Here is a 64,456-nt window from a genome sequence, read left to right on the forward strand (position 1 = left end):
AGGCATTACCTGTGAGTCCTCACTTCCACTGGCAATAAATGCTTGATCTAGTCCACCAAAACAAGACCTCACAACTAAACGGGAACGCTTATGACCTTTGTATTTGGCGACTAGCTCCACCCTCCCATCGATATTCCACAGATGGAGTTCTTGGTTCAATAGGCTAACAAGCAAAAACTTCTTGTCTTTGGACAAAGCGAATGAAATTATAGTTTGATCCTCTTCAATGAATTTCTCAGAATTTGATTCCCATCCAAACAATGATATCATATTTTCTTTACAAATAGTAATAAGATGTTTCCCATCACTAGATATCCCCAAGTCTGAGATTCTAGTAGTTTTTTGCCCTTTCCAACACTCTACCTCTTTCCCTTCCAGATCCCACATGCAGATGCTTTTGTCAGTAACACCACAAAATATCCTTCTACCATCCGGTGCCCATGCACAAGAGACCAAACCGAGGCCGCCTTTTTCATATACAAGGAGGCATTCCCCAGATGCAGTTTCCCAACGTCTAATAGCCTCTTCTACTCCACAAGTAAGAAGTTGACGATCATCAGGGCTCCATGAAATATAGGAGACAGGTTTCTGGTGACCAGATAATCTATGCTTCAAGGAAATTCGCCCATCCACTTTTACCTAACAAAAGCAACAGAATCATGAGGAAGGGAGTCACTAAAAATGATGTCTAAACAGGAAAAGCCTTCCAAGTAATCAACTCAAACTCTTGGGAAACGAAGCAAAAAAATATAACACTTTAAGGTTCATCACTATATTGAAGAGGTGAGTGCCACATTTTACATCATAATCTTAATTTGTAAAACCAGATAAGGAATCAGAGGTAATTTAGAAATATTAATAGAATAAATTAAAAGAAGTTCCCAATATCTGGAAATGAAATATGTAATATGCAATAAGCAACATAAGCAAATTAAAACTGGTAACGTAAGCACTTGAAGGTCAAGACTGAGACTGATCAAAACACAACTTGGGTTAAATAATTAAACTATCAACGATAATTTTATACGGATGACAGCGAACAAATTAAGCACTGTTTCAAAACATTCCTATTAGATAGAAGAGGTTTGGAAGTCATCTAGTGAAGCTTCCAACGGATTTTGGAAGTTCAATCCACATACATACCTTTAAATTGTCATCCAAATATAATCAACATTCTTCAATGCTATACTATTAGGTATTCCTGTAGTAATCAAAATAATTTATTAAATCTCATACCATGTGGGTCCAACTCTTATACAGGATCTAAACCAAAAAACAAAGCTCTCTTTACAACCCAAAACCTACATTCACTGTTATTTATGTAACTTGTATCATCTTCAAACTAATCCAATAGAAATAACAATGCAATAGTTAGATCTCCCATGTGCGTTCCTTTTCCTCAAGCTGACTGCAATAACTGAAATAAAGGTCCCATCGTGGAAATCACATGCCAAATCAAGTATGTGATGCTAAAAAGATGAGTTAAATGAGATACATTTTACATTCCAAGAGAAAAGATTCAAAAAGACTTGTCAAATGTCAAATATTTGAAAAACAAAAGACTAATGGAATCGCCTTCATATCTTTTGAAATATCAACTCTAATTTAATGTTTATAATAGGTGAAAGATGTACTGGTTTTGACATAAATCTAGTTATTTATGTTGTAAGTTCTACAATTTGCCAAAAATGCTACAAAAGAACTTTGAAATGTTTTTGAAGTGATGAACAACTTTGCAGGTATCCTCAGGCCTTTGAGCTGGAATTAATAATGTTCAATTGATCAATTGAACACTCCATATCAAGTTCTCTTTGCTCGGTATATTGATTATAATCAATGACAGGATGATCATAATGAAAAATATTTAATTATGCTTTTTCTAGAACATGTATTTACTATTCATGATATCATGATATATAGAAAAACAAGTTTAAAAACAAACTCAAGAATACATCACATTCTCCATCCTAGAACACCTACAGATAAATTGAAAATCCTTTTAACTCCTTATGGATAGACATAAAGAAGCCAAAAACTCCTCTAAAAGCCAGAAAAAAAGCAAAAACCACTTCTTCCCACATAACTCCCAACTTTCATGAGCCATAACAAATAGGTTTTTCAATATATATCCGCTGCTTCTCTCAGGAAGAAAACCACTCTATATCAGCTTCTTTTAACACGCTGCACCACAACACTACTATCAAGACTTTCTGCTGTCCACAGAAAGAAATAAATGAAGAAATTAGCTTTGAGCTTGAGCTCAATAGCAAGGACCATCCCCCATGAGAAACCAAATCCATTAAGGGATATAAGATTTTCAAAAGAACTAAATGGTTCAGATAATGGTAAGCTCCACAAGTCAACCTTGCCAGGTCTTCCATTTGGTTCATCAAAGTGTCAAGACCTGGAAGAGAGCTTGTTTTCTGTAAAATATTTAAATAACCCTCCACCATTAAGATCCACTATCACTGAATAGAATCAATCTCTAACCTCAGCGCTTCTCTAACCACTGTAGCAACCTCCGCCAAAACCTGGAAACAACCTCTGACAATAAACCTAAAAGCTAAAATCAACCAATCTTCTGTCTGGATGTATAAACCAACCCTTTTATGATGGAACTCTTAACAAAAATTCTGGTACAGCAATGGAATTACAAAGCCCTTGCTCCTCTAGATTTTGTGGGAAAACCTAACCGCGAAATTGATTTGGCTGTTTTCTACTGGAGCCTAGGTTGATGAAGGATTTGTTTCTTCTGGAGCTATTTATCTTTTACTTTTTTACTAAATTGGGTTTCTAGTATATATTGATTGTGGTTCTGGCGTAAGCTGATCAGCGAATTGTTTCACGAGGGACCGATATAGTCATTTGGATAGAGATTTTCACATCAAACAGACTTTTTTTTACCTTACAAATCATAGGGGCATCTGTTAGAAGTATAAAGAGAAAAAGACAAGCCAGATTGAATTTGTGTTTGATATGGGGTGCGCCTACTAGCTTAGGAAAAGAGCAGCAGCTGCAAGATACCAATCTTAATAGACATGAGAGCAATAAGCAACTAAGACTCTTTAGTTTTACCATCTGGCAGGGAACGATAAATCATTGTGTATCATTAAAGAAATATATGGGGTAGATAACATGTTGGAGACTTGTTGTAAACATCAACAAGTTTCAAGTAGATGGGAGCAAGCAGATAAAAATAACAGAAACTAATGAGAGGCACTTGATCACAAAAGTTCCATCATTGCAGCATTATATTTCCTAAACAACTATATGATCTAATGGATATTGTGCTGACTTTAAACAAGTAGTCCTTAAAATTCATATCCAATAAATGTTTTAGAAAACAGTTCTACTTTGAACAAATGATATAAATACTACACCAAGTCCAAAACATTTCGAGCTATATGAAAAAAAAAAAAAAATCGAAAGCAACAGATGCTGATGTTAAGTTGGAAGACCACAGTTATAATGTCATGAAGTGTCTGCGCAGAAATTGTAAATAGCACTAAAAATTAAAAAACAGCATGGAAGTAAATTGTTAATGGCATGAGTAAAATCCATATACCAGCCAGTCATTGTAGGGAACCAGGGGAAATAAATGCAAGCATAAATTAATTATATGCACAGCTAAAAAAATAAAAATAAAATAAAAAAATAAAAAAATTACCTCCCATATAATCACTAGACAATCACTGGATGACGAGGCCAAGTAGTCTCCATTGTGAGAAAATTGCAAGAACCAGACTTCATTACTGTGTTCTTGTAATATCTGGATTATGAAGTCAAGCATTCCCGTGTCAAAAATGCATCAAAAGAAGGATTTAGGTCAAAATTTTAAATAAACAATGAATTACCCCGGGTTTCGTGAAAGAGTAGATATATTACAATTCCAGTGTTCATGCTAAATAAAAACAGAAATCTATTATACCAAAAGATTTGCTTTCAAGCAACTAGTAGATCATTGCATATTATCTGCTTTAATCAAGTGTGCACATTTAAATCCCATCGCACAATTCATCTCCATACAGAGCCTAATAAATTCATCAGTGGTCAAAAGTAAGGCCAAAGTCTCAGCTAACATCAATATTATTTCACTATATTAAGTTCCAGAGACATTGGGTCAGTTTACCATAGCAACGGCTTCTTAACAAATTTTAAATACATCATATACAGAAAGAACCATCACTAACGACTGCAGACTTAACAAAAGGTTTACCCAATATTGGACAGAATACATGTATGCAAAATTGTTTGCACAAGGAGTTTTTGTTTTCTTCTCTTTTTTAGGGAGTCCTGATACATAGGCACACACAATACGGAAACAGGATTTCCACCTCATCAATAAAGATGATGCAACAATGATGAGGAAAAAAAAAAAATCTGAAGAAAATATTCGAGGCGATTTTAGATCCTTCCATTAAGTCTAGTAGAGTGGATTGTTATGAGAATTTGAAATTTTGTTACAGTGATTTCATCTTCTTCTAAAATTCTTCCTAACCCATAATCAAACTCATATATCATTTAATCCAAATCAAACTCCACCATGTTCTCTGTTGTAGTAGGTTTTTTGAGAGACTTTCTAAAGCTCTCCCATGTCAATAGATGCATGGGATTCTCAATGTCATATATTATTCATTATGAAAACAATGAGCATAAAATTAATATAGCCTTCAATCTAACATTTGTTTGCGGAGTAATTATTAGGCACATGGTCTCTAGTTTCACATTAGTTTCATCTCTTTTGCCATTTTTATGGTATTAAACAATTTTAATGTTCATCTCCATGAGTAAGCATTGTATCACACAAAGGTGTAGTATCTCCGTCTACCCCTCGTTGAGAAATAGACATAACAAATTCTAGGTCAATGGTCAATAAACTCATTTATCATTCTGGAGCATTACTTTTTTTTCAGATTTATACATAAGAAAAAAGTACAAACTATAATACATATTTTTTTCTCCATCCTTTTATTTGGTCAAGAGGTTGGGGGCTCTCACATCCCTTGAAGAAAACATTACATCCGTCTTAGTGTTTAAGAGATTCTTTTGCCACGTGGAAGCAACATTCTCAATACCATTGTTTCCAGATGTTGTTTGACACCTCAAGGGGCGCCTCATGTGTCTTTCATTAAACACCTTGAATACCACTGTCAAGGCTTACACCTCGCGCTTAGCCTCAGGGCAACTGAGGTGTGCGCTCCTTGTTTTACCCTTTCTGGGTTTTATTACTGCCTTAGCTTTATGGGCTATTTTTTTAGCCCATATTTGACGAGTTTTTTTGTTCTTTTCTGTTTCTTTTACATGGCAGCAGTAAGGGGAGGGGAATATAACATTGCAAGTTGAGGATGATGGGAAAAAAATGAGAAGAAACTAATCAGAGAGAAATGAACATGATGATTGGGGAATAAAAATATTGATAATTCTCTTAAAGATCTTGTTAATCGTGACAATGCGGCAGATGCCTAGGCTGTTTACTGGTATCTCTTTGATTATGTCATAAAATACCTCAGGACCCTTGCCTCATCGAGGTAAGAAGCTTTAATATCCGATTAAGCCTCTTTTCATACATAGCTAAATATAGTTATTTCACCCAAAAACAAGAACAGATATAGATAAGTACAATTTTCTTTATAACCAGAGAATTACAACATTGGCCCCCAACCTATTATCTAAATAGCAAGTTGGTCTCGAACCTTCTCAGTTTTCATCATTGTAGTACCATCAGCCTTCGGTGGCAAAAATTGTTCAATCTTAGTTAAACCGCATCTCTCATGAAAACATATTTCACTTCCAATTTTTAGACACCACCTCAAATTGGAAAGCTAAATCTAGCTTCAAAAGGTTGGACATACTAGGATCACTTGACAACCTTACAGAGATTTGGACAATCATCATCATTTAGGATTTATTGCGCAACATAAATCAAAGGTTAGAAACCAACTTGCTCTTTTTAAAGGTTGAGGAACAACTTACTACTTAGGTAGTATGTTGGAGACAAATGATGCAATTTTCCCCACTTTAACACTAAGTGAAAGACTCAAATATCTTATTCATGGAAACAATATTGATCTATTTTACTTTTACTGTGATCAACATCAATCAACTAATAATGTAAAAAAGAAAAAAAGAAAATAAAGGAGGTTTTATCTGCTATTCGTGTATAAAACAGCACAACTGAAGACCCTAATCCAAATAAGATGGCATTATTATGAAAAGTTCTTCTGATTCAATGTGTAAATAATAAATTTTATCCTGACCTGTAAAGTTTGAGAAGGAATGTGGTCTCCTCCACACTGATGATCGGAGAGCAATGACATTTCCTCAACCAAGGAGTTGTGAAACCTGCAAGCGTCCCTTTGCAAGTCGAGAGCCTGTTCAACAAGAAGCACCAATCGGTTTTCAGGAATCATCACCGTAGAGGGCAGCAACGTTTTCAATTCCTCCAGTAATTTTTTACGTGACTTGATCCTTAACTGTTGATCAGAAGTTCCATCAAGAGCAATCTGTGATGGAGACACAATTAAGGAAGAAAGCTCATGAAGTCTGCTAGTACATACACACAGAGGTGCAATCTCAGTTCTCAGCGTCTTCAAAGCATCCATGACTTTTTCTCCAACCAAAAGTTCAAAAAACTTTTGCTCCAATATTACAAAAGATGCCAACTTAACAATATTTTCATCTATTAGACCAATTTTATGTAATGTGGCAACACTTTCAGTCCATTCACCATCAATAATTTGTTGCATAAACAAATTAACAACAGCGGAGTGCAAAGGTATCCCTGACTCTTCCTCTAGATGTGCTCCTGTCTTTTCATAACCAAGAGAATATAGAGCCTCAGCAATGATTCTAACAAGTTCAACTTTCTTCACAACTCCTTTTACACCAACAACCTCGTCATCTTCTTGAGATTCTAGGAGTCGAGCCATTGAGTCACTCGATGAGCACCTCGCTAGCTCTCTAACTGATGCAACGCTGGAAAAACTGTCTGATTCTTCAGATGACACTTTCACGCGTTTTAAGGGTGGATCTTCATGCTCTACACCTCCCATTAAAAGTACACCTCAGCCCATATATAAATGCAGTTAAAGAACCCAGAGGAAAGAAGAATATCTATTGAACCACTGAGAATACTCTGCAGCAAATAATGAACGAAAAAGATATGAGCAAAATGCTAATAACAATCATACAAGGAAAGAGAGAAACTCAAAGATATCAAGTTTCAAAATAGAATAAAACATGATTCTACTAGGCATTGAAAAGGTAAGGTTAATGTTCACGAGATCGACTTGTGCAAATCACATTCCTTTTTGTGCTTGATATGGGAAAAGAAAACATAAAAGTAATGACAGCTGCATCAATTCATTCAATCTGTTTGGTCCACTTCTTTGGAGAACTCCAGTCCGCTTTGTGAACATAGATATTTATACAGACCCATCTAATTGCAAAAGCCATTAGACGACGTTGATTTTTTTTGCCATTGTCGGCAGAGTCAGCAGCGGAAATGAGTCTAAACATATGGCCTTTAAAAATCCCGATGTTATTGATAACTGATAACCTGACAGAAAATGTGTTTAAAAGTTCACAGAGCACAATTGTACTCAACGCTTCAGCCATCCTAGTACAAAGTCTACAGACATTATCTTTGGTGTCACAGAGTCATTGCTCCGCCAAACTTTTACCTAGCCATCGCACCAATAAATTAAAATTGCACTCAGCCCACAAATGCCATGAAAGCGGTCGACTAAGGCACAAAGACAATTGAAGGTACTAGGCAAACAAAAATGAAGGCATTAAGCACATAAAAATAAACTGACGCACAGAAGCCAATGATTATGAGTATCTCACGTTCTTTATTTCTCTCAAACAAAGGACTTTTGAGCAATGGTGAACTAACAAAAATCTCTGCTTTGTGCATCAGCAGCCAACCCTCAATTAACACCCCCAGCCACTAGAGAATGTTGACAGTTCAAGCGTTGGCCACTTCACCAAGCCGAAACTGCCCACTAACCATTTCCCTGCAAAATGCTCACCATGTTAACAAGAAACTTCTAAGTTAGTTTTTTCTCAAAACCACCATCTAGATGGTCAGTTTTGGGATCACTGTGTGAATAGGTTCCTCAACTTTGGGCATCTGACTTGGCACATTAAGTGAGAATTCATCCTAACTACTTCCTACATGGTTGCCTGTAGTGTGAATTTAGCCATGCAATCAAGGTCCATATCTGAAGAATCATGCCTAGAAGTTGCCCATATGTCTCTGCACGTTTGGGCCTTCACCCATGCCATGCTTCACAAAACTCTCTCAATGCACAATGACATTTGCACTCCAACTTTGGACTCAAACAGAGCCATCCAACCAAGAAACTTGGTCCTAGTTTTTGCCAACCATATTTTACGCGACTCTCATACCAAATTGTCATATAGTCAATAATGAGTCAAACTTTTACCAAAGATGCCACTAAGAATTGTCACTCTGTGGCCCAAATATCACACGAATGCATTGGACAAAGGTATAACTGAAGGCACTGAAGAAAAAGATGACATTCAACGTAGAAACATAAATGAAGGAATGCGATAAGCTGAAGCAAAACAACTTCTCTATGCTTTCGCCTCAACAGCCTGCCATATATCCGAAAAAGGGTTGAGGGAGATACCCCAACTGATAGGGTGAGTTCACCAAGTTTAAAACAGCCTACTTGCCATATGGTTGCCAACAGCTCACCATGTTATCAGAAACCACCTGAGTCAGTTTAACCACTACCCTCAACACGGTTAATTTAAGGGTCAGGGTCATTGTGTACAATTGTCCATTGCCTTTGCACGCTGAATGAAGAGTTCAAGTCAGCTGCTTCCCACACGGTCTACCCATGGCAGTGATCAACTGCACTGGACAGGAATCCATAACTTGAAAGTCGCACACAGGAGTACCCCATTGTTTGTATATTTCCTTGAGCCTCAGTGCAAGCTGAGTTGCAATCATATTCTGTGCCTACATTTCTCTTGCAGGCTGAGCAATTCCACACATGCCATGAACTGACGTCCAAAAGTACATGAGAACATTATTGTAGTCAAAACAGGCGTCCATGAGCTTAAAAAATCATGTATCGTGGTGGCATCAACTAGTTGGTCAATCCTAGGCAAGGAAAAGCTTGATTTGGTCTTATTGTTGGGGAGTCTTGTCTGATCCAGTTCATGTGGAGTCGTATATGGCAAAACAAGTTGTCATGGGTTGAGTTGGGCCCCTTTTTAGATAATTGTGTCTTGACCTAGTTCGTTGTTCTTAATACCGTAATTAAGTGGTTATGATTGTAATTTTGTTGTTACATTGCTAACAATTGTATTTTTTTAAAATTATATTGACTGTGTAATTGAATTGCGTTACATTAAAGGTAATATTCCATAATTTCTCACAAAACTACTTACATCCTCATTTCAAACATGGTTATAGACCGTGTTCCCTATTTGGTACATATTTTTTAAAACTCATTTTTAACTACACACCCTAATAAAATAATTTTATACGTGGGCCCATAATTTTTTCTAATTTATAACCATACATTCTTCAGAAAACAAACTTTTTGCAAATAAAACCTACAAATCTCTTGCCCAAACTCAAATCCAACACTAAGAGGTCTACTGATTCCAATTTGTTTGATATTGCATGGAGGTCCTTCAACTTCCAAAAGTGACACATTGGTCACCAACTTTCAGAATTCTTCCAATTCTCATCCTTTATGATATTCCTTTTCATCTCTTCTAGTCTAATACTGAGTTTTCATCTAAAATAATCAATAAACAAGTATAATTAAGCATCAAGCTCATTATAATCACTCTCAAAATCTACTTTTGATTGTCAAGTAGGTGCATTTGGATCCTTGATGGTCGGTTACTGTCCATCTTAACATCAATAACTAGAGCTTTGGAGGGTGGTTTTTCACACGATAGTGTTCCCTCTACATTACCATGTTAAACAACCATAATCATTGATGACACCGTCCATCAAAGATCCAAAGTGCCTATATATTACTTGGCATCTTTGAGACTCTGATGTTGTACTCTCTGATCTTTGTTTTTAAGAGGTCAAACCCACTAGTGTAACAGTGGAAAACTTGAGCAACTATTACAAAAAAGAAATTCATCCTCTCTTATATGCACAACCGTTCACTTACTAACTGCGTTGCGGCACCCAATTAGCAAGTCCTCAGGTAATGATAATAATTACCATTTAACATATACAATGATTCCTTAGTTCCTCATTAACTGTCCAGAAAATATTATTGAAGCAACAAAGCACAAAACTCTAGGCTTGAGATTACTTCCACAAACTTGTTCACCCTAAGAGGAAAAAATATTATTCTCCAAGACCGCATGTAGAGTCAACCCAAAATGCTACTTCAACAATAAATATCAGACATTTTCACCAAACGTAAGAATCTCTGGTAAAAAAATTATTTTATAGTCATTATAACCCCATTCCAAGCACTTCAGCCAATTCACAGATCCTGATAATCTATTACACTCTTAATTAAATCTTCTATTGTCCCCATCGTCTTAAGTTTGTTTATGTTTGGAGTATGATTTGGACAAAATTTAATGATTGGCGATCCGACAAATTTTAATAATCAGTTGTATAATGTTTCACATTTCCAAACCGACCAATTCAATGTCCAAGTGGCTATTTCCACGTCCATGGAACACGCAAAGCATTGAAAGAAGAACACAACAGGAGGGAGTGTGACCCAGAAGAGTCATTCCTTCCTCTCATTTTTTAGAATTTTCATTTTTCTATATTGATTAATAACTTTATCCTTGAATAAAAAAAGAGTTTAAAATACTTTTCCAAGAAGGTTTTATTGAAAATGTTAGAAAATGTCTTTAAAAAGAAGAAAAAAAAATATCTTTTTGCCACATTCCCAAGAAATTATGGAAGGAAACAGGCACAGAAACCTAGACCCACCCTAAGATAAAATTGTGTTGTGCATGTGGCTCATATCTCGTGGACGTAGGCACACCGTCGAACCACGTAAAATTCTTGTGTTGATTTTCGTTTTCATCTCTTTAATATTGCGTATAAAATCCAACAACTTGCCACTTCCACAACTCAACTAAGACTTTGACAAACATAGAAAGTTGACATCACAACCCAAGTTGTGTGAAACAAATATACGATGGTAACATTGCAAGTACTGAATCATAAATGATGACAAACTGAAACCTCACTTTATGAAATTATTGACATGAAAATGAAATGGCAAAAGAGAATGGACCGCGCACACACAATATAGCAGTCTGGAAAGAATGATGAGTAACTGAAACCACTTTACTTACTAAACTACTAGTGTTTGAGCAAGCAAACACTCTTAAGGGCCTATTTGATACAACCAAATTCCATGGAAATTGGAATTCAAATTCCACTTTCCACCCATTCTGTGTTGTTTGATGGACAACATTTTCCATGGAATTTGGTTTCCACCTTAGCCCCTCACGTGACACTTTTTCTTGGTTTTCAAGGAAATTGTTTTCCTTTGGTTTTGGTGGGAAGGTGATTTCCAGCTTTTCCCTTTTTTTTGGGGGCAATGAAAACAAATTTCATCCACAATTGTAACAAATTATATACCTTTAATTGACAATTTTCATGAAAAATAAAGCTAAACGAACAACAAAAGATGCAAAATTTTAAAATTTCTCATGTGAAAAATTATATCAATCAAATACATTTAATTGACAATTATCAGTAAAACAAGTTCCAGGCAATTCAATTCCTGAAATTCGTTTTCTTTCCACCCAAATTTAATCCTTGCAATCAAGCCGACCCTAAGCAAGAATTTCAATACAATCCCACGTAAGAAAAGCATTAGATTCTTTTAGATGATAATCTAATTTCCATCAGACCGAATCCAGGCAAATAATCCCAAAAATGGTGAACATTGAAAAGTTTGTCACATAATTCACAAAAGAAAATGATGGCAAGAGGGGAATTAAACCCATATCAAGACCCAAAAACAAGTAAGCAATTAAAACAGAGAAATTGGGAAATACCAAGATTATGAATTGATTTAACAGAGAATCAGAAAAACCAAGAAACCAATTATGTGGATATTCAGATCGCAGCAATGAAAAGCAGCGGAGCTGGACGGAAATAGGGAAATGCTAAAGGATGTACCCAGGACAGATAAAGAAACAATTTCCCTTGGCTTTTCCTTTTTTGTCAAGAAAATGTAGCAATATGTCTCAATTAGGTGGCAATCAAGCACAGTACTGGATTTCAAAATCTAGAAACAAGGAAAAGATTTTTAAGAAAAATGGATAATTATGTATTGAGTATTGGGTTTGCTGTTGCGTGGGGACTGCGAATAGAGAGATAAGCGTTTATCATCTCTTTTATAACAAAGTTGTGGCGTGGTTGTGAAATTTAGGGGGTAAAAAAAGAAGTTTATTCAAGTCAATTATTTTATAAAACATTTTTTAAAATTTGTTTTAAAAAATTATTTTAACAAGGCAAAAATCTCTTTCATGTAAACGCGAGAGCCTTGTTTACAAATTACTTGTATGATACTGAGTTAAAAAAGTACAAATATAAATTCTTGAAAACAAATAAATTAAATCAGAACAAAATCAAACATACATGTTATGGTCGGTTCCGTGATATTTGTGATTTATAATTGAGAATTATATAGTTTGTCTCAATTCTAGATTTTTTTGTTTAAAATCGAAAGTGAATTGATAAAATTTGTTGTGGTGTCATAGTTATCTTGTTTGTGAAACTTGAAAACTCTTTTGCAATTGTTCGTGGAAATCTAGGAGTAAAGAATAAGAAAAATAATTTAACGGATTGTGCGACCTGAAACTAGTCAATTTTGATTTATTTGAACTTTACCTTACAATGGAATCAACGAATGCCACTTTTAAAATTATCAATACAATGCAATCAATATTTACCAAACCCTTTTTCATTCATCCTTAAATGATAACTAGTGTGGTTGTTACCATCAACTCAATTTCAATTTAGAGTTATAAAATATGAATCATCTGTAAATGAACATAAAATCTTATGATATCTTGAAATTTCTTACTTATTATTATTATTTACGAAGTTGCTATTAAGACATTCTAAGAGCTATTGATAAAAATTATTGACATTAGTTGCTAAAAAGTTATTGGAACCTAAATTGCATGAATTATTTATAAATGAACACAAAACCTTATAAAATCTTGAAATTGCTTGCTTATTATTTATTTACGGAAGCGGAAGAACTGCTGAAACTACGCGAAACCCTCACAAGGGTTTATGCACAAAGAGCGGGCAAACCCTTATATTATAAGAGAAATTTATGAAAAATATTGATGTTAGTTACTAAGAAGTCACTAGGACTTAATTTGCAATTCCAAAGAAATACAATGACAAATGGTAATTTAAGAAAAGTTACAAATTTAGATATGTCAAATTGGTTTAGGACGATCATGCATCCAATTGATATAGATGTTCAATATATCAACAATTTTGGTGAAACATTCAAATCAAATCTCTCCATCATGAAACCCATCGTCCCTTTTCTCTCATTTTTGCCGAAAATTCAGAAACATAAATATAGGCACCCACACAATCATATTTACTCTCGGAACTAGAAAAAGAAAGAGGAGAGGAATGCGATTACTTTTACTTTATAAGTCGATGCTCTTTTATTTACATTTAACACTTGCGCATGCGTGAGGAATGTTTATAAACGGTTTAAGCTATGAATAGATGGAAATTAGTGATGAATAAGTGAATAATACTTAAAAGTCTATTGAAATGTCCGAATAAAAAATTGCTTAAGTGTTTATAAACGGATTATATACATAAACCAAACATGAAGTCACCTACACCAAGATTTAAGACACGACACCGTTTAAATGTCTAGATGTAACGTCATTTCATTGTTGATAGCAGAACTTAGAAATGCATTAAGTGCTGCTAAGGTCCTTAGCCACGAGAATGGTTCTCCGAACTACAGTTAAGCTACGTTCACGGGCTCGGTTACTCCAATCAATGTAATCAATTGCTCCGATCAATGTATGATTACGAGCATTCTTAGCACGTAACAATGTCTTATCATCTCCTGGGTTAATTCGTCATAGTGGATGGATGGTTATCGAACTGCAAATCGAGAACCATGTATTTAAAGATCAGACTTTTACATCAAAGAATGAACTCGTGATTTCAATTTAGCTTTAGATCGTGGATTTGGTATTTTTAACGATTATTGAATAAATAAAAAGCAAAGAAGTAAACAAAACTTTCATTACCAATCATACAACCCAAAAACTGCTTGATATGCATTGCTGATTTAGTGAAAAATCAGAATATCCAATAGTAAAATCACAAGTAATTATTCAGAGTAATAAATATTGTCCATTCGAAGCACTTTTTCCTGCAGTAAAAATCTCGGAGTTGTGATTTATGGCCTAGTTGTCAACAACCTCAATAAGGGTTGTCTCGTAATCACTGGGTGCCTCGAATCCATGTAGGTTCATCACAGTTGCAGCGACGTTGGCAAGCCCACCACCAGGTACATCTTTGCGGAATCTGACACCAGGTGCCAATCCAGGACCACCAATTGCAATAGGAACCTACACAAAAGCCCAATATTTTTAGCATTAGCCGTGATTCAACTAACTCAACAGCACAAGTACTGGCAGACTCATAAATTCCCAGTTTTCCAAATAAAGCCTTCTGTGTAATGCGCTGAATGGAATATTTCCAAAACCACAAATAAACTGATAGCTTAGCCAATGGAGAAAAGAGCTAACTGCTTAGATTATGTAACTTCTGAAAACAATCTTGGAATTTGCATTCCAAATTCGCCGGACTTTCACATGTTAATCCATCTTTTATGTGCAGATAAAATATTGTCATCGGATTTTCTGATAAGAGACTAAATATTTCAGCAACAAATTCGATGCTGATGTGATCCAGAAACTTGCTCAGCTAGAAATAACAAAAAAGAACAAAAAACTATGCCTTATTCCCAAGAGATAAAAGACCAGCAAACCATAGGGAAACTGCTTGTAGCCCTCAGAATCTCATACACACTATCTACATTCTTATTATCACCCCTGTTTTAGAATAAGCTTTTAGATTACTTACAGGTTGAAGTGTGTGAGAAGTAAGTATCTGAATCTTGCCACTCTTGTCAAGAAGAGGTTCGCCCTTCTTGTTTCTTTTCACCATATCCTCAGCATTTCCATGATCAGCAGTCACAACATATATGCCACCCACTTGCTCGATTGCATCAAGGATCATCTGCTCAGATCATTGAATACAGTTTAAGTGCAGATTATCAAATTATAGAAAGACATATAAACGCTAGCAAGTGTAGTACCAGGAAAAAAAATCAAAAAAGAAGCTTAAATTCCAGCATCATGCTGTAAATCTAACAGAGTACATTGTTTTGAAGGGATAATATATATGTAGGGATCCAAAATGTAGAGGAAAGCACAAGAATTGACATCATGCAGGTGGTTGTTTTTCTTGTGTCTTATTGCATTAATTAAAAATAATAATGGAGCAAACGAAAGTACCACCACAATCATGTTTTATGTTTATCTTCTAGAGAACGAAAACTTATTTTCATTTACATTCAAATATGGAAATGGAAACAAATTGATGACCACAGTGGAAAGTATCCATAAATCTTGCAAATTCTACTACAAATTGCACGGGGTTCACATTATATCATTCACCAGAATTCAGGTGCTCAGAAAAAAAGGTCAAAGGACTCCAGGAACATCCTCTCAAGTTTCTCCTTAACAAAATTAGCTTGCTTTTCCAACTATATTTGGACCCTCAAATGACCACCAATATTACATCTTATTTTCTAAAAGAATTCTGTATTCAAGATACGCCGGTAAGAGAAAATAATTCCAGAACCAACAATTACCTTGACAGCCTCATCAGCAGCCTTGCATGCCACAATTGTTGCTCCAATGTCACCAGTATGCCCCACCATGTCACCATTAGGTAGATTAACACGTACCTTACGAGGAAAAGAATCTTAATTAAAACCAAATGTAGGACTTATATTAATGTTGTGCTTCATCAGCTACCCTTTACAGTGCAGCACACCTGGTGGAATTTGCGGCTGAGGATGGCATCTCTTGCCTTCTCAGCAATCTCCAAGGCCTTCATTTTTGGCTGGACATTGAAGGTAATACCAGAATCACTTGGAATTTCAACGTATTCTTCCATTTCTTGGTTAAAGTATCCTGAGCGATTTCCATTCCAGAAGAAGGTAACATGGCCAAACTTTACTGTTTCACTGTCAAAAACCATTACAAATAACAAAAGTACTGATATGTTAAATAATAACCAATCTGTAAGTCTAGGAAGCTCTAGCAGAAAGTCTCAATACTACACTTGTCCAATAATATTAATAATTTACCATAGATAAAGTAATATTATCGTGATTTTCAACTTTCCAAGCAAAAAGAGATTTTAACACACACAGAGCAAGTTTTTTAGAAGCGGCCCCAGAAGTCATTAGGGTATCAACTTATAAATATTCTTACTAAACCATGAAATTGGAGAAATTCAGTAACACCCTAAACAAACTTACACGCTCAAATAGCAAACAACATGGTAAATTAAATTATCTCTGACTCACCTGCAAGCAAAAGTCCGGACTCCATTATGCACTAAATATTCCCCAGATGTTCTCTCAATCTCTGGAGGAGATACAAGGTAGTGACTGGGAAGTTTCAATTCACCATCATATTGAAGCATTCCAGCATAACGGATTTTCGGAAACCGAACTCGATCAAATATATCGAAATCCTCATACTCAAGTGCCTTGGCCAGCATAGTCATACGATCTGCCCGAAAGTTGAAAGTAACAACAGCATCACCATCTACAATAGGCCCAACAGCCTTTCCACTGTCATCAATAATAACAAATGCAGGTAAATACTGATCATTTGCCTTAGGATCCTCTCTCAGCTTTTTGACAGCGTCAACGGCACTCTTAAACTTGTGTGGTGCTTCTCCAAGCACTTGAGCATCCCAACCTCGTTTCACAACACCCCAATCATTCTGGATAGACACAAGAAACAGAAACATTGATTTGTTAAGATGGCAGTTTGACTAATTAAGGAAATTTTGATATGTAGTATAACATTTAGGAAAATGGTTATACTTCTTGAATGTTTGAGATGGACAAGAAAACCTTTAAGCTCTGATAAATATCAAGAGAAGCAGTAGCAACATCTACTGAAAGTGACATTAAATTTTATAACAAAGTCCCAAGAAAGCAAAATACAAACAAAATGCTCGTCGAGTTTGAAAAGTCAAAACAGATTTTTTGTCATCGAGAGAATAAACTCAAAGCAGAAACACCTAAGCCATGTTCTTCAAAGCTTATAATTGATCATAAGTAATGGGTCTTGAAGAATGGTTAAAAAGTACGTAAAAGTTGTGAATCCTACAAAATAAGTGGATAAAAATAGAGTTTGACAAGCTTATAATCAATTATAAGCTTTGACAAACCTGGGCTGAGAAAGAAATACAGCTATGTACAAAATTAAGGTCTACTCACCCAAATGAGAACAAAATCTAAGTTCATTAATCATTTCTCAGCCAAAAGAATTATAACATACAACCTTACCCAAAATGAATCATGCCATGGAGAAACCATTTCTACTAGCAGTAAACATAGAATACTAATGCCATCTAACATACTCTGTAATACATAAGTTTAGTCTGAAAGGATAACTACTGTTGAAATAACAAACATAATCAGTCTACCTCATAACGATCCATTGTGACATGCATGCGACCTCCACCAGATGCAATCTGGGCATCAATACCTTTCTCGCGCAACTTTGCAAGATCATTCTCAAGACTCTCCACAAAGCCTACACTTGAGCCATCCAAAACATCACGTCCATCAGTGAGAACATGAACACGAATTCTTTTGGCACCACGCTCACTAGCACCTCTTAGCAACAGCTGCACCAAAGTATGACACTTAGATATAGTTTTTCTAAAAAGTGAAATGGCTAATATAATAATAATTATTACGAGAAAGGCTGAAGGAAGAATAAATTAATATCTATTGGATCAACAAAATCACGATGACTTTCAGAAGATAGACATGCCTGCAACTGATCCAATCTAGAGTGGACACCTCCATCACTTAGTAGTCCAATAAGGTGCAATGTTCCAGTTGCAAAAGAATCCTTAATGTACGTAAACCCCTCTCCTTCATAGATTTTTCCGGAGGCAAGAGCTAGATCAACAAGCTTTGCACTGACGAAGATACATAAAACAGAGTTACTTTATTATACCCTTCTAGGTACACAATAAAGAAGTCTTCCCTTATTTTAGGTGTAATCTGGGCGACACAAATAAAAGAAAAATGGACCTATATTTTCAGAAAGATTAGAGAGGGACAAAATTATAAAATTGAAATCACACAGCATGCGAACAATCTCACCATTCTATTTTCTACAATGACTACATCTAAACATTCTTAGGCTTCAAAATATCTAAATGAAGAAAATTTCAAAGAGAACTTTGTACATCTACTAGCATATAAAACTAATGGTCCTCGTGATTGTGCATGAGACATTTTTTGAATAAAATCTGTTTCCCTTCACAGTTCAACATTCTTGTGGCAGAAATCACGAGCATACTGGGAAGTTGCTCCATAGAATGCCAAACCAAATATCTTAAAAGATTCTTCCCCGAGTTTTTTTCGCATGGATGGTCATTGAACTTATACATTCATTTTAGTTTTACTCATTGATCAGTGTCTTTGACCAGAAGTAGCGTCGGTCCACCATATCTTCAGCATCGAACACTTGCCAATTGCATTGAAATCTAAAGACTGCTCCATTTGGTCCTAAATTTCAAACCCTAATTCGCTTTCACATATTGGGGTGACTCACATTATCGTTAAAAGCAAATGATTGAAACACATTAATACTTACTCTAATCCGAGATTACATGTGGATAAAGATTTTTTAGAACCTTACTGCTCCTATTATCTGTTCCATTCTCCTAAATTGATTAAGGTATACATGTGTAGTGACTTAACTGAAACAAATGTACAAGTTCAAATCTGATGTTTTTGGGCTTTAATGACGAAAAATAAAATGAAGCTCACCCTTGTGCGTAAATCCGGCCAGCACCAAGAGCGTTGTGACCAACCTCACTGTTGCCCATGTCATCCTCTGTAGGCAGCCCCACGGCTGTGCCGTGCGCCTTTACCAATCTCCATTTCTCAGGCGCACCCTTCAACAATTATTCCACAACAGAAATAAACAAATCATCCCATATCATTCTAGAAAAGAAAATCAATCTAGTAAAAATAGAAACAATTAGAATTTAAAAAACTTATTATATAAAAATTATTATTTACTATATTACATTTTTTAGGGAGTCCATGGTTGGAGTTTGTGCAACGTGGATGCAGTTGTACTCATCCGGATTGGCCTCGCCCCATCCATCCAAAACCACCACTGATATGATTTTCCCCTTGGGCAGTTTTGGGTGATCGTTAAGTTTCCATGAAAATCCTGAGCTACCCATCTCTCTTTTCAAACTAAAACACACACAAAAAAAGAAATAAAAAAACAAATCTAGGTAAGCGAAATGTAACTATATCAGATCTAAGATGCCGATGAATAAACGTGCATGCAGATATATAAAGAGGGAAGAAAAATAAGAAGAATAAACCTTATGATTTTTGAACAAACAACAGACAGTGTGAAGTGCAGAATCTGCAGATGGATGAAAGAGACTATGTTGGTGGGGGACCTTTTGTTCGAAGAAAACAAGGTGCAGAAAAGTACTTAGGCTTTTGTTTGTAAATAACCAAATATTTTTTATTAAAATAATATTATATATAAATTAAATTTTTTTTTCTTTTTTAACCATACATTTTAACATCAACCACTATTTCATAATATATTATCTACAAATAATGGGACACAAATATCTCCCTTAAGGAGAGGGACCGAGGTAGGCGAGTTGTTAGGCCAAAGTCACGTGATGGGCACGAGATGTGCTTTTTCAAATATTAGTAACAATATCTTAAGATGCTTTTGTCCTAATAGGAATATGCTTCATAGGCTATGGTTGGTCCAAGGGTTGATTTCAGCAGTCACGTAGTTAAAAATTTTAGTCGTTGAAGTAATTTTAATTAGAGAAATTTGAAGCAGGGTCTCAAATCTTCCAAAAGGAGCAGAACGTTCCCAAATTTTTAAATCGTAGCAGACACATTATAAACCTTTAGATTTGTGTAATAGAAAGACTTCTGAATGAACAATCCCAAAATTTTAAATCGTAGCAGATACGTTATAAACCTTTAAATTTATGTAATAGAAAAACTTCTGAATGATTTTCGATTAGTTGACTAAAAATCAAGCATTCGATTATAATTTGACCATCTTTGAGAGGGCAAAATGGTCTCTTAACTTTTTCCACTTAAAATAAATAAGTAAATAAAATTCTAAAAAGCATTTTTGAAAGGTTTGTAACATATATGCTATGATTTAAATATTTAGGATCATGTTGCACTTTTTTGAAAGGTTTGAGACCTTCTCTACAATTTTCCCTACATTAAATTTCTTAATTTCATTGCTTCTTACAAGATTGTGCATTTTATTTTTATATGTTGTGTTTGGTTAGGACGAAAATAAATTTTTAGCAGATTTTAATAGAAGAAGAATAACGTTGTGGTGAGAAAATTGTTGATCCTATAAACATGTGGTTAAAATTTAATATTGATTTTAACTTAAAATTTAATATTGATTTTAACGTTGACAAAGGAGGTTGACAAAAAATGAGTTGGAAGATCTATATCACTTATTGCAAAATCAGATATTGAAATCAAAACAAATTAACAGCCTAGATCTTGTCAACATCTATTTTGTTAACAAATTTTGTCTACGTACTTTGTACAAGTAGATTAATTGTAAAATTTAATCTTTTCTTTTTGTTGAACTAAATATGAACTATACTAAATTTATTGAAACAGCAAATGAACTCCAAGGTTAAACTTTAAATCATTTCAAAAGGAAATCAATTTCATACTATTATTAAGAAAGGGGACTGTTCATCCTACTAATGTACTTAATGAATAATCATGATCTTAAATTAAATTATTATAACGAGTTTAGAATCTTTTAAAATCACTATAACCACGTCTGGATACACCCCAATGAAAAATTTTAATAGATCTTACACTATCTTAAGTAAAGAGAAGATTATTTTCAAATTTATTCACAGGATGCACAGTCTTCATTAAAAGATTATACTAAAAATGGATAAGTATATTTGCCAATGCTTAAAAATAAGTTAAATGCACTTTTAAGTGATTAACCGTACCGGATGAACTACCACTGATAAGTGTTTGGGAACAATACATAACTCGGGCTATTAACATACACCAATCAAGATTTAAAATACACAAATCAGGACATAAGTAATCTGTTACAATTTCTGTAGAAATCTCAGTCACAAATCAATGCCACATCCAAAAAGAAGAAGCTCGACCAATCGTAGGAAGGAAATCATTTCATGTTATCGGAATCGACCTCGATAACAATTGGAATTAATCGATCCGTAATCAAGCAACCATCGTTCTTTACGGAGATTCGTCGATTCTGGATTACAATTAGGTATGTGATTCCAATTTTAAAATCCTATGACATCGTCTGTTTTCATCGCGTGGGTTCGAAATCAACCAATTCATGTTTGAACATTACGATTTATAGACAGTTGCTTATGTGACTCAGCTGTATTATGATTGTGGACGTGAAATCATTACGTTATGGACAATTGCTTATGTGACCGATCTCGATACATAGCATGAATTTCAATGTATGACCGTCATAGGTGACTGGGATTGATTGCATGTGGTAGTGTTCTACGTATGATACTGACTTTTTTGTATGTGACATTGAGTTGTATATGAAATCATAGTTTCTGTCAGAGCCAAGAACTATATAAATGTGACCATAACAGATGATGTCACTGATTTTCTAATCTGAAGCCGACAGTTTTCCTTTGAAATTTTACAAAAATGGAATATGTGCACGTTTGCTTGTTATACGGGTCACAGCCGGCACTAGTGATGATTGATAATAATTGTAGTTATATAAAGCTCGTAGAAACAGCAATGACACAGTTCAGTCTAGATCCTACTAAAGTAGTTGTCACAATGACTTACACACTGAATGTTGATCTGTCTCCAGTAAGAATAAGTAGTGACAGTAATATTCGGACATACATGACTCTAAAAACTGTAGAGCGTGACCCCTCAAAGTACCCCATAAACATTGAGGTGACCTCTACAGAAATAGGACATGAATCGCTCAATTCTATGTTGGCTAATCCAAATGCACTTAATGTGCAATCTAGTGTAGGTGTGTATCCATTGCAAAATATAACAACTGATATATGTGATGCAGTTGTAGAAACATCTCACGGCATGGATGAAAATTTAGTCACAGTTGTTTTCATTCCTGATGCTATGAGTATAGAAGAAGATAGAGTATTTCGCAATCAAGATGTTTTGAAATTGAGCACATCTTTCTTTGTCATATAAAATATGTTTGAATACTGGTAGTTCGATCAGATAAGAAGGAGTATCTAGTCAAGTGCTCACATGGTGACTGCAGCTGGATAGGTAGGTCTTCAAGGTTGAGAAAAACAGAGATTTTCAAGATTCGAAAGCTAACTGCTAATCACACATTATGCTTCAAACATAGTCTTAGGATCTCACAGGCAAGTCTCAATGTCTGTGGTGTCCTCATGCATCAAGTATAAGTATACATTATCGCGTATTGTATACACTCCGAACAATATATGTAACGATATGTTGCATACATATGGGGTCACAATGAATTATGTTAAAGTTTGGAGGTCCCGAGAAAGAACTTTGAAATTAATAAGGGGGATCCAACAGAGTCATTTTGACAACTACCAAGCTACTTTTATATGCTTGAACAGATAGATCCTGGAACGATCACAAAGTTGGAGGTCGATGGTCACAGCAGATTCAAGTACTGTTTCATGGCACTTGGTGCATCGATTGAAGGATGGGTCCACTGTACACCTATAATTGTTGTAGACGACACGTACCTGAATGGGCACTACGGAGGCACTCTATTTACAGCCTGTACACAGGATGCTAATAACAGCATCTTTGTGCTTGCATTTGGTGTTGGGGATAACAAAAATGATGCATCTTGGACATGATTTTCAGAAAACCTGAGGAGTGCTTACGGTAATAGGAAAGGACTTTATTTTGTATCAGATAAGCATAATAGTATAAAGACTGCAATCGAACGGGTATATCGGAGTACAAGCCATGGAATTTGTACATACCATTTGCTACAGAATTTGAAATCACATTTTGGTAAATCAGGTCACAACATAACGCAACCGTTCAATTTGGCTGTCCGTGCATACACTTTGTCAGATTTCGACTAAAATATGCAACAGTTGGACACAATCAACAAGAAGATTAGAGGTTACCTCGTAAGGTCTTACTTTCATACATTTACATACTGTCCGGGAAAGATGTACGCTTTTCAACCTAATAATGTTTTGGCTTCTAGGATGAAATTGGATCAGGAAGGTGGTCACGGCTCCACAATGACCTCTAATATAGTGGAATCTGCCAATGCAGTCACAAAAGCAACGAAGAACTATCCTATAATAGCGTTGTTGGATTCATTACGACAAACAATACAATCTTGGTTTTGTAAGAATAGAAACACAGCAAATGGCACATTCACAAAGTTGTCCACCAAGTACGAGAAAATAATAAGAGAAATGAGCACATCTTTGAGGAATATGAGGGTGACGATCATATTTGTTACATTACATCATATACATATATATGTGACTTGGTGGAATATCTAGTATGTAAGACATGTGACCCGACGTTATCATTTTCTTTGTTCGCAGATTTCTCTAGCAAACCAAACAATATTTTCGGTCGCTAATGCGGGATCATCATTTGTCATTGATATAGAGAAACGAACTTGCACATGTCGGATGCGTCAAGTTGATCAGATGTCATGTCCACATGCATTGACTGTAATAGCAACAACTAAACGGGATACGTACAATTATTGTTCGTACTTCTACACCCGTGAAGCGTACATGAATACGTACCAATACACAATATACCCAGTGGGAAATCCAAATGAGTGGATTGTGCCACCGAAAGTTGAAGACATAATTGTCCTGACACTTAATCAGAAATAGAGCTCTGGCAGACCTGTTGAAAAAATGAGAAGATCGTGCATTGAGGGAAAACAAACGGTGAAATGTTGACTGTGAAGGTAGTGGTCACAATCGCAGGACATGCAACAACCTGCTTCCATTAACGAAAAAATAATCCAAAATTATGCGAAATGTTAATGGTATCGAAATTTTAGCATTCATTACTTTGGTTCAGTAAGCCGTTACACGAACACAATTTAGGCTTGCTTTGAAATTCGATAAGAACATTGTGATAGTTTATAATTAATATGTGACAATCAAAATGTGCAGATGAACTTCTCACGTTAGCGTTCGTACATTAAATTATGTGACTTGTGACATAAGTTACGTAGACATATGACTTGTGACCCAAATTGTGACGGACAATCTGTGACCAAGGAATACAGGTCAAAGAATGTGAGTGCAATCTAATTACCTATGCACGTGTGCACAAAGTGATGTGATTCTGTGACATGTGTACATAGTCACTTGGCATGTGACGTGTGACCCCTGCACATAATTCTGTAACCCATATCAAGACAACTGTGACTTGTGTACATGATATTGTGACCTGATATATATGACACATCTCAAAAAAATCTTTGACCTGTGTACATAATACCGTAACATGTGATATATGACCTATTTCACAAACATATGCGATCTGTGTACAAAATATAGTGTCATGTGATCTGTGACCTATGTCACAAATATCTGTGACCTATTTCACAAACATCTGTGACCTGTGTACATAACATAGTCACCTGTGATCTGTGACCCATTTCACATACATCTGTGACCTGTGTACATAACATAGTGACATTTGATCTGTGACCCATTTCACAAATATCTGTGACCTGTGCAAACACTCATGTGTCTTGCGACCTGTGTCTACTGTATCCAATACACATGAACATATAACAAATCAACACTATTACCAAAGCAATTCACCACACATATGTGACCCATTTCACAAAACATCTGTAACCTGTGTACATAACATAGTGAATTGTCATATATATCATTGTCGTAACCATATGCAAGCTGTTTAGTTTTCGTTAATACACTTAAACAATAAGCCATTTGAAGTTACATGAACAAAATAAACTCCATCCATTGCGGAAACATAAACCACCAAAAAGTATTCTAGCCACTATACAAACTTTCTACAGTCACTTTACGACAATGCTCTTTTTCTTCGACTGTACCAACTCAGTTAGCTTCTTGATAGCTTTGTGCTTAAACAAGCGGGTGGTAATGTCCAACCTAACTTGGCCCACATCAAAATTCATCGGCATAGACTTAATGTCATCACGTAGCACGTACTCTGCGTACTTAATGACAAAAATGCCACAATCATGACTGTACAACAAATTCAAGAGGTAACATATGAAAGATGTCAGTATGACTGAAAATCTTGAAATAAAAAATAAGTCACAAAAAGAAAAAAACATGTCACAAAGTTGTACTCATTTTGTTGATGCGAAGTGTCATCTACAAGCAACACCTTATTCACAATTGGATCTTTACCCGGATCAACAGAGCTTCGATTCCAGATGCCCAAAGCAAACAACAAATGCGGGATAACTCTGACAAAGGGGTCAACCCAGACCAAAGTCATTTTTTCACGATAGATCTTGTAGCTTGAGTTGTATACTTACATCTTATATTTTTTATGTCAAGTCTACAGAGCTTCCAATGTGCACGATTGATGGGCAAAATTGGCAAAAACACATAATCAACTTCAGATCAATGGTGATTGAATTCTAAACGTCTACCGGTAGCAACTTCAATAATGTATTTATCCGACATTATCACATTTGGGTCTTTCTGAAACTGGGGAAATATGTTTTTTATATTAGCCTGGAACAAACATCAGTTGTGGTAGCACACAATCTTGCTTCTTGACTTCTCAATGTAAATTGTCGCAGATTATGAAAACAGACGTCCATATGCTGTAAAATGTGATAGAAAGTTAAAAAGCACGGAAAGATTAACTTGTGAATGCTGTAATTAGGCACACGTTTAATGTGCCTCACACAGAAGACTGGTGACATGTGAAAACCATAATATTGTAAACTCAGATCTGTGACCCATTTTAAACAATTGTGACCTATGTATATAATATTGTGACCTAAGATCTGTGACCCAGTTCGAAACATCTTTGACCTATGTGCATAATATTGTGACCTGCGACACATTTAACAAACTTCAGTAACCTGTGCATGCACCGATGTGATCTTTGACCCCATTTCAGTAATCTGTGACCTCTGCAGGTGTGATATGTAACCCTATTTCAGAGATTTGTGACCTCTGTGTGTGTGACCTGTGTACATAATATTGTGACTTTGTGATATGTGACCAATTTCAAGGATCATACCGTGCTACTCAATGAAGATTCCGAATCTATAAGTTGATGCCACCAGCTTTTCGACCCCACGGGAATTGAACCGAGTACAAAAGGTGAGCGAATGACATTATCAGCATCGTTAAACTTCTTTCCGAAATGGGAAGATAGTAGCTAAATATAAATTAAAACCTCAGATTACCCAACTTTATATATTAGAGCACAGGACATCAAATGTACGTAGTTGTTCCTTGGTTTGTAAACTCTGTTAAACCAGTTTTGAAATGCAACAACATCAGCCTCGTCCGCTTTCTTGTTATGCTTGTCGTAAACAATAGCATCATCAGAATACTTAATTTGTTTTCCAACACCGGTAACATACGGGAACTGTAGTATCCGTGTGGGTCTAGGGGCTCTCTTAATTGGCAAACCCAATGTCGGTGCAGAAGGAGGAGATCCCTGCATGCATGTCGAAAAATAATGAATGCATTTTTTGAATAAATATATTTGTGCAGACAATATGTCATGTGACCGCATAGTTGTGACATGTAGATAAATATTTGTGACATATACTGTATATACAAGTATTTAATAATATCACGCGTAAGGATGAAAGGTGATCTGCTCGCAGTACCACATTTTCAAGTCAATATGTAGGGTGTTTATGACCCGTAAATGTATGCAATGCGATATGAAGTACTTGGTCCTCATTTATGGTCTTCGTCACTACATCAGCCTGCTCCTCAATTTCACAATCCTTTACCACACCAGCTATAATAGCATCAACCTTATTAGAAATGATTGGTGTTGAAACAACACCGAGGTCGAAAGACGGGGTCGGAGGAAAGAACGAATATTCAATTTCGTTAGCTGGGTCTATCTTGCCCTTGCCTTTCCTATCGATATTTTGTTCAATATCCGTGATCTGTTGTAACACAAATATTAATAGACAACTTAAGCTAATGACAGCAAAAAAGAATTTTGATTATAGAATTACGTACCGTCTCCTGTTGTGGTGCATCTCCAACACTGTTAGCTTCACTCTTCTCAGTTGCTTTGGCTAAAATTGCATCCATCATACTCGATATTAAAGTAGTAATGAAACTGGACAAGAATGTCATGCTCGACCGTATTTCCATCATGTCCAATCGAATTTCACCTTGGACATGGATTAGTTGATCAATCTGACTGTTCCTATCTTGTTTTAAGTCTAATAGTTGTGACTTTAGATCCTTGAGCTGCACTGTTGACTCTTTATTATTACACTGGAGTTCGGTCATCTGTCTACGTAACTCTTCTATCAACTTGTCAAACACCTGTAATTCAATAATTGCAAAATGAGTATGTCACATGGTTGTGATTTGTGACCAGTGCAAATGTATAAGACATATGTCTGTGACTTGTGACACGGTAATGTGAGATAAAAACATATTTCTTAGTAAACTAGAGACATTAGTCCGTGACCTTATTTGGCAAATATGTGAGCTATACACATAGGTCAACTGCTCGTTGAAATACATGTGTTCTGACAATATAACACATTATTATGTAACTTGCGATTGTTACATAATATCCGAAATTGTGACTCCAGAAATAAATATACTAGATAACGTACAGCTAGTTGTGGTTCATCATCTGCACGGGTAGCCTACGGCTGGGCTAAAGTATGGATGTCATGCCCCTCTGGCTCTGTAGGATAATATCCCTGCGTTACATGCTCCTTATTAGGTGGGTGGAAATGGGAAGGTGCATTTTTCCTTCTCGGTGGTGTATCAACAAAATCGTCATCATCGTCGTCATCATCTTAAACATCGCTCGAATGCCCTTTACATCCATCTATTATCATTAGCAACCATGGTCTGGGTGTGTGAGATTGGACAGGGACACTCGTGCCTGCATCGCCCGTATCTCCAAATTGCATGTCCCCTCGCGCATGTGGCAAAGGTTTCTTATACAAAATGTCTTTCATATATGAAGCTACCATCTCATCATCAGACGGAACAACGTAACGAACTTCAATCTGCAACAGTGATATAATTAACAATCATATCAGTTATCTAAGAACATATTGATTATCAAACTTTTTGTGACGTAAGCATGTTAAGTATTATTATCGTGCGATGGAAACTTGATCACATCACATGATGAATGTAGGATATATTTCAAGTGTGTGATCTGTGAAATATGCAATGACCAATTCATGTGTTGCTGACTTTAACATAATTGTACCATTTACACTATATATTATATGTTGTGACCATTAATATGTGATTGCTGTAGCAATGAACAACAACTAAGAACCAAAAGTTTCACACTTATGGCAGGCTTAGAGAAGACCTCTTCATCCAATTTAACTGCAGAAGGTTGTCTGTTCGATGCCCAGTTCACAATGTAGGGGTACCTATTCCCCACCCTATTGGTGACAGGTCCAGTAAGACTTGAAATTGATTCGTAAATCCAGACTTGAAATGCAATCAAAAACCCTTTCAGCCTGTAGTGGGGATTCCTATGACTCAAACCCTCTTTTAGAGATTTTATAGACGTCTCAAACAACTCTTTACCCCAGTGAAACCATTCCATCGCGGCAAAGTCGTTTACTAAGGCAAACAAGTAGTTTTCAACCAACTTTTCATATGACGTGGAGAACAAGAAAGACGTTATCAAGTATAAAATCCCGATACTTACAACATCATGATCGTCTACATCTAACAAGTTCAATAATACATCACGCACATCTTCATTTATGACTAGTTTCAAATTCTCGAAGTATGTTCCCTTGAACCTAGAAGGAATATGCTCGAGATTTTTCCTGACATCCTTGCCGTTACATCTCAGACCCATGACTACACAGAACTCAGACAACGAAAATCAAATATATTTGTTTGCAACCTTGAACCACATTTCATTGGGATTCGGTTGCTTCACCTCCCTCAACAAAAAGTAGTGTATGAGTTGAGACTGGACCACAATTTCCTGGCAATCCATGTAAAAGGAAAAACAAATGTCTGCCAGAATAACCTCTTGTTCATCTATGAACTTTGATTTGAAGTTGGTCAACACATTCTTGGTCACAGTGGTTGTAATTTTACCAGGAAACCATAGGTCTTGGGGGATTATGTAATTTTATTCATGCAAAACATTATGAAAATTGGAAACAGATCTCAAAATCCTTTATCATGCACACATGCAAATCGAGACATAAAACATATAATCACACAGGTCACAACCATTTCGCACAACACACTGATTGAGTCACAAGTGTACTCGAAAAATTGTAACGCACGTGTTACCAATATGATTTCAAAAATCACTCAAACATATGTACAACAACCATATTCAATAACATGAGCCAATTTCCATAGTCACAAATTTGCATGTCACAAAAATTGGTCACAATCCCACAGGTCACAACCATTTAGCACTTGACACCATCGAGTCACAAATGTAATCGAAAAATTTCACTTCACACCGTTGAGTCAGACAAAGGATTACCAATAAACCACGTTAAAATTTGAAAATTTTCCCATCAATAAAGCACTACTCCGTTCAAAGTCACTCAGCGAGTTCAAAAATAAATTACCCATATGACCATTTAACGCAATAGACTACAGAGAATACTTACATTGTTCGATTTTCATCTTCGAGATTTGATCGAGGTTTTCGGGGTTCCATCGCAATCACGTTTACCGACTTGTGGACTTCTGACGTTCCGTTGATGGCTTCTAGAGGGACTGTTTATTTTCTGTTGAGATTTTCGATCACAACTCCGGGTTTTTGCCATTACCAAACGCTTGGAGTACTTGTTTGACTTCGGGTCACAAATACAGAAGCGAGAGGGTAAATGAAGACCGATTTCAAATTTAGGGTATGTATCTTATATCACGGTTGATCGTGAAGGAATGTGGAATGCGTTTGAGCAGTTTAGAAAGATTTCTTTCCCTTATTTAAAAATTTTCTCTCTTTACTATGAACGTAAAATGTGGAAACGGTTAGAGATAATATATATATTAAAATGTTGATAAATAATTAATTACGACATGATTTCTAAATTAAGGAACCTAATTACTTAATAATGAAATATGAACTTAAAATACTTCAGTGGCTGTAATTTCCACGAAGTGTATTTTATACACTTATTTGAGCCTTAAAATGTATATATTTGAATTTATTTTGATTAATTATGATGTAATTCATTGTATATTTTGTTTTTATTAAGTATATCTCGATGATTGAAAGTGAAATTGAACAAAGGAAAGGAAAATGGTGCAATTCAAAGTTCAAAAACTTAATTGCAAATTTTTAGTAGTTGATTCGGACCATAAAACGATATGTGAAAATTGCTAGGAATTGATTTGATGCAATTCGAAGTCAAAAAATGAGTTAAATATGATCAAAGTATTTTCACAAATTAATTTTTAACCGCACAAGTTATATTTAATATTTTTACTGGATATTGAGATATATTTTTGACATAGCCCTTGTTTGATCACCATTTTGAGGGAAAAAATGATTTTTTCAATAATGTATTGATGGAAAATGTGTGGTTAGAAAATAAGGAAAAAATTTGAATTTGCGTAAAATGTGTGATTGAAATGATATCAAATCACTATTTAAGAATTTATTTATTTTTTGGAAAGAATGGGCTCAAACAAGGGCATGCTAAAAGTTCGAATTAGAAAAATACTATTTCTAATAAAGTTATAGCCATTTTCGTTAGTTTTTCAACACACTTCGAATCACCTCAATCAGTTATCGTGAAGAGAAACTTATGATAAAAATATTAACATTTGTGCAGTGTTAGTTAAGATGGGCGCTCCCAACTTCGAAAAACTAAAACATAAACTAACAATTTAATCCATGCGATTGCCCAGGCAAAAATAAGGGTTGAACATGCTATTGCTAGATGGAGCTAGATTCATCTTCGACTTGATTTTGAACGTGATTTTTCATATATTTCTCAAGCATTATAAATACCTAGCAGCCTCGTACGCTGAAAAAGGGACTTATCCTATACATATTTCATCCATCAACATTAATCAAGAGAGGAGAATTCAAATGTCTTAGGTGAAAATTAAAGGGAAAACGATAGATTTTCATCAATTGAAGATTAATTCTAGGATTTTTGGGAAATCTGGAAGAAGAATTAGGAGAATCAATCAAGCAACCATTGGAGAAATTCAAGAACATCAAGATTCATCCTCTTCTACTTTATCAACTTAAAAATCAGGTTTTGTTCTTCTAATAAATCACGATTCTTTGCAATTCTAGGTGTTAGTAACATTCAGTTTAAATTTACAAAACCCTTACAAATTGTTCACTAGAACAATTAGTTTACTTAGTATAAATTCTCTAAATATATTTGACTATGCGATTAGAGTTACAAGTGATTGACACTATATTGAGTACACAATATTCGTGGAAACGATCATACTCTTCACTTTATTGCTTGTTTGTAGTACCATACACTTGCGATAAATTAAAGGATCACCCCCCTCATCGACAATAATTTGTGCAATAATTATTCGTTTTGAAATAAGAAAATAACATAAGCAAAAAGGTCACTAGGTGGATCACCCATTATTTTCAAAGTATCCTACAATAGCACGGAAATGATTCGGTTTTGTTGTCTTAGTATATGTTTGGCAAGTGTTTATTAATATATTAAAATTAATGTTGAATAAGTGAATATTGCTTATAAATTTCTCTGAATTTTTAATTTTTAGCGGAACGCCTTAATTATGGCTGTTTGGGTAAATCCAAGAAAGCCCAGGAGATGTTAAAAGCCCGTTTGGTTAATACAGAAGGTGTAGGCACGAGAAAGGCAAACATCGTACACTTCATTTGCGCGTTCATCTGCAAATGCATTCCGCTCCTTCTCCTCAATCTTCTTCTCCGATTCTACCGACAGGACTCAACTGAGACAATAAATTTTCAATCCCCATTTCACCAAGAAAAAAATAGACAGTATACCAAAAAGGAAAAAAACAATAGGTAAAACGGGGAAGAAAAAGAAGAGAAAAATGGCAACAGAAGCATCCGGCGGGGCTGTGAAGAAGAGGCAGAAAAAAGGGAAAATCGTGCAAGAAGTTACCAAAGTTTCCGAAGCCACTCGAATTAATGTGTCCAAGATTCTTGAAGAGTTCCGTAAATCTGACGATGAAGGTAATTTAAATCCAAACGAAAAGAAGAATTCGTGTATTGATTTATTGAGAGAGAGAGAGAAATAATGTGCTTTCGTGTAAATCTTTTGTTTTTTACTTATTGCTTAGTTTTGATCTGGTTGAACGCTATGTTGAATTTGATTGATATTTAAGAACTTTAGCAGCTATATTTTTATTTACCTTTTCAGGAATTATATTCATTTGCCTAAAAATGTAATCCATGTGCACATTCTATAAGCATTTATCTTTTAGATTGCGCCCATAATTATATGTATGTACGATGATGAGGTTTCATTTAGCCTGGAATCAATTAAATAGTACAGTGAATTAGAAATTTGAAAAAATTTAATGTTATGAACCAGTGAGGCTGGTTGTATTTGTAAAACTTAAGTTTCAATTCAACGTGTAATAACAGATTGTTTGGAAGATGGACGGAGTATTAATTATCAGGCATTTCATAGTATAATGCTGAGTTTGTTTGGACTTAATGCTGTCCTTGCTTGTTCATTCCTAAATATGAAGTTTGTTCTGTACCTGTCTGCTTTGAATGAAACTATTCATTGCCCAAATACGACAAATATGACGGCAGCTGGTTTCATTTGTTGCACAATATAACACCTTTTTTTCATTCTCAGACAAAATTATTGTTTCCACCACTATATCGGAAAGGCCAAAAACATATTCAGATTATTATTTTAATACATTTCATTGTATTGTCATTTGACAGATGTACCGACTCTACCGTTGATTGCTAGATAGTGTCTATAAGTTTGGTGCACTTTCTTCTTTTTCTTTCTTACTTTTTATGCTTGCTGCAGAACAAGAATGTTGAACCCCAAATGGAAAGATTGAAGTTTAAGACTTGTCCTTCTGTTATTTATTATGTTCTTATTTGGTGAAAGATTGAAATTTAAGACTTTTCCTTCTGTTATTTATTATGTTCAAGTGTTATCCGGTATGCTGATGTGTTATATTATCCTTCTTGTCCAAATGTTTTACTGTGCGACATGAACGACTTGTTTCCATTTTCTGACTTTTTCTACTGAAATATTATTTGGTATGAACTCCCTTTTTATATATTATATGTGATTGTCCTTATGTAGCTCAACTGTCAAAATGAATCACTAATGAGCTTGGAATACACAAATATTTGATTAAGCTGTCTGACAATTATTAATTTATTTTATGGTTTGCTACATAACCATTTTCAACCATACATTCACACAATAAATTATTCTACATGTATACCAAAAACTTTTCCCTATTTCTTAACCACAAATTCTCCTAAAAATCATTATCCAAAACTCTTTTTTTTTCCGTAAAATAATGGTTGTCAAACAGGCACTAAGATTTACATGATTATGTGACTGTAGATAACTTCCACACGAGTAATTAACGCTGAAAATTGGTAGCTTGTCTGAGTACTACTTATGCTTGGAATTAAGGGGACTACTATTTGTAAATGTCTACGAAGGTAGTTTCATCTTATATCAGGCTGTGCAAGCCGATATGATTTGAAATTCTAGTACACACTTATCAGCTCTTATGCTTGGACTCTTCAAAATGGTTGAAGTACGTGTGTCGGACACGACATGGGTATGGGTGTGGGATATGTGTTGGATCCTCCAAATTTTAATCGAACACTTCGCCGTTTTTGCTTATTCTTCTTTCTTTTTTTTTTTCCCCCCGTTTATGCTCTCTATAAATCTAGCGCCACCTCCGAGAGGGTAGAGAAAGGTTACGGAGGTAAGTTTTCCCTTCTTCTTTATTTTTCTTTCCCTTTTCTTCTTTTTTTCCTTCTTTCCCTCTCTGTATCAGTGATTTAGGATTTTGTTTGTATACAATGAACATGTGTTCCATATAGTGCTATTTAATATTCAACTAAGTTCAAATTGCAATCAAGTCCCTCATTTTCTATTTTATATAAGATATAAGATTTAGTAATTAACTTCCCATAATAAAAAATGAAATTCCAAAATTCTATTTTATTCGTCTTAACCCTTTATTCAATACTTATTTATTTTTTTGTGAATAATTGATTTTGGTCTATTTAAAATGATATCTTTGGTTAGTAAAAAAAATTGAAGTTTGGAAAACGTACCCACGTACTCGTGTCCAAAATTTGGATTCTTTTTAGCTATGTTCCCGTATCTTACATTTTAGAAAATAAAATATCCGACACTTAAATATGTACCCCTACCCAATACTTGTACTTGAGTTAGAGCATCATAGCTTGTCAGTCCAATCTAAACGATCTTGATCACAGTATTTTTGGATTATGATATGATATATGGATGACTGGAATTATAACTGATGGATATTTTTTCTAGAAAGAAGTAGATAGGCTTATAAAAGCGTAGAGTAGCATGGTATTAATGATTGGTTATGGATAATAGCATTAAAAGGTACAAGAAGCCTTGAAAGTTTGTGATGTCAAAATTGAAAGGTGAGCACTATACCTACAAGGTGTTCTAATTGATTTAGGCAACTTTGACCACATTTTTGTGCTGGTTATGCTCTGCATAGCTTACTACTGTTTGTAATTGCACAACTAATTTAGCATGTCTAACTTTCACTGATGCAGTGTATACATTTGAAGCTAATCTGTCGAATCGAGATCGAGCTGCAGTGCATATCCTATGTAGAAAAATGGGACTGGTGTCCAAGAGTTCTGGGTAAGTAGTTACTTATAAGCATGAGTATATTACCTAAAAGATTTTGGTTTTTAGGTTCTTTATCTTTCAAAAGTAACTCTCTCTAGGGGCGGTGATAATCGACGAGTTTCTGTTTATAAGACCAAAAAGGAAGTGGGCAAACAGGGGAAGGAAAATCTTGTTTCTTTCAGATTTTCAGCAGAAGCAAAAGATGTTTTACAGGATTTGTTTTCTCGGTATCCCCCTGATGACGTAGAGATGTCTGAGAATAACGTTGGAGAAAGTTCTGGTAGAACTGATATAGTACAACCAAGAAAAGATGACATATTTTGCAAACCTGCAATGACCAAGTCTGAAATTGAAAGTCAGGTGGTATCGCTTGCTTCAAGAATAGAGAATTCCCCATACTTGAGACAGGTCTAGTGCCTTATCACTTAGTTTACTTTCCCATTGAATCGTGTGCACTCTTAGTACTGTTATTTATCAGCTTTAAATGTGAAAACCATGCATGTTATCGTGGTTCCATGTTACAGATCACCGAGGAGAGGTCTAAGCTTCCAATTGGATCTTTCAGGGATACCGTTACATCAGCTTTGGAATCTCATCAGGTTGTCTTCATCACGTGTTACATAAAGCTTGTCTGGCACAGACTTTTTCAAGTGAAAAGGATTATTTTGGAGAATGTGTGGTTGAAAAGTCGGGAAAGTTGTGGGCCCATAGAACATGTGGTTGAAAATTATCTTAGAGAAAAATGATTTTAGAAAAATCTGTTCCAAACAAGCCTATGGTGTAATTTATTTTAGTAGTTGCCTAGTTGTCTATAACACATATATGCTGAATCACATTGATGTCATGTAACAATTATAACTGCTAAAATCCCAGAATTACAGAATGTTGAAAGGCTATGTACAAAAGACTCCTACAACTAGGAAGCCTGGTTTACAGAGAATCGGAGAAGAAAGATTCTGTTTATAATTTATTTTTCAGCTTGATGGGATTTGTGGTTTTCGGTGACTGCTTTTTTAAAGTGTAGAGATCCTTTTTATGTTTAAATTTGCATTTGTTTATCTCCTTTGGATCATGCCCAATAAATTAAAGATTTTTTCATCTTTCCAAAGCAGGTTGTGCTCATATCTGGTGAAACTGGATGCGGAAAAACGACGCAGGTGACTATTTCTGCTCCCTGCGGCTGTGTCCCTTCCCAACCACCAAACAATAGTTAATGAACTTATAATCTGAATTGTAATGCATTTAGTTTTTATTTATTTTTTCTTCATTTCGCTAATAAGTCATATTTACCTTTTTGCAAAATATTGATTGCTTTTGTTTTGAAAGGTGGACAAAAGGTATTATGCTTTGTGATCTGAGATTTGTAATGGGATTGTGGTTTTTGTCGACTTAGTTCGTTATATTTTCAAGGGTTGAAATTGATTATGAGTTACTCGAATATTAGAAGCGCAGTGCTTCAGCTTAAAGGCTGAGGATAGAGTTTTATTGTTTCATAAGTATCTTGCACCTACAAGACAAACGAAATCCTACTCTTTTTTGTGTGTCCATGTGCATAGAAATGCATTGACATTCCAAATTGCAATTCGTAATAGTACTATTTCCTTTTTTAGTAAATATATATGGATGTTTATTCAATGCACTGGAAGCAAAAAAGACAATCCACTAACTTTTAATTTGTATATGTTTCAAGTCAAGAATAATCGTGTTATAGAATAGAACATAATCATATTTTACCCTGTTAGAATGAGAAATTTGAAATGTCTACTTAGCTTGCCCTTGTTTGATTCACATTATTTTTAAAATACATTTTTCTCTCTTTTCTTTTCAACCACACATTCTTCAATAAAATAATATTATATGCAAATTCAAAACTTTTTCTTTTTTTTAAACCACACATTCTACATCAATTTACTATTTTAAAATACATTCTTGAATAAAAATGTGGCTCAAGCAGGCCCCTAATGAGCTCTTACTCCTTTTGTGTGCGTAATTGTGTATGAACTTATTTTACACAACCTCTGCTTGTCTGAGAATGGGAAAATATTTTAAATGAAACAAGTAATTTTCTTTCTTTTTTATTTTTAGTTGTCTGGTATATATGGTGTTTGCTTGTGGAGGCAGAGCGAATCAAAACATTTGATATATCAAATTAATTTTTGACTACAGCAAGATATTTGGACAGTTTCGATATATTTAGTCACAATGCTCCTTCCTGGTCTTGTTGGTTTGGCTTTCTGCATAATATCTTTAATATTGTTATTTTGAATATGTTATTTATATTATCCTCATCACAATCAATATGATTCAGGTCCCACAGTTTCTTCTAGATCACGTGTGGGGTAAAGGAGAGACATGTAAAATTGTTTGTACTCAGCCACGGCGAATCTCTGCCACATCAGGTGGGCAGAACCAGCCTTAAATATATATGTTCCCTTTTCCCATCTCTTCTCGATTTTCAGATATGTGTAAATGTCTTTACTCTTTGATGTTTCGAGTGCAGTGGCAGAGAGAATTGCTACAGAAAGAGGGGAAAATGTTGGAGATACAGTAGGGTACAAGGTACTTCTAGAAAAGAAAGGCAATTGCTGTGAAATTATGTTTCCTTGCATTGAACATCAAATACACCTATATATTTATGGGCTATACAAAAAACTAAAATGGGAAATAGAAAAACTGTACAACTAACATTCCTAATTTGTAAAATTGGTTAGGCTTATATTAAATATAAATTACAGCCACTAATCCCTTAAAATCAGCCATCACTTGTAGCAGAATATTCTCCTTTGCAACATTACTAATCCATGAAATCAGCGATAAGTTATTGCAGAATATCCTCGTTCGTAACAGTACTATACAATCTAATCAATAGATGTGATGCTGTTTATTATTGTTGTTGATATTTATCAGCACTGTCCATAAGAAACAATTATATGACACATGCTATCTCATCATCTTAACATTTAGCAATTCATAAGGTAAAGGTGGGAGTGGGCTACTGTCATAAAATTTACCATTAAGACTTGATTGTTTCCTAAAATTGATTACATTCTGAGCAGAAGCAAATTCTCTGCACAAGCACTTATGTTGAAACAACTAAATCGAAATAGATAAGCTAACTGTTCTCCTGTCAATAATAGTTAGAAAGGACACCATGGTAGGGTGCAACAGTTAAATTGCCAGTAGCAGAAGTCTTGATGAGGTCCATTCTCTCTTGTTGTGCTCTGTGTGAACTCTCCATTCCACACTTCTTTGTACTGTAGGTATACTAAATACATACCTTTGGCATTGAAAATATTACTGACTTTATCTACTTCATGGGAAATGCTAGATACGGCTGGAGAGCAAAGGTGGGAAACATTCTTCTCTTCTGTTTTGCACCAATGGGATTTTGTTGAGGGTTTTAGTTAGCAAAGGAGCTTTTAAGGATACTGAAAATTATGTCTCCGACTTAACCCACATCATTGTGGTAATGTTTTGTCTCTTAACTCATTTATATTATGATTTCCAACAATCTAAATGACTTTTCATCCTCTGATAAATGATTGCTATAAATACTGTGCAAGTATTCCCACACATCAATTCCCTTTCCACGCGTAATTTCAAATCCTAGTATCTTTTGTGTACTTTTTGCTTTCATTTATAAAGTAAGTTTTACAGTATCTATGTATCATCCATTATATGCTGTTCTCATCTTGATGGTCCGTTCCTGACAAACTTGTTCTCACTTTTAGGATGAAATTCACGAAAGGGACCGCTACTCTGATTTCATACTAGCAATTATCAGGTGCCTTGCCTCGGGATCACATTCTCTCTCTTCAGTTGGCCCATGAACTTATGTCTCCTTTAGTCATCATGATATAGTATTTTATGTAGGGACCAGTGAACGTGTCATTGTTTGATGCCTAAAGTAGTATTTGTGTTACCTAATATGATATTTGTTTTTTCTTGGAAAACAGCTTATTGGTTAAAGTGCCTGTTTCATCCTTTGCTATGAATCTGGCTTCTCAATTTGTTTGGTATTTCTATTTTGATTATACTATGTCGAAATTTTTGTGCTAATTTTGTTCTTTTTGTCTCCAGAGACATGCTTCCTTCATATCCTCATTTGCGTCTGGTTAGTTTTTTCCCATGTCTTTTTTGTGTACCTTGATAAACATGCAAAAGTGTCTGTCTGCCTATTCATGTTTACTCTAGCCAGTCCAGGTTTGTTGAACTCCCCAAAATTTGCTGACCAGCTAAACTTGAACAGGTGTTGATGAGTGCAACAATTGATGCTGAACGATTTTCAGATTATTTTGGTGGCTGTCCTATTATTCGAGTTCCTGGGTTTACTCATCCTGTAAGTTCTAATAATATATGAGGTGCTGCTTTTTCTCTATCAAAATTTAGTATATGATATGTGAAACATCTTCGTTCAGGTGAAAAGTTTCTATCTAGAGGATGTACTTCCTATACTGAGATCAACAGAAAACAATCACCTAAAATGTACTTCAGATGATGTGACAATGGAGGACTCTATCTTAACTGAGGAGTACCGAGTAGCTCTTGATGAAGCTATTGACTTGGCTTTGTCAAATGATGAGTTTGATCCCCTCCTTGATTTAATATCTTCTGAAGGGGGTCGAAAAATCTTCAATTATCAGCATTCTATAACTGGAGTTACTCCACTGATGGTATTTGCTGGAAAAGGCAGAATTGGTGATATTTGTATGCTCCTCTCTTTTGGTGTGGACTGCCATTTACAAGCCAGTGACGGAAATACTGCTCTTGATTGGGCTGAGCGATTTAATCATGTAGAAGCTGCTGAAATTATTAAAAAACACATTGAGAAAACCTTTTCCCACACCGAGGAGGAAAAATTACTCAATAAATACTTATCTACTGTTGACCCTGAACTAATTGATTATGTGCTCATTGAGCAGCTACTGAGAAGAATATGTACTGACTCAAAGGATGGAGCCATTCTTGTTTTCCTCCCAGGTTGGGATGATATAAATAAAACAAGAGAGCGTTTGCAATCTAGCCCCTTTTTCAAGGACGCATCCAAATTTGTCATTATATCTCTTCATTCCATGATCCCTGCAATGGAACAAAAGAAAGTTTTTAGACGGTCCCCTCCAGGATGCCGCAAAATTGTTCTTTCCACTAATATTGCTGAGACTTCTCTCACCATTGAGGATGTTGTTTATGTCATAGAAAGTGGACGAATGAAAGAAAAAAGTTATGATCCATATAATAATGTGTCAACTCTTCATTCTTCTTGGATTTCAAAAGCAAGTGCAAAGCAACGTGAAGGACGTGCTGGACGGTGCCAACCAGGGATTTGCTATCATCTTTACTCAAAACTTAGAGCAGCTTCCTTGCCAGACTTCCAAGTTCCTGAGATTAAGAGGATTCCAATAGAAGAGCTATGTTTGCAGGTACTTACCTCTCCCTTCTTGCTTCCGAGAGAATGTGCAAATATGACTATACGAGTATCAAGGACCCACCATGCATGAGGCGATGTTTCACTGTTGACATGTAATGCTGCTTTTGTTTTCCAGGTGAAGCTTCTAGATCCATCTGGCAGAATAGATCAATTTTTGCAGAAGACATTGGACCCACCAATTCATGAGACCATACGTAATGCGATCATAGTTCTTCAAGAGATCGGCGCACTGACACTTGAGGAGAAACTTACAGAACTTGGGGAGAGGCTTGGATCTCTGCCAGTTCATCCACTTACGAGCAAGATGCTTCTTATTGCAATTTTATTGAACTGTTTGGACCCAGCATTGACCTTAGCTTGTGCTTCTGACTATAGAGACCCATTCACTCTGCCCACACTACCTAATGAAAAGAAGACAGCTGTAGCTGCAAAATCTGAGCTAGCTTCACTTTCTGGTGGCCTTGGTGATCAGTTAGCTGTAGTAGCCGCCTTCCAGGGATGGAAAATTGCAAAGGGAAAGGGTGAAGAATCTCGGTTTTGTTCTCGCTACTTCATATCTTCAAGCACTATGAGAATGATATCACGAATGCGAAATCAACTGGAGAATGAATTACGACGGAATGGTTTTCTACCAGAAGATGCATCTAATTGTAGCCTAAATGCCCGGGACCCAGGAATAGTCCATGCTGTCCTTGTTGCCGGTCTTTACCCGATGGTTGGAAGACTGCTTCCACCTAAAAATGGTAAGAAGCCCATTGTGGAGACTTCAAGTGGTGATAAGGTTCGGTTGCATCCCCACTCAACCCTTTTCAAGTTATTGTTTAAAAAATTTAGCATTCAACCTTTGATCATGTTTGATGAGATAACTCGTGGAGATGGGGGGTTGCACATTAGAAATGGTAGTATTGTCGGTCCGCTTCCATTATTATTATTGGCCATGGAGATTGTAGTGGCTCCAGCAAATGAGAAGGATGTTGAGGGTAACGATAGTGGCTATGAAGATACAGATGTCGATGATAGTGATGAAGATAAAAAAGAGAGTCATGATAAGTCAAATGCTCGCCGCGAAGAGGACGTTATGTCCTCTCCTGATAATGCAGTTAAAGTCATTGTTGATGGGCGTCTTCCTTTCGAATCAACAGCGCTTGATGTCGCTCAAATTTACTGCCTGAGAGAGAGACTCTCTGCAGCAATATTATACAAAGTAATTTTCTGCGTGCACGTTATACTTTTGTTGTTATAGCAAGTACTCGAAGGAAAAAGCTTTGTGGTTATAGAAAAAGTTCTTAATTCATATCTTGTGTTCCAGGTGACCCATCCGCGGAAAGTTCTTCCAGAACATCTTGGAGCCTCTTTGTATGCAATTGCCTGTGTTCTATCGTACGATGGAATGTCTGAGATCTCATTGCCATTGGAAACCGTGGACTCGCTATCTACAATGATTCGTGCTGCCGATATTGGTCAGTCGAATGGTAGGAAGAAAATGGCGACGAATCAGTATCCAAAACATTATAAGCCGCTGACGAACCATGGGAAGCACCAGAATTCTGTCCCAATATCAAAAAGGTAGTTCTACTATTGATATTGTAAAGCGTGAATCCACATCAGTAGCTTGCATTCACCAGTTCCATTCTTCCGGGCATCACTGAGATACACAGAAAACTCGTAAAGGTACTGCAAAACCAGATTTTGCACTGCCATGATGAGATAGTATTTAAGATGTTTGGTTTTATCGTGATGGCTCCTAGTCGCGTACAAGCATTAATCTTTTATTAATATAGCATTAGTTGTCCGTTCTGCATGTTGTAATCAAAATGACCTCACTATCCTCACTGAAAAAAAAAAAAGACAAAAAAAAAGGAAAAAAAAAAAAAAAAAAAAAAAAAAAAAAATTTTTTTTTTTTTTTTTTATCTCTTTTAGTTTAAAAAAAAAGAAAAAAAAAAAAAAAAAAAAAAAAAAAAAAAAAAAAAAAAAAGATTTTATTTTTTTATTTTAATATTATCATATTCTTGTTTAAATTTTTTTCCCCATAGTTATATTAGACGTTTTTTGGTCATAGCTTCAGCACTAATTACAATGAAACCAAACAAGCATAATAGATCTCAATTTTTAGTAAGTGTCAAATAACAAGTCATGGTACAGTTAATCTACGTCTAAAAAGGAACGTACGTTCATTTTTTGAGCCTTTTAGGATGTTAACGAGCGAGAGTATGATGTGGTATATAACTCTATACACAAGCATAAAAATATTAATATTAAGAAAATGTTCACGTGGGAAATCAATAAATTCTCTTATAGGAGTATTGGGATAAATTTAATCAGTTAGTGTTGTCAAAAATATTCTGCAAGTGATGGTATTGCGTTCAACTAATATAGAATTAGTAAGTGTCGAACACATGAGGATCGATATTTGCCTATTTATATCAATTAAAAATTAGCTCTAATCTAGAAAAAAATATATTATTAATTTTTTTTAGTAGGCATAGGTAGCCAATTTAGCAAGAGAGGAGTGAGCAAAGTGAAATGTCGTTTTTAAATAAAGAAATAAGCAGGGTGGGGGTAGCTACTGAGAAATTCTAAAACGGGAAAATTTCATAAGTAAGAAGTTAATTATTGTCCATTTCAAAAGTTAGAATAAAAGTTTCAAATTGCAAAAATCAAATATTCATTAAAATTTGTTTATAATTTAATTAATTATTTATATAATTTATTAATAAAATATATTAAAGTCACATATCTATAAAATTTAATCACAGATTTACAATTGAATTAACCACGTATTATTTTTCGATCACAATTCAAAAATTTTGTAGCTCACAATTTGTTCATCGGTTACAGATCAAAAATTTATAAGTCACGATTTATTTATGGGTCGCAGATCACAAATATTATAGGTCACAAATTATTAATTTTTTAGGTCATGTATTATCTTGATCACAATCTATATTTTTTTATTGATCACAGATTAACTATTTTAATGGTTACAATCAATCAAATAATCTGTAACTACCACCAACACTTACGACAACCACTGCATCCAACAGCACCACTGCCGTAGCCATCGCTAGAACTGCCATCAACCAATAGCAACACCACTGTCTCAAAACAAATCAACACATCCATCTCGATAGACCACGGCCACCTATATTTCACCTTCACCATCGCACCCACTACTGCGACCACCACCACCATCTACCACGACCATCACCACCCAAAATCTCCTGTCACTTCATTAGTATCCACCAATAGAGAAACTCAAACCACAAACCACTGCACAAGGGCGCTGTAAGCGCCTGACACTGCACACCAACCTCAACCACCAAATTCGCCATCGCCAGCCACCACCACAACACTGCCACCAACTACAAACACCCATTCTCTTCTTTGGCCCCAATCTGCAACAACTACCACCAGATCGTATCTCCCAGGCCATCCTACACTCGCTACAACCACCACCACCACCACCACCACTGTTGACCACTGCACATTAAATCGAATAACAAAAAATAAGACTCCCAAAAAATCGAGGAGACGAAGTAGATCAGGCAGAATCAACGTTGATGAAGGTGGGTCGAAAATCGAGGAGAAGGAGAGAAGAATAGAGACTGAAGAAGGGAGAGGCGGAGAAGTGCTACGCCTGTCGCCGCTGAATGAGTGATGGTTCCGGTGCTGGAATATGGGGGTGGGTGCGACGCTGAGAGAGAGAGAGAGAGAGAGAGAGAGATGGAGATGGAGATGGAGATGGAGATGGAGAGAAAAATAAATTGATTAGGGTTTTGAAATGAAATTTGTATAATTAATATTTAATATTTAAACAAGATATATTTTATTTTTGAAACATGAAACTTCTTGTTATAAAATTAAATGGAAGTGAGAAAATAAAAAAAGAAATAAAGAGTTAAAACTCAATTGTGTATTATTATGAACCAATATCCTATATTTATAGGGTCCAAAATAAGAGTTACAATTGGAATAAAATAGATCTTCTAAACTATAGATAAGACTTATCCATGTATCATAAAAATACTAAATAATCATCAATAATTATTTCATTATTTTACAATACTCCCCCTTTGATGATTATTTATACAATACTTGTCTCGTTAAAACATTGTTTGATAAAAATCCATGGGAAAAAAATCAAACAAAGGAAAAAGAGTACAGTTATTTTGGAGTATTAAAAATAAATGCTGTCTCATTAAAACATTGTTAGGAAAACCCGGTGGGACAAAATCTAAGCTATGGAAAAAGAATACAGCTATTCCCCTCGATGTTGATCACTGAAAATCTTTGAATTGACGCATTCCAATCTCATGAACTAATTTCTTGAATGTAGATGTTGGCAGTGCTTTTGTGAATAAATCGGCCACATTGTCATTTGAGCGAATTTGTTGGATATTGATATCGTCATTCTTTTGAATCTCATGTGTGTGAAAGAATTTTGGAGAAATATGCTTCGTCCTATCACCTTTGATATAACCTCCTCTGAGTTGTGTAATATAAGTTGCATTGTCTTCATACAAAATTGTTGAACTATCCTTTGTTGAAATTAATCCGTATGATACTTGGATATGATGGATCATGTTTCTCAACCATACACATTCTCGGCCTATTTCATGGATTGCAATAATTTCAAAATGATTTGAAGATGTAGCTGTCAAGGATTGCTTCACAAATCTCCATGATATAGTCGTTCCTCCACGTGTAAACACATAACCTGTTTGTAATTTAGCTTTATGTGGGTCAGATAAATAACCTGCATCTGCATATCCCACTAAAGCAGATCCCGATTTTTGAGAATAAAATAATCTCAAATCAATAGTACCCTTTAGGTAACGAAAAATATGTTTAACACAATTTCAATGTCTTTGAATTGGTGTAGAGCTATATCTTGCAAGGAGATTTGCAGAAAAAGCTATGTCGGATCAGTGCAAGATAAGCTAATGCTCCAATGGCACTAAGATATGATACTTCAGGACTAAGAACTTTTTCTCCATCTTCAAGTGGACGAAATGGATCTTTTTTCACATCAAGTGATTGAACAACCATAGATGATGCCAATGAATGTGCATTATCCATCTAAAAACGTTTTAAAACTTTTTCTGTATATGTAGATTGGTGAACAAAAAATTCATTTGCGAAATGTTCAATCTGCAATCCAAGATAAAATTTGATTTTTCCCAAATCCTTCATCTCAAATTCATTTTTCAAATAATCAGCAGTTTTGTTGAATTCTTCAAGAGTTCCAATTAAATTTAAATCATCAACATAAACTGCCACAATTACAAATCCACTATTTATTCTCTTTATGAAAACACATGAGCAGACATCATCATTTTTATAACCTTCATTCAACTAATATTCGCTAAAGTGATTATACCACATGAGTCCGGATTGTTTTAATCCATATAATGATCTTTGCAATTTAATTGAGAACATAGTTCTCGAGCATGTATCGTGTGTTCCTGGTATCTTAAGTCATTCGGGGACTTTCATATACATGTCACTATTAAGTGAACCATACAAACATGCAGTTACTACATCCATAAGGTGCCTATCAAGCTTTTGTGATACGGTCAAACTAATTAAAAATCTTAAAGTAATGGTGTCCATTACGGGAGAATATGTTTCCTCATAATTAATTCCTAGTCTTTGTGAGAAACCTTGAGCTACTAGTCGAGTTTTGTACCTTGTGATTTCATTATTTTCATTTCTCTTTCGTACAAAGACCCGTTTGTATCTAATAGGGATTACATTTTCAGGTGTTCGAACCACAAGTCCAAACACTTTTCGTTTCTTCAAAGAATTCAATTCCGACTGTATGGCTTCTTTCCATTTTGGCCAATCATTTCTATTTTAACAGTCTTTAACCGACTGTGGTTCAGGATCCTCATTCTATATAATATCAAGAGTCACATTAAAGGTGATATTATTGTCTATAACAACATTATTTCGTTCCCATAATTTATGAGATAACATATAATTTATTGAAATCTTATTATTTTCGGACACTAGTAGTTCTTCAAGAACCGTATTTTCAATATCTGATTGATCAATCTTTTCTAATGTAACTTCTTCCAGAATTTTTGGTTGGTTTTTCTCTTGTACTTTTCTTTTTCGAGGTACAGAGTCTTTTGAACCAACTGGTCGACCACGCTTCTGGCATATTTGAGATTCATTTACTACAGCAGATTGTCCTACAGGGACATCAATTTTTGCTGGAATATTTTCTGCTGAAACATATGACTTTGTCACTTTTCTTGTGTCAACAAATACATCAGGTAATTGATTTGCAACTCTTTGCAAATCAATGATTTTTTCAACATCTTGCTCACATTGATTACTATGGGGATCAAAATGAGATAGATTTGTTTCATTCCAAGAAATTTTACCTTGTTTTTCAGGATGCAATTTTTCCCCTCCCAAAGTTGGGAAAGTCATTTCATCAAAATGACAATCTGCAAAACGTGTAGTAAATAAATTACCCGTTAAAGGTTAAGATACCTAATAATTGGTGAATCAAAATCCACATAAATTTCAAATCTTCGTTGGGGACCCATTTTAGTACATTGTGGGAGTAAAATAGGAACTTGGACAATACAACCAAAGACCCGTAGGTGAGAAATATCATGTTTGTTAACATTCGAACTCCGATATAATAAAAACAGTTTGCTAACCCCACCTCAATTAAACGTGAGTTCGGTCCTTACTCCCAAGTCAGACAATCTCACTGTTATCTCAGAAAAACATCATGATTACCCCATGTCACATCATCCTATGAATCAAATACACTTGCCACAGGTGACATCATCAACGCCCGGAACAACCAATCCTAAGTCTTCAGCCTCCAATCCCTTGCAGGTCATCATTACCTGGGGAAAACATTGACACATGGCCACTGGCCTCATTAACCAATCACTCCATTGTTACGGACAATGGAAAACGGTTCGACAACGCACGACTTTCAAATTTCTGTGAAGAGTTCGGCATCAAGAAATATTTCTCAACGCCGAACCATCCGTAGGCAAACGGCCAAGTCGAAGTCATTAACAAAATTATTAAGCATACATTGAAAGCAAAACTCGACTTGTTTAAAGGAGGATGGGCCGACGAACTCCCCAGTGTACTATAATCTTATTGCACCACTACAAGGACGAGCATGAGAGAAACACCGTTCTCACTGGCTTTCGGTGTAGAGGCTGTGATCCCACTAGAAGTCAGCATTCTCTCGCTACGCATAACTGATTACAACAAAGAAAGGAACCACATGGCTCTTTGTACGGAACTCGACCTAACCGAGGAGAAAATGAACAATTTCGAACTTAAAAATGCCGTTTACAAGCAGCGAAACGCTGAGTACTACAATCAAAAAGTCCAAAAAAAGAATTTGAAGTAGGATCCCTCGTATTACGGGAAGTATTCCTCTCCATAAGAGAGGTAGGCAGTGGATGCCTGGGCCCGAATTGGGAGGACTTTTATCTGATAACGAAGGTCCTTCTAAAAGGGGGATATGAGTTGGAAGACTTGGAGGGTAGACCCTTACCCCATCCTTGGAATGCCGAACACCTCAAGCAGTATTATCAATGAACGGGAAAAGTCTGTGACATATAAAGCCCATTTGTAATGTCAATCACACCAATGAAAAGGGACTTCCTATTTTTGAACATCTTGTTCAGAGTCCTAAGGAATCTTCCAAAGCCCTGCTACATTACGCAGGCTGATCTAAGGCTGTACGTATTACCCTTAGTGGACATTCCTCCGAAAAAATCTTACAAAGCTCTGCTCCATACGCAGGTCGATCTAAGGTCGTAAGTAGTGGACATTCCTCTTAAGGAATCTTACAAAGCCCTGCTACATATGTAGGCCAATCTAAGGTTGTACGTGTTACCCTCAGTGGACATTCCTCCTAAGGAATCTTACAAAGTCCTGCTACATACACAGGCCGATCTAAAGTTGTACGTGTTACGCTTAGTGGACATTCCTTCTAAAGAATCTTACAAAGTCCTGCTCCATACGCAGGCCGATCTAAGGTCGTAAGTACTGCGACCCTTAGTGGACATTCCTCTTAAGGAATCTTACAAAGCCCTGCTATATACGCAGGCCGATCTAAGGTTGTACGTATTACCCTTAGTAGACATTCCTCCTAAAGAATCTTATAAAACCCTGCTCCATATGCAGGTCGATCTAAGGTCGTAAGTGCTGCGACCCTTAGTGGACATTCCTCCTAAGGAATCTTACAAAGTCATGCTACATATGCAGGCCGATCTAAGGTTGTACATGTTACCCTTAGTGGACATTCCTCCTAAGAAATCTTACAAAACCTTGCTCCATACGCAGGCCGATCTAAGGCCGTAAATGCTGCGACCCTTAGTGAACCTTCCTCCTAAAGAATCTTACAAAGTCTTACTACTTATGCAGGCCGATCTAAGGCCGTACGTGTTACCCTTAGTGGATATTCCTCCTAAGGAATTTTACAAAGCCTTGCTATATACACAGGCCGATCTAAGGTCGTAAATGCTACGACCCTTAGCAAAAATTCCTATTTGGAAATTCTACGAAGCCCAGCAGCATGTGCAGGCTGATCTAGGTTCGCATGACTTACGAGTTCTGTCACATACGCTGACTAGAAGACATTCCATCATTAAAAATTCACGAAAGGATGAAATAAGTAATAAAATTTAGACCCCACAAAACATGCATTTTCATAAGCATTCAAAATAGAGTACGACTCATCTTCGAGCACAAACAAGATATCCATAAAGTTTAACAAATTCATCACAAATCCAAAAAATGTCCTAAGAAGAGCTAGGGGAAGAGTGGTCTTCGCGATGAGCGACATCATCTTCATGAGCAGGAGAAATCCGAACCCCTGCCGCTTCCGACAAATGCTGAAGCTCTTCATTCTGCTCTTCCACAGCCTTCTCAAGGAAACCCACGTCGAACCCTGGCTTGTCTCTACGAATGTGTTTTACTACTTTCTCCAGAGCCACGATGTAAGCATCCTAAGCAAGAGCGTCAAACTCAGAGGACAATGAGGTGGAAAATGAGATGAGAATGAGAATAGAATGGGAATCAAATAGGCGCTTAGGTAAAAGAATCTTCTGGTTCTTTAAAGGATGTCCATGTGAGTTGTTTATTATTCAATGCATCATTATAGCCCTAAATGTCCAAGTCGATCATACCAAAGTATAAAATTTTTTGGGTCAACGAACTTCTGGTTCGTGACATTATTTGATTCAATCATTTTTATAAATGTTTAATACATGCCAGATGGAAGTGCATGAAATCTTTCTTTTATTTGCTTCTGGCCAGATACAAAAGAAGCTATACAAAGATATTCGATATTATTTTCTTGTGTTGTCTCAATATGATATCCATTGCAACGGATATCTTTAAAACTAAGCAAATTTCTTTTGAATTTGTTAGAATAAAGTGCATCATTAATATATAATTTTGTATTATTTGGCAAAATAATATAACTCTTCCGGAGCCTTCAACGATATTCGATGCACCTGATATTGTATTGACGTTATTCTCTTTTAATGTTAAGTCCAAAAAATATTTTTTGTCTTGAAAAATATATGTAGTTGCATTATCAATCAAGCAGGTGTCTTGACAATCCATTATAAATATATAAATATAACAAAATAGATATATTTAAAAAAAACTTGAATTTAAATTCAAAATGATAAGCATAATTAATACTGTGAAATTAATGATAGATAATAAAGTTCAAAATTTTGTAAAAAGTAGAAACATATTTCAAACTAAATTTCTAAAATAAAGGGAAATACTAAATAAATAAATAAAAAGAAAACTAATCTATATCTTCCATCACACCACTCCAAATCAAATGGTCAATATTTTCATTTGGATCGGCAAAGTAATCGGAGATATTCAAATGAGTCACATCAATTGGACCATTGATAAGTGCAATTTGTGCATTTATTTAGGCCGCATTATTAAGTTTATATGCTGTCAATTTATTAATTTCTATTTAACTTGGGTTAATTTTATTTTGATTTTAGTGACGAACCTGTTTGAAGCAAGTGGAAAGGAAGGACATAATTGATTAAAATTTATGATTTGGGATTAAATTCCACAAGTTTGAAATTGAGGAGGATATTGGTTGCACAAATAAAATTCATATCAAGGATTAGATTTCATTAAAAGGAAAAAGTAATGCCTTGAATTGAAATATCTTATTAATTGGGCTGGTCCAATTGATATAAGGCAGACACGTTGATGAAATAAGAGAAGAAGTGGGGTTCTTTTGAAAATAAAATAGGGTTGGCTGATGAATTATATATATCAACACACAGACGGCTAGAAAGGAGGGGAAAGAGAAAAAAAAAGGACTGTCGGCTGGTTGAAATTACTCATACAATCATGTGAATTGCCGGCTGCTCGGGATAGATTATACACGCATCAATAACGGCTAGTGGGGGAGACAAAAACCATATAAAATGGGGCTGCCTTCTGCTGGAAGAAACTATCCTCATGCATTAGAAAAGAGAGGGGAAGTGGAGAACAATTGCCGGCTGCTGGTGAATTAAAACAAGTTGTTGAATTTATCAATTCATACACTAGGTTGGTGGCTGCAACTTTGGAGATACAAATCACGCAATTTGGCGATGACCTTGGGGGAGAAAAAAAAACATTGACAACAAGCTTAAGGAGGGTTGTTTCTGCTGTAATATATATACATACACGCATATGAGTGGCTGGAAAAAATTGTAGAGGGAAAACCTACAAACATTGGATGATTTCTGTGCTTGTTTGGAGAAGACAGGGCTGCCTTTTTGCTAAGTAAATATATATACCAGCCAACAAAAGACAGGAAAGTGAGGATTTAAGGAAACATGCAAACAATGGCCGAAAATTGTAAATCAAGTCTGGAAAAAAATTGCAGCTGAATTGGAGTTTTTGGAAAGAATATTGGGTGGCTACTGTTGGAAAAATAAGGTGGCAGCTTAGGGAATTATTGAGAGATACACACAATTAAAAGGCAGTTGCTTGGAGATTGATTTACACACCAATTAGGGGACAAAGGCGACGGCTGAATTGGGCATAAAGTTGAGAAATAAACACGCAAATTGAAGGAAATTTTGAAGAAACAGCATGGCCACGACAGATTCACTTTGGGAAAATTAATAATGCTCCGTCAATTGGTGATCTCCTTCCACTTTTATTTATTTAATTCTCGCATCATGTTTTGCTAATTCCTTTTCACGAATTGGATGATGACAAAATTGTTTAATTTTTAGTTTTAATTCGAGACCTATGTTTTTATATTAATCATTGCGTTGTGATTTCAATAATATGCATAAGTAGATTGTTTTAATGTTTGCGCACCATTAGGATAATAAGTTGCTTTTTCGTAGTGTTGGAAAACTCACGATAGGTAGAACACTATTATTGGGACACATGGGCAATAAATATTAGGAATAATATTTGTGGCATGTGCGATCTTATATGATAATCCTAAATGTCAATGCATGTTTGCCATATGAATTTGGACTAAAAATAGGATCGTTGCAAATGCATAAATTGAGATAATTATTATTGGTTGAGAATTAGAACTAAGAATTGATCAATGGCGTCGGAAATCCAATATGTTTACACATTTGAATTTTTAAACCAAATTTAATTATTTTCACAAGTTTTAGTTATAAAAATTATTTAGTTATTCCCTCGATTGTAATACGAATTAAATATACCAAATATACTAAAATTGATCCTTATTCCCTGTGGGACGATAACTCTCTCATCACGATTATTACTTGTACAACAAACTCATACGCTTGCGGGATTTTGACGAACAACCATCATAGTCAGCAAAATTTATCTCCACTTTTCCCTTTTCCTTAATTGATTTTTAGTAGAGATCGACAATGTATTTTGCCATACGACAGGTACGTGTCCAATGCCTTTTCATTCCACATTTAAAATAACTTTCTTCATGTACCCTTTTAGGTATGCTACTTTCATTTAATTTGTGTCTTTTGAAATTGTTGCCTTGTTGTTGATAACTTTGTTGATTATTTCGTTCATGGTTTACTCCGCGTGCACGTTCGCGTCTACATTCAAATCCACGTCCATATCCATATCCATATCCATGTCCACGTCCGTGTCCTTGTCTTGATATTGCATTTGCTTCAGGCAATAGTACAGAACTAGTTGGACATAACCCATGATTTTTCATCAGCAATTCATTATTCTATTCAGCAACAAGCAGGCAAGATATAAATTTTGAGTACTTCTTGAAATCACGCTCGCGATATTTCTGCTGTAGGAGCACATTCGAGGCGTGAAAGGTGGAAAAAGTTTTCTCCAACGTATCTTTATCAGTGATTTTTTCTCCACACAATGTCAATTTTGAACATATTCTGAACAATTCAGAATTGTACTAGCTAACAGTTTTGAAATCTTGCAAACGAAGGTGCATCCACTCATAACGGGCTTTGGAAAGGACTATAGTCCTTTGATAATCAAATCTTTCAATTAATTTTTTCCAAAGAACTTATGGATCTTTCTCAGTAAGATTTTCAATTTTCAGTCCATCGCGAAGATGATGACGAAGGAAGATGAGTAATTTTGCATGATCCTGCAGGAATTTTTTATTTTCTTCTTTTATTGTCTCTCCCAAACCTTTTGAGATAAGATGGATATCAGCATCAAGTACCCATGACAAATAATTTTTGTCAGAGATGTCAAGTACAGCAAACTCAAGCTTTGTGATATTTGCCATTCGATTAACTATACAATAAAGTAAAAGAAAATATAATTAGTTTCAAAAAATATGATTAAACATCATATAATAACTAATCAAGTAGTCAATATCAATATAACATAAGTTACGTGTTTTCCTTCAAGAATAAACACTAAAATAATATGTTCTTTTAAACATATGCCACTTCAAGAACACGTATTTTATTATTATTTCTTCAAGATCAATACGTCAATATTCTTCTGAAATATTGAAAAAATATAATTTATGCTCTTCATGAGCAAATAATATTATTCGAAAATATTAATTATAATGTTGTGCTACTTCGAAAGCAAGGACAAATTATTTATAATAAATAAATAAAGTACTAAATTCATAAATTATACTAGTGTTAAAAGAATAGAATGTGATAATTAATTGAATGACAAATACTGTTTCAACAGACATAGTTACATGTGAAATAATATAAAATCATTACACAATTTTTATTTTATTTTATTGAAAGATGTGATGTTGGATATTAATTTCTGTTTTGCACATAAATTGAGAAAATACATGAATAACTCTTGAAAAAAAATTGATGGAACAGCATAGATCGGATGAATTCATACACTGATATGACATTAATAAAAAAAAAATAATGGTTGGAGTGTGTCTATGCAATAATGGGCAGCAGAATCAAAGAACAAATTTAGGCAGGTCACGTAATCATTTCGACAGAAATAATATGATTCCAACGTAAAATTCACGTGTTATCAAATTAATTTTGATACACGTGATAAATAATTATACTTAAAAAAATTACTACATTCTCCAAACTTTGAAAAATTAAGCTATCGTGTTATAAAATTAAAGTGAAGAGAGAATAAAAGAAGAAATAAAGAGTTAAAACTCAATTGTGTATTACTATGAACTAATGTCCTATATTTTGTCCAAAATAAAAGTTACATTTGGAATAAAATAGATCTTCTAAACTATATATTAGATTTATCCATATATCATGATAATACTAAATAATCATCAATAATTATATCATTATTTTACAACACTTCCTACCTGCTTTTAAAATTGAGGATTTTAACACTATAAATTCCTGTAATTTCCCAGTGGCTGCGAGCAAAAGGGGGCTGGGCCCATTTTCCGTACTAGCATCAAGTAGAAGACCTTTAAGGATTAATTGTTTTTCAATGACTAAGGGGTAAGGGTTCGCTTCTTCCTATTCAAATTCATCCAAGTTTTGAAGAACTGCTTTTACTCTCAAGAATTGATCTATAATATGTGGTGGTGTATTTTTTTTTTTGCGCCATAGGATCCTCTTTTGTCAAGAGCGTGTGGCCGAGTTGGCAAAGGGCATGGCCTTGGAAACTGGGTTTGGCTTCGATAAGGGTTCAACCCACGCTTGAGACATCCGCCTTCTCCTTGGAGAAGATTTAACCGGTTGGTGTGGTTGCGGGTCTCGTGCTAGCCCCCAGGTTTACCTAGTGCGCACTGGTCGCTAGTAGCGGCTGCGGGTTCCTGGGTTATCAAAAAAAAAAAAAAAAAAAAATGCGCCATAGGATCCTCTTTTGGTCTTGAGAGGCTTGAAATGTATATAAGAGTCTAAAAAGATCTAAAAATATGTTCAAGATACTCTGATTCGTCCAAACTTAACCTTTCAAAACAAATCGGGAAGTTGTCTTTTAGGGTGGGCCTACGCATGAAGGATTGGTGTCTAAGCGCAACAACTTATGTGCCAAAATACTGTATGGTCTTATTCACAAAGGATTGCCTATCAAAGTTTGTTGGTTTGAGTTCTGCTCTTATTCTCGAGTGGCTTTCTATAATTCACATTCAATTTTTGGTGGAAAATTTAAAATTGCAATCCATTTTTATGTTGAACTCCGCATTCAATTGTCTTCTAATGTTATATCATTTGACATGTGGAGATCTTTGAATCATTCTTGAATGCCTTAGCCACCTTTCCTTATGTTCAAGTCCCGGTTTTTGAATATCCGTTCTTTTAATCCTTTTAATGTCCGAAATCAATTTGTTTTGCTTTAAACATCCTTAAATCGCGATTTTGCCTTACAAACATCAAGTACTATATAAAGTAAGTAGAAATTCCGTTCAATTAATTAAAATTTTAAGATTTAGATTAAAGTATGTATCATCAATTATTCTCTATTTGGTAGAGATTGAAATCAATTTTTTAGCAAATTTAGATTATTTGATAAAAATTGATGAAATATGTGGTTGAAAAGTTATGGATCCTATAAAATATGTGATTAAAATTAATTGTTGATTTTGACTTAATTAAAATCTAAATTTTAATTTTTACCAATAGGGATAAACTATAATATACGTTGCTTGATCACAAATTAAATATTCTGGATTTTAATTTTTACAAAACAGGGTCTAAACTATAACATACGTTGCTTGCACCAATTAAATATTCTATGAGACAAACGTTGTAACTTAAGGATACACTATTAAATAAAGTCTAAAATTGTAATTGTAACAATTGAGGGTCAAGAAAAGAATATGGTTGGTGGCTTGGTGCCAGTGTTTATGTTGGACTTGTACTGTTTGTATATGGTTATTTAACAGTTAACTGAACTTACGAATACTTGTAATTAGCTTATAATTCTTTAGTGCAATCTTAAGTTTTCGGGGGGTGGATTGGACCAACTCAAAATAACAACTTATAATCTAATGAATCAATAATGAAGTGGATCTAAATTTGAATCATTGAAGTTAAATTCCGTAGATTTATTAGTTTCTCAGCTAAAACGTGTTTAGTCAAGCTTAAATGCACTTTTTTATTTTTTTTTCTTCTTATGATAGAGGAACCTGCAGCCACTACTCTTCGAGTACGCACTGGATAAACTCTCGAGCTAACGAATAGCCTGTAAACCACGTTAACCAGGTAAACCGCACTAGGTAAGCTCGATGCGATAGGCTCGATCGAGAAAGTGTTGGTCGGAAGAATTGAACTCGTGACCAAAAATCTTTGCACTCATATACTCTACCAACTCGACCACCCCATGAGGGGGCAATACACATTTTTTTTATTTTTTATTTTTATATCCAGGTATCCCAACTTACACCAGACTAAATTTTGGACCTCCAAGATCCAGGCCCCTAGAACCTTGGAGGGGGTAAATCGCGGGTTATGCCTCAACTGGATCACAGGTTCCCCCCATTGACTGTACACTTCTGCGCACAAGAGACCCTCCTCCACAGTGACTCCTCCATACCAAATTTTTGGCCGCAGGTTCCCACCAGGAAACGAACTGTCCACCTTGCCACTGGAAGCAAACCAATGCTGATTGATCCACCAGTTGAACTGTGCCCCGGGGGGTGGTAATACACATTCTTCATAGCATATAAAGTGTCTAGAAGGTAAAGATGTCAAAATGGGTATGATGATAAGATTGATCCCTCTACAACTAGACCTAGTTCAATTTCGTTAAGTTTGAACCAATCCATTTAAAAAATATATATATAGTTCGGGTTAGGCTTGAATAGTCTTTCTAAAAACCGAATGAGTCCATGAATCTGTCAATATTACGTCCAACTCTTTATTTTTCTTTTTCCTTTTGGAATTTAATATCATTTAAATTAAATCATAATTGGAAAAAAAATAAATAGTGTGACTGATATGAGATTGTGAAATGTATAGAAATAACATAAGCATTTGCAGCAGAGAAATTTATTCTTTATAAATTATTCGTACTTGAATTTTTAAAGAGAGCCATCTGGGCGGGAAATTGAAATAACCGCGCTAAATGCATCGATCTTCAAAGGTCATCTAGCTAGACAATCAAAATTGGCACGGCCCATTCATTATGGTGAACCAACCTTTGAAGCAGTTCGAGCCATTTTGCTCTGATTTTTAATAGATTGGGTCACTCCGAGCCCAAACTACGAAGCCCGCCTTTGACACAAAACAAATGAAAGTCTATGTTGCTACCAAATTTTCTTAATCATTTTTTGTTTGAACTTTAAAATGGTTGTCATTTATTCATTTATTTTTTTTTTTTACCAAATATTTCTCTTACTATTGAACATTAAAAGTTATTTGAGTTGCTATTAAATTTATCAAAATAAATAATAATATCCCATCCTTCACGGTTTATACGGACGGGATGAAATTACAGAAATGTTAACTATCTTGTAATTTCAACTATCACACAGTAAAGTCTATTAACTTTTAAAACAACAAACGACGAAGTCATGGATGAAATAACAGCTCAGATAACTTTAAAATTAAATGGCAGTTATGAAACATTTCAAAAAGTTCAATAGAATCTCGAAAATATTTAAAAATTTTGATATTAAAAAAATATTTGAGGAAGTTCATTGACAACTGAATATTTAACCCATTAAATAACACATACATCAAGCTTTCATTTTCCATTGCTTCACATCATATTTATTTTTCTATTAAATTAATTATTATTTCCATTGACAAACTTTAATAACTTGTATAGGGGTTTGTAGAATTGACTTTTCTGATCCCTTCAATCATTGTTCTAAGTGCCAAGTCCAAATTATATGGTTTGTCCGAGTTGTTTACAGTAATATATTAGCCAGGTTGCTTTTGCTTGTGAAATTACTCCACCTGCTTGCTTCTCCATCAATTCAACACAGTTGACCTCCATATTTTGCCAATGGAATTTGGGATGATTGCTGGTTTGTTAGTAATCTTGAAATTTGATTTTTCGTTTGAACCAATGGATCCATACCATTTTGAGATTTCATTTTAGAAGATCGATCTTATTAAGAGAAATAATCAAAGTTCTTATTCGTATATTTACTGATTTATAACAAAATTTTGAGGTTGACAAACACTAATTAACAAATCCGTGATGTCTTATTAAAACCTGCCTTGCCACGACAAAAATAGTACCATATTTCTATCTTCCGGCTAATTCCTACATTGACCTGGCTCTGTGCGAGGGAATCCATTAGTTCCTGGATACCCTTCTTAAACCAATCTTCTCAATTTTGTTTTCTGTTGCAAATTTGAGTCTTAGAGGGTTAGATGAATATCATTTAAATCTTGTCCTCAATGTAACGGATGAATGATGCTGCCCAGTTTTAGCAATTCCGATCATCACTTGCCGAAGAAATCCAATACACAGGACCTCAGAAACAGTACCTTCTCCTTAATCAAATCTCTCTTTTCTCTGAAAAACTGCGCATGGATTGTGTTAACAATACTCATACAGTTGCTGATTGTAGTATTCTTGAACCGGGCTTCGCTATGGCCATCGACTCTACCAGCAATCCAGGACAACTTTCAGGCTCCTTCACACGAAAAAGATTGTGAATTCGGAACAGTATATGTTTATGATCTTCCGCCGGTTTTAAACAAAGAGCTTATTGAAAATTGCCAGGACTTGGACCCTTGGCCATGGAGTTCCAAGTACTGCAGTGCCGTGTCAAACGGAGGTTTTGGCCCCAGTGCCACTGGCCTAGATGGCATAGTTCCTGAAAATCTTATTCCAGCATGGTACTGGACCGAGATGTATGCGGCTGAAGTCATTTACCACGAGAGGATTTTGAGTTACAAGTGTAGAACAAGAAATCTAGATGAGGCAACAGCCTTTTACATTCCTTTTTATGTGGGACTTGCAGTTGGGAAGTATTTGTGGTTCAATCACACTGCAAAAGATCGTGATCGACATAGCTTGATCATGCTGAATTGGGTTAAGGATCAACCATCCTGGAAGAGAACCAATGGCTCTGATCATTTCATCATGCTAGGCAGATTAACTTGGGATTTTCGAAGATTGCACGACAGTGACACTGAATGGGGAACAAGCTTCATTTACATGCCCTTGATGAAAAATGTTTTGCATTTAACTGTTGAGAGAAGTCAGTGGGATGAACTAGAATTCAGTGTACCTTATCCTACAGCATTCCATCCTCGATCCCAATCTGATATCCAGCAATGGCAGAGCTTTATCCGGGCCAGAAAACGCTCAAGCCTTTTCTGTTTTGTTGGTGCGACGCGTAAAAGTTTCAAGAATGATTTTCGAGGGCTGTTAATGAATTATTGCAAGAATGAATCAGACTTCTGCAGGCTTGTGGATTGTTCAGTAACACACTGTTATGATGGTGCACCAGTAATTCTCAAAACATTTCTTGATTCGGGTTTTTGTTTGCAGCCAAAAGGGGATGGTTTCACAAGAAGGTCTACATTTGATTGCATGCTGTCTGGTGCAATTCCAGTATACTTTTGGGAGGGAAGTTTTAAAGATCAGTACCAATGGCACTTACCAGGAGCAGCAGAGGCTTATTCTGTGTTTATTGATAATAATGGAGTGAGAAATGGTACTGATATTAGAAGTGTGTTGGAGAGGTACAGTAGAGAGGAGGTGAATAAAATGAGAGAGACAATTATCGATTTCATGCCCAAGTTTTTGTATTCAAGTTCAAATGCGGATTTGGGGAGTGTTAAAGACGCGTTTGATATAGCCATGGACGGAGTTTTGAGAAGGTTTATGGAGCAAAAGCGATCGGCATCTGATAAAGAAGTAAATACTTAAATAGGAAGAAAAACTTAAACCTTAGAACTACACAAATTTCATGTTGCCATTTGTACCTTTTTTCCTCTTCTTTTTCACATTTTTATGTACCTATATTTCTATTACAGAATACACAATATGGTAAAAAATCGTTTTTGCACTTACAGATCAAAATAGAAAAGGATTTTCCTAGTGTGACATTGAGGAGTAAATGGTTCGAAGAGGTTGCATTTTACCAGCACTTAATTCTGTTATGGTTTCTTGCCACCACATATATTACACAATACACATCCAGCCCACAGTCAGCCCATTCAAACAGCCCAGAATACAACTCCAGTCCATATTACAAGCTGCTCCGATACATCACTCAAGGATGAAAAAGGATAGTCTATTTTTCATATATTCTGGATATTATTCTTTAGTCATTGTAAATATTTTCCTTCCATAAATTGTGAATAGATTTTAGGAAATATTTACGGTTAGTTTGTTGTGGGATTGTGTATATAAAGGTATGAGCACTGTACAGAATTTTTCAATGGAATATACTTGAAAATTCGCAGCATCCATGTGTTAATCATCTCTACACCTTTGTGTTTTTGCTTCTCTGTTTTTTGCTTATTTACAACACATGGTGTCTAAATTTGGGTGGCGGTCTCTGTTGTACAGATACGCGAATAACTTTGAACGTAGTTAAAATTGAGGTCAAGGTAAAACAATTAAATTTAATCATATATTTTAAGGAATTCACAACTTTTATTAACTTTTCTACTATATATTTAATCGACTTTTATCAAAATATACTAAATTATTTATTAAAAACTTTGTCAAACAACTCCTAAATTTCTCTTACTTTTTATTCAACGTACACTGTTGAAGCAATCAACTTGTTAAAAAGTACTTACTTCACCATACAAAATGCAGTTAGCTGTATAGCATAATCACTTCAACTAATTTTTATCAAGTTAAATACTTAAATCACTAATCCCTGGTTTGTTGGATTTATAATCAGAAACTGTTTCTGCAGCAAGACTTTGAGAAAACAATCAAGAGGGGGCCATAAATAACTCATCTTTTGAATAGAATAATCAATTATACATTTTAAAATTATTTATTCTATTTCTTAATGCAATGTACTTGTCTAATAGTGATATAACAACTCCTAGGCTTTGTCTATTGCATAAGCTTCACAACTTGAGAACATTTTTTTTTTTGGTTGAAAAGTAGTAAATCAATATTTTCTGGTATATGTATTGAGAAAGAATATCAGAAAAGTGGAGTCAACACCAATGTATCATTCACAAAATAATTTTTGAACATGGTTCTATAAATAAAGATTCTATAAAAGATTACAAGTATCATCTAAATTTTATTTTCAACACATTCCGTCACATGTAGACAAAGTCATTTGTCGAAACGAGTAATGATAAGACTAGAACTCAAGATATTCATTTGCTATGATACATTCTCAAGTCTTTTTTATTCATTTCTAAACCATAGCGACGTGAAAATCGTCGGCGGTTGTAGTATAATCATCCTGTTCGAAGATCATAGTGTTGTAGTGGCGAACTACGTGGTCATTTTTGTGGTGTTGGTGGTGAGGTTGTGATTGACTATGAAGGTGGCAGCGACGATGGTTGTGGTGTAGTGGTTGGTTTCTGTGAGTGTCTGTTTTTGTGAGTTTTGAGTGGGTTTGGATGCTGTTTTGTGTGGTGGTGGTGATGGTGTTTGTGTGCAGATAGAGATACTAGCACTGATGGTGGATTTGACAACTGTTTTGTTAATGGTGCAAGTGGAGGTGTTGATGGTGGTAGTGGCTGATGGTGGTGGTATGTGGTGCTACCGTGTCGGTGAGCGGTGGCGGTAGCAATGGCGGTAGTGTTGATGTCGATTAACCATTTATTTGGTTATAAGTGACCAAGTATCAAACCGTGATCTTAAAATTTGGTAACCTGTGACTGAAATATAATTTGTGACCAAAGTTTGAAAATCTGTGACCGATAATAAATCGTGATCGGTAATCTTTTTGATTTGTGACCAATGGAATAAATTGTGACATATAAAATATTTGATTTGTAAACTTGAAATAATCTGTGACTTACAAAATTTTTGATTTGTGACATCGGAATAATTTATGAACAATTAATTTCATAATATGTGATTAGTAAAAAAGTTGTGGCCTATAATTATGTATATGTGACCATTAATCTTTGTTTGGCTCCCATTTTTTAAATGAAAATAGGTGGAATAATATTATTTTAAAAATAAGTGGTTGAAAAAAAAATAATTTTTTTATTTACGTGTAATATTAAATTTATGAAAATTTTGTAGTTGAAAATAGAAAATAGAAAAATGAAATGTAATTTAATGGGGGACAAACGGGGGCTAATTATATATTTGTGACTTTATTAAATTTAATTAATAAATATTTTTAATTAATTAGCTAATATATGAGTTTAGCATTTGGAAACTTGATATCTGCAAAATTGAATTTGTTATACTTAACCCTTGACATTTGAATTTTTCACTCGTCTAAAACTTAGAAGGCTCAACCTAGCTGCGTTTGATTACAAGCATAAATTTTGTATAAAAAGAAAATAAATTTTAGGTAATTCAATTGTCTAAAACTTATTTATATGGAAATTGTTACTTATATATGTTTGATTAATATAATTTTCAACCTAATATATATTATACTTGTTCGATTTTTATTCGTGGATAGATGAGAAAGAGAAAAAGAGAGCGAACTCCCTCAAAATAAAATTCTAATCCCCCTAAAGAATTTTTTTTCCTTGATTATGAGGAAATTATGATCACGTGGCAAAAAAAAGAAAATATTTAAAAATGTCAGTGAGTCAGTCAAACATCACAAAAGTAGGAATTTGAGTGGAAAAAATATTTTTCATGGAAAATATTGACAATAAAAATACCCTAAATTTAACTCGAACTGATAAAAAAATTCAGGGTGATTAGCACAAAAAGGTTCCTATCATACAATGTTATTGTGCAAAACGTCCATACTTTTTATTTTTTGATATTTTCACCCCTACATTTTCCCTCTTCATTGAGCAAAGGTTTTTTTCCAATAAAATGACGATTTTACCCTCGTATACAAATAAAGCAAAACGAAAATATGAATTACTAACTACAATCATAGTCATTAAGTTTTTAAAAAATTACAAAGAAATCATAAATTCTTTCACCATTACCACTTTGACAACCTACCAAGCTACCACCTATAGATCCACATAACACCACCTTTCGACCACCATGCCCACTGGATTCCACCACCAACAACCTCCTCTCACTCCCCAACCGTCCTTCCACACACGAATTTGAAAGATTGGAGCACTTAGGATCCACCAATTTTGACCAGACAGCTCTCGCGCGTGCATCGCTTCGGTAGAAAGTTTTAGACTAGAAATTGAAACGGTTGAGGAGATAATTTGTTCAATTAGATTCATTTCCATTGTCGTTTGGGTTTGTTGATGATTCGATTGATGTCCATTTAGGGATTTAATGTTGTAATATGCATGAATTGAAGGAGAAGAGTTTGGCAAAATAGATGTCGTGATTGTCGAATGTTCTAGAATTATAACAAAATGATTTGAGGCAGTTTTAATTGATGTGAGGCCATGTATAGATTTGTCGAGGTGAAAGGTAACCGTCGATGGTGGTACGCGACCGTGGGTGGCGTCGAAAGTGGGATTGCCGTGAAGAGTTGTATACGACAATTTAGTATTTTGAGCTATAAATGTGGTTGTTTCAGAGAGATTGGTGATCGATATTGTGGAGGAGGATGTAGGGGAGAGTGAGGCGATGCTGGTGGTGGTGGAGTCCAATAGGTGTTGTGCCCGGAAGGTGGTGCTATGTGAATCTATAGCTGATGGCTTGGTGGGGTTATGAAAGTGGTGGTAGTGTAGAATTTAGAACTTATTTGTAATATTTTGAAAAATTCAGGACTATAAGTGCAATTAGTTATTTATTTTTATTCTATTTTATTTTTGTTTATTTGAATAGGAAGGTATATTTGTCATTTTATTGAAAAAAAAAAAGGATGAAAAGGGTTTTTATGTAATGAAAGGTAAAAGGTAAAGATGAAAATATCAAAAAATCAAAGGTAAAAGACGTTATGCAAGAAGCAGGACCTTTTGTCCTAAATGCCCAAAAAATTTCACTCTTAATAATCTGATCGACTGATCCCATACCCTTGGCCTTTCCCAGCATCGCGTCACGTCACCGTGCCAAAACCCCACCTCAGCTCCTGCCCCCCTTGGGGCTTTTGGTGATCCCCACCAACAAATAGAGCCAAAGAAACTCTGGAAATTTGGGCGTTTAATTCTACAAAGTTAAGG

The 64,456-nt window shown here is 35.2% G+C and overlaps 6 protein-coding genes across 10 annotated transcripts in view; 3 read left to right on the forward strand and 3 right to left on the reverse strand.

The window, feature by feature from the left end:
• LOC111384013 (WD repeat-containing protein 26 homolog) overlaps positions 1-12,369 on the reverse strand; it is a 13,366-nt gene extending 997 nt beyond the window's left edge. Inside the window, exons 1-4 of one of the 3 annotated variants that reach the window (XM_023008226.1) lie at positions 12,167-12,369; positions 6,258-7,135; positions 3,668-3,769; positions 10-639 (exon numbers count right to left, since the gene is read on the reverse strand). In XM_023008226.1, coding sequence (XP_022863994.1) covers positions 10-639; positions 3,668-3,769; positions 6,258-7,052 — 1,527 coding nt within the window. In that variant the 5' untranslated portion in view covers positions 7,053-7,135; positions 12,167-12,369. Of the gene's footprint in view, positions 1-9; positions 640-3,667; positions 3,770-6,257; positions 7,136-7,848; positions 7,868-12,042 lie in introns of those variants that run through there. The other 2 variants (XM_023008225.1, XM_023008227.1) reach the window with 2 other exon arrangements.
• A 1,897-nt stretch (positions 12,370-14,266) lies between these two features.
• LOC111384008 (2,3-bisphosphoglycerate-independent phosphoglycerate mutase-like) lies at positions 14,267-19,843 on the reverse strand. The gene is made up of 10 exons (XM_023008217.1): positions 19,718-19,843; positions 19,409-19,583; positions 19,146-19,273; positions 18,136-18,286; positions 17,783-17,986; positions 16,647-17,071; positions 16,109-16,301; positions 15,924-16,019; positions 15,131-15,286; positions 14,267-14,613 (listed from the first exon to the last, which is right to left on the reverse strand). The coding sequence occupies exons 2-10, from the start codon at positions 19,568-19,570 to the stop codon at positions 14,449-14,451; spliced, it is 1,680 nt and encodes a 559-aa protein (XP_022863985.1). The 5' UTR covers positions 19,571-19,583; positions 19,718-19,843; the 3' UTR covers positions 14,267-14,448.
• A 3,726-nt stretch (positions 19,844-23,569) lies between these two features.
• Positions 23,570-24,262, forward strand: LOC111384009. Its single transcript, XM_023008218.1, has 2 exons — positions 23,570-23,851; positions 23,960-24,262. Exons 1-2 carry the CDS (start codon positions 23,570-23,572, stop codon positions 24,260-24,262), a joined length of 585 nt encoding a protein of 194 aa, XP_022863986.1.
• Positions 24,263-32,399: 8,137 nt separating this feature from the next.
• Positions 32,400-42,701, forward strand: LOC111384011 (DExH-box ATP-dependent RNA helicase DExH6-like). Of its 3 annotated transcripts, none has more exons than XM_023008220.1 (14): positions 32,400-32,768; positions 35,352-35,442; positions 35,529-35,838; positions 35,955-36,029; positions 36,543-36,587; positions 37,739-37,829; positions 37,931-37,989; positions 38,759-38,896; positions 39,162-39,214; positions 39,511-39,544; positions 39,680-39,769; positions 39,849-40,850; positions 40,974-42,062; positions 42,168-42,701. In XM_023008220.1, the coding sequence occupies exons 1-14, from the start codon at positions 32,627-32,629 to the stop codon at positions 42,426-42,428; spliced, it is 3,480 nt and encodes a 1,159-aa protein (XP_022863988.1). In that variant the 5' UTR covers positions 32,400-32,626; the 3' UTR covers positions 42,429-42,701. The 3 variants fall into 3 exon arrangements, with proteins under 3 accessions (XP_022863988.1, XP_022863990.1, XP_022863989.1); XM_023008221.1 differs by having other exon boundaries at positions 32,749-32,768; positions 35,516-35,838; XM_023008222.1 differs by lacking the exon at positions 38,759-38,896 and having other exon boundaries at positions 32,403-32,768.
• A 10,681-nt stretch (positions 42,702-53,382) lies between these two features.
• On the reverse strand, positions 53,383-58,539 carry LOC111384010. The gene is made up of 3 exons (XM_023008219.1): positions 58,455-58,539; positions 58,227-58,346; positions 53,383-53,618 (listed from the first exon to the last, which is right to left on the reverse strand). The coding sequence occupies exons 1-3, from the start codon at positions 58,537-58,539 to the stop codon at positions 53,383-53,385; spliced, it is 441 nt and encodes a 146-aa protein (XP_022863987.1).
• Positions 58,195-60,666, forward strand: LOC111384012 (xyloglucan galactosyltransferase XLT2-like). The gene is made up of 2 exons (XM_023008223.1): positions 58,195-60,113; positions 60,272-60,666. Exons 1-2 carry the CDS (start codon positions 58,656-58,658, stop codon positions 60,479-60,481), a joined length of 1,668 nt encoding a protein of 555 aa, XP_022863991.1. The 5' UTR covers positions 58,195-58,655; the 3' UTR covers positions 60,482-60,666.
• The last annotated feature ends 3,790 nt before the right edge of the window (positions 60,667-64,456 follow it).

This window comes from Olea europaea, unplaced genomic scaffold, assembly GCF_002742605.1.
Source record: "Olea europaea var. sylvestris unplaced genomic scaffold, O_europaea_v1 scaffold2809, whole genome shotgun sequence".
NCBI classification, from domain to species: Eukaryota; Viridiplantae; Streptophyta; class Magnoliopsida; order Lamiales; family Oleaceae; genus Olea; species Olea europaea.

Excerpts from the sequence above, each read along its gene's own strand:
- LOC111384012 (XM_023008223.1), top strand. The coding sequence starts at position 58,656 with ATGATGCTGCCCAGTTTTAGCAATTCCGATCATCACTTGCCGAAGAAA. Across the intron at positions 60,114-60,271 it reads GATCGGCATCTGATAAAGAA|ATCAAAATAGAAAAGGATTT; the intron begins GTAAATACTTAA and ends TTGCACTTACAG.
- LOC111384008 (XM_023008217.1), bottom strand. The coding sequence starts at position 19,570 with ATGGGTAGCTCAGGATTTTCATGGAAACTTAACGATCACCCAAAACTG. Across the intron at positions 19,274-19,408 it reads CCATGGACTCCCTAAAAAAT|GGTGCGCCTGAGAAATGGAG; the intron begins GTAATATAGTAA and ends TAATTGTTGAAG. Across the intron at positions 15,287-15,923 it reads CTGCTGATGAGGCTGTCAAG|ATGATCCTTGATGCAATCGA; the intron begins GTAATTGTTGGT and ends TGATCTGAGCAG.
- LOC111384009 (XM_023008218.1), top strand. The coding sequence starts at position 23,570 with ATGTACGCTTTTCAACCTAATAATGTTTTGGCTTCTAGGATGAAATTG. Across the intron at positions 23,852-23,959 it reads CATCTTTGAGGAATATGAGG|ATTTCTCTAGCAAACCAAAC; the intron begins GTGACGATCATA and ends CTTTGTTCGCAG.
- LOC111384010 (XM_023008219.1), bottom strand. The coding sequence starts at position 58,539 with ATGGATTCCCTCGCACAGAGCCAGGTCAATGTAGGAATTAGCCGGAAG. Across the intron at positions 58,347-58,454 it reads TTTTTGTCGTGGCAAGGCAG|ATCGATCTTCTAAAATGAAA; the intron begins GTTTTAATAAGA and ends TCTCTTAATAAG. Across the intron at positions 53,619-58,226 it reads TCCATTGGCAAAATATGGAG|TTAATCGAATGGCAAATATC; the intron begins GTCAACTGTGTT and ends TTTATTGTATAG.
- LOC111384011 (XM_023008220.1), top strand. The coding sequence starts at position 32,627 with ATGGCAACAGAAGCATCCGGCGGGGCTGTGAAGAAGAGGCAGAAAAAA. Across the intron at positions 37,990-38,758 it reads GAGATACAGTAGGGTACAAG|ATACGGCTGGAGAGCAAAGG; the intron begins GTACTTCTAGAA and ends GGGAAATGCTAG. Across the intron at positions 42,063-42,167 it reads CTGCAGCAATATTATACAAA|GTGACCCATCCGCGGAAAGT; the intron begins GTAATTTTCTGC and ends CTTGTGTTCCAG.